The 72,089-nt window shown below is 41.7% G+C and overlaps 3 protein-coding genes across 4 annotated transcripts in view; 1 reads left to right on the top strand and 2 right to left on the bottom strand.

The window, feature by feature from the left end:
* Positions 1-12,985: 12,985 nt before the first annotated feature.
* ZC3H12D (zinc finger CCCH-type containing 12D) lies at positions 12,986-29,406 on the bottom strand. The gene is made up of 6 exons (XM_034765445.1): positions 29,285-29,406; positions 25,978-26,418; positions 20,949-21,088; positions 19,524-19,758; positions 17,076-17,182; positions 12,986-16,416 (listed from the first exon to the last, which is right to left on the bottom strand). Exons 2-6 carry the CDS (start codon positions 26,277-26,279, stop codon positions 15,344-15,346), a joined length of 1,857 nt encoding a protein of 618 aa, XP_034621336.1. The 5' UTR covers positions 26,280-26,418; positions 29,285-29,406; the 3' UTR covers positions 12,986-15,343.
* Positions 29,407-34,706: 5,300 nt separating this feature from the next.
* PPIL4 (peptidylprolyl isomerase like 4) lies at positions 34,707-60,522 on the bottom strand. Its single transcript, XM_034765444.1, has 13 exons — positions 60,291-60,522; positions 59,097-59,164; positions 58,947-59,011; positions 56,882-56,999; positions 55,933-56,075; positions 53,263-53,359; positions 51,105-51,221; positions 49,695-49,819; positions 49,024-49,090; positions 48,128-48,239; positions 46,944-47,040; positions 46,309-46,447; positions 34,707-35,126 (listed from the first exon to the last, which is right to left on the bottom strand). Exons 1-13 carry the CDS (start codon positions 60,358-60,360, stop codon positions 34,890-34,892), a joined length of 1,455 nt encoding a protein of 484 aa, XP_034621335.1. The 5' UTR covers positions 60,361-60,522; the 3' UTR covers positions 34,707-34,889.
* Positions 60,523-68,108: 7,586 nt separating this feature from the next.
* GINM1 (glycoprotein integral membrane 1) overlaps positions 68,109-72,089 on the top strand; it is a 42,268-nt gene continuing 38,287 nt past the window's right edge. For both annotated transcript variants that reach the window (XM_034765442.1, XM_034765441.1), the window contains exon 1: positions 68,109-68,275. In XM_034765442.1, the coding sequence (XP_034621333.1) occupies positions 68,168-68,275 (108 nt within the window). In that variant the 5' untranslated portion in view covers positions 68,109-68,167. The remainder of the gene's footprint in view (positions 68,276-72,089) is intronic.

Below are 72,089 nucleotides of genomic sequence, written 5' to 3'. Positions count from 1 at the left end.
CTCTTTCCCCCCCCCCCCAAACACTTGCCACTGGGGAAGTGGCATGATTTAGACTGAGACACTAACCCCCAGAAATTGGGAACACAGATGGTGACACAGCCAGAGGGCTGAGTCGCAAAGAGGGCGCTGCAGTTCCTGAGGCCACGAAAGAGGCTACAGGCAGATGCAATGATGGTTTGCAAGCCATGGATGGGAGCGTTGGCCTCAAGTTAATCCCCAGTGTGACCAGGAGGTGACGGTGAATGAAAAAGCCTGTTTCTACGATGACCAATTTCTGCCCATAAACAAATTCATAAAACTGCTCTCCACCTAAACTAATTGCCAGCATTTATTTTTCAATATGAGCCTAGTTCTACTGGATTTCAGTCAGTGCTTTGGAAGTGTATGTCGCTGGGCAACCACCTTGCAGAAGGACAGCATCAAATCCAAAATAACTTGCATTGCTTGAGATCTTAAGCTCTTTGGTAATTTCAGAATGTTTCATTATATGTTCTTCGGTATCTACTTTAATTCCTAAAAGCCTTCTTGTTGTTAATCATCCCTCTGCCTTTTTGTACTGTCTAGAAGCAGCACTTAATGAGATTAACTGGGGATGAATTTGCAAAGAGATGTTAGTATGCCCATGCATCTTGTTTTGAGATTTTTCTATTTGTGCAAACATCTCTGCCTTTCTTGAGAGACAAGATGAGTGAGGTAATATCTTTTATTGGACCAACTTCTGATAGAGAGAAAAGCTTGCAAGCTTACACAGAGCTCTTCTTCAGGTGTCATGGACATGAAGAAGACTGGATGGGCTCTTGAAGTCAGTGACTGGTGTGGCAAATTCCTGCAATATCCTGGACAAACCTAGGATCTCATTGTATTAAAAATGCAAATACTTATGTGATATCATGGAATTGTATGTCGCCTGTCTAGAAGACGTGACTAACGTAAACCTTGGGAAGTGTTGAGTTTCAAAGGAGACTCTCATTTTTTTAAAGCAATGGGCTAAGAAAAGAATGAACTGTTAGTTGAGTAGGTTTCCTAGGAAATATTTGGGATGAGGGGAATGCAAATGCCCACCTCCTGACTTCATCTTTTGAAGCTTTGCTCTTGGGAAGGGGAGCTTTGTCTACAAATGGCCTATTCCCTGGATCAAAAGGCCCGAATGGTATAAAGGAGTGACTCTAAGACTCATGGGGATTCTTGTTCTGAGCAAAAAAAGTTATGAGCTTGTAACCACAAGAATACCCCTGTGTGGGGTTTGAAAGCTTCACCATCTACCATAGCCCTTGCTGGAGTTGGGGGTGAGCTCTACTACACTTATTAGCATGTCTGTACATTTTTATTGGTTTTAATGTGTTTTTCTCTTTAATGCTTTCACCTTAAGAATAAAAGTGATAACTTATAACTGTGGGCAATTACAGCTGCTCATAGCCTTTGAAGAGTAAGCAAAGCACAGCCACAGGGCCTGTTTACATGGTTTGCCTTGCTGGGGAATAATACAGTGCAGGCAGGGAACTGCACAGCCTAGAAAACTCCCAGTTCAGGAGGGAGATGTGGGTCTCTGCCCTTCCTGTCTGCTTTACCTTTGTTATCAGTCTTTACTGCTGACTCCTGCTTCCTTACAAGTTCCATGCCTACAGCAGTGACTGTGATATAAGGAGAGGTGCATGTATACCTTGAGAAATCAAGTATGCTTCAGTTCAATCCTGGATTTTGCAGGTTGTATCAGTAGAGGTACACAATGCTGTCTTCTTGCCAATGGGGATTGGTCTCTGTGGGTCAGGGATGGGTAAATAAAGGCAGTGTCTTAGAAATAATCTTAAGGTCCAGGATAAAGGGGTGGTACCATTTAGCAAATTTGAGGTGGTGGTCGTTTTGGGGGGTTTTTGGAGGGAGAGGGTGTAGACTCAGTGTTTGAGTATATGCCAGGTTTTCTATGCCTGACTTAAACCTAAGTTGGAGCATCACTTGAAGATGTTAAGGTCACACTGAAGGGGTGGTGTGTATCTTAACTCTATATTTTCTTCTTTTTCAGAGGCTTACATTTGCATTACCTTAACTCTTCATTTCCTAGTTGGAGTTCAGCTTAGCTCAACATTCTGGAAGGGCACGAGGCACCTATGGGCAACTTTAACTCTACATTTAGTAATAAGTAATAAAAGTAATAAAAATATCTCCCCAGCACGCTCTTGTACCACCACCTCCAGCTGTTTGGCAATAATTACCTTGGCCAAATGGCCGCAGAACTAGATGTATGTTAGTTCCTCCACTGCCCCAACATCATCTCCTAGTCTCCAGTCTCACTGCCTGTCCAGTACATCTTGGTGCTCTCTCTTTCCCAGGGAGATTTCATTCTCTTTGGCTTGATCTGAGGGCACACCAATCTGGAGTTCTAAATTTTTTGCCCTTAACTTTTTCAATATTACTTCCCCATTGGGGCAGGGGATACCAGGTACTAGCTGAGAGAAATCTTGAGTGACTGAGATCAGTTTGGGGAGGAATAGAGCCATAGTTTGAGCCCTAGGCATGTGCAAAAAAAAAAAAAAAAAAAGAGGGGGAGAGAGAGAAATGGGTGAACAGTGGATTTGAGGCAGCTGTATCTGAGGAATTCTGTGATAAATTTGGACCAACCATATCCCAGATGAGATGCAGCAATTTTTAAGACAAACCAAGTAACCATGTGGATTTTAGGGCCCTTAGACTAGTTGACCTTCAAGTAGAAGGCAGTGCCCAACCTTAACTTTAGTAGAGATGGTGCGCTGTTATTATAGACAACGTGGTATTTTTCAGCTCCCTGAACTGGAACAAAAATTAGCAGCAGTTTGGTTGAGATGTCAATGAAACCATTTGGTGCTCATCATTCTTTAGCATGGCTTGTATCAAAGCATCTTGATGGGAATGTTGCCACTAGTAGGCAAACTTCAGTTCAGGCTTTCACAATGATGTTACAGCAGTTTTTATAGAGGGAGTGCTGAAAGCCATTGAACAAAATTGTAAACCCTGTATATGGTGGAAACCACTTCAAGCCCGGGGGTGCTGCCGCATCCCCACAGCACCCCTAGTTCTAGCACCCCTGGGCTTTCAGAACCTCTTTGGTCAGGATGCTTGAGACAATTTGTCTTAAGATTATTAAGATGCTTAAGACAATTAGTCTACCCAGCCGCCAAGTGGGCCTGAAACACCACAAGAACAGGCTTTTTGTGTGCTATTGGCAGTTTTGCTTCTCGTCTTTGTCTGAATGAGGCAGTGAATTTGTGAAGTGTACACACATCTAAACTGATCTTTCTGGATTACCAAATGTTTGGCTGGAATTTTGAGGCAAAAGCTTGGGGTGATTATTTTATCTAAAGTAAAATACTTTATACCCTCTCAGACATGAAGTAGGGATCCTAGTGAACCAGAGACCTCACGTCTTGTGCTTTCTGAAATTTATTTCAATAATCTTCTTCGGAGCAGCAAATCTTTTCTGCTGTAAGTTTTGTGCTACCACAGTGATACCTGGTGGTGAAGTGAGTTCATTACACTTGTTAATATCCCTATTGACTGAAATCCTATCCATACCCTTTATACAAACCAGACTAGTAGACATTTCCAATTTCTGTATTAATCTTATATTTCTAATGTTCTTTTCTTATAATACCCCTGCTTTGTATAACAATGTTAAAATAAAAATCAGAACACCCAAAAACCAAAGCACAGACCCTAAAAAAAATAAATAATAAAATAACAAATCCTATTCCATAATGAATACCCAATATCTGTATTCCCTCTAGTCCAATGGTTCTCAAACTGTGGGTCATGACCCTATTTTAATGGGGTCACCAAGGCTGGTGTTAGACTTGCTGGGGCACGGGGCCGAAGCCCAAGCCCTACTACCCAGGGCTGAAGCCCTAGGGTTCCAGCCCTGGGTGCCAGGGCTCGGGTTATAGGCCCCAGGCCTGGGACTGAAGCTCTGGGGCTTTGGCTTCAGCCCCCCTGCCTGGGGCGGTGGGACTTGAGCAGGCTCAGGCTTCAATCCCCTCTCCTGGGCTCGTGTAGTAATTTTTGTTGTCAGGAGGGGGTCGCAGTGCAATGAAGTTTGAGAACCCCTGCTAGTCTCTTCCTAACATGATTTCCTGTTGGGATAACTTAAAGTATCATCAGAATGAGAAATATTGGGTAGCATTTATAATTTTCTGCCAGCAACTCTGCATATTTTGGCAATAACAAATCATATGTTCCATGTTCTCTTCCCCATTGCAATTTCTCCAGCACAGCTTGTGTGGCAGTAATTTAGTGGACCACAGCTTTGAGTTTCCATCAAGTTTCAGGCTGTGGTAGCATTTCTGGAGCACATTTTATCATTCCATTCTTCCATTTTGATGACAAAAGATTTTCCTCGACTGCTTGTAGGTTATTTTGTTAATTTCATTGTCTGTGTAAGATTAATACTGTTCCTTTCTATTTTTAACCCTTTTCTACTGAGAATCTAGGAATCAGGTTTTCTGTCAATTACTCCAGGAGTTAGTTTTGTTTTGTTTTTGGGGTGGTTGTTTTTTTTGTTGGTTGGTTTTTGTTCCCCTTATAGCAAAAATAAATAAATAAATATTTTTTAAAAACTAAGACTGGAAAGAGGCGATAACTGAATCCCTTCCTGCATCTTAAATTATTCAGTGCAATAAATTGTCCATTCTCAGAGGTTACTGTAATATTTTGTCATTTTATAATACGCTACTTTCCAAATTATTTAAACCCTTTAGAGCACAAACATTAAGCTCAGTACCTAGAGTATCAATGGACTGGTAGTTTGGCCCCATTGTGCTATATGTTGTACATACACAGATACATGGTCTAATCTTCTTTTTTGTGAATCCTACTTTGCTCAAGGATCTCTTTTGGCAGTGAGTTCCAGAAGTTAGCTATACATCATAGAGAATATATATATTGCCTTTCATTAGTTCTAAAACTGTGCATTTTTTTTTCTTCATTTCATTGGGTGTCATCTTACTCTTGTATGTGAAAATTTCCATATACCTGCATTGACCCTACCCATGCAATTCATTATTTACTATGTGTTTGTTTTCAGATTTTATACTGCTTCCCATCACTGTAGTATCTGAGCACCTTCTACCTAAAATTAATTGCAATAGTGAAGTCTCTAGTTAACTTCATGGTGTCTCTGGCACGTCTCCCTTTTTGAGAGGATAAAGACTCTGCTTAGGCTAGGCTTTTGGTTTGAAGAGAGTAGTTAAGCTAAGGTCAGCTATGATTATAAAATTTTCTGTTGGCTGCTGGTGGAAGCTTGAGTTGTTAAAACAGGGGTAAGTCTGTACAGAGAGTGAGGCCAATTTATACTCCGCTTTGCCTGTGGTTGCCAGATCCATGGGACTTTTCATAAAACATACCTTAGGGAAAGTAGCTTTAAGGAGACTGAGAGAAGAGATCAGACTTTGAGCATGCCAAGTCTCTGCCAGGAAAAAGATATCAACCTCAAGAATAGCACTGTAATTCCTTCTACAGTTAGAGCTCTGTACAAAAATAAATATTCTGATGAATGGTATAGTTTAGAGAGATGTGTACTAGCAGGGATTTTTCATTAATGAATCAGATGTTAAGTAGAGCTTAAGTGCTTAGATGACACAATGGGGTTGGGGTGGGACTGATGGGTTGGTCTCGATCAGGATGGAACTGTCACTGTGCCATGAGAAGCGAGTAGTGGACAGCTAATACCTGAGGGGGAGCAATGACAGGCCAGGTTGCTGAAGAGAGAAGAGATTGAACAAAATATGGGTGATCTGGGATTGATGAGTGAGAGAGGTGGAAGGACAGGACAGGCCTTGGAGCTGAGAGGAGAATGCATAGTAGGGGACACAGGAAGTGTAGTAATGGCCAAGAGTGTAGTAATGATAGGAAGGTGTGAAGATAGGAGGGTAGGGGAATAAAAGTGCTGTACATGTGTGGGAAGTAGCAGGTGGAGGAGGGACAGTGGGTATAACAGCTTGAGAGAAGGTAGAAAGAAAAGAGGTTGTCTCAGGGGAGGATTTAGAAATTAGGCAGGCTAAATAAAGGGCGTGGGGAGTGCTTGTATTGGAACCATGAAGAACAATGAATGGAAGAGAAGAGAAATTAGTCAGGGAAGCAGGAGAGAAAAATTGTGATGCTGAAGAAATGAAGGTGTGTGGGGGGCTGGGACTAGGTGGGGTTGTAAGGATTTTTAGAGGGTCTATCTGACTAGAAAACTTCAGGGAGCCTTACAGTATACCTCCCGCTGGGTACCTCCTTAAGCCCATCTATCAGAACTGGAACAAAAGAAACCACCACATGGATGTACTCACAACAACACTTTATTCACTAAAGGAGAGGGAAGGGAAGGAGAGGGGGATGGATTAAGGACTCTGGAAATGTGGAATAGAAACACACACGTGCACACACACTCGATAAGGCAAAGGTGGTGTTCTACCTTTTTTCAGGTGCTGCTGATGGAGAGGCTGCAGAATCTGGATCAACGAGATCAGCGATGGACACCAACGGTGGATCACAGGTGTAGAAAACGGATATGTAACCCAGACCCCCCCATCCCTTGCTGCGTCATCTATGGTTGTGTGACCTAACTAATCGGACTGAGTCCGCGCATGCAGGTCTGCTTCCCAAAAGAAAACAAACAAATCCCAAAATGACAGTTCTGTTTGAGTGGCTACTGCAGGCCAGTAACCAGTGTGAAAGGGTATACCACACCAGAGAGAGAGAGTTGGACACCTGAGCCCCCAAAGACTCAAGAGCCCTTGGCCCCTCCCCTCATCTGCCTTTATAGGAACCTCTTGCTTAGCAACAACAGATTCCCACTCTTTCTACTTTCCCACCTTTTGCTCAGCGCAGGGGAATAAGAATCTGTCACAACATGGAGATCACCTTGTTCTTATCCCAGACCAAGATGGGTATAAACAATACCTTAAAACCCAACTTCAGTGCGTGTCTTTCCCAATAATTTGGCAGGGGTGAAGCTGTGACTAACAGCTGTGATGAGCAAGTCCTAGAATGTCAGTGGTCTGCAGAAGGAGCTGTTTATTTTGATCAGCTGACTGTGTTCAATGCTTAAATGGTCCTGTGTACTAGAGTAACATTTTAGCTTCCTGCCTGGCACGACTTTTGCTTCTAATTACCCTCTTCACAGCTCCTCTTTTTCTGGCCCACATTTTTGATTCCACATTACTCTCTCAGAAATCACTTCAAAGATATTCAGCTGTTTTCTTGAGAAGGCAATTAAGAGGAGATTTTATTTAAAACCTGGTTGCAAAGTCAGCAAATGTATGTTTTGCAAGGGAATTTTCCTTTTGCCTGCAGCAAAAAGAGCAGTTTGTTCAGTACAGCAATTCTGATTCATAGCATGTAAAAGACACAGCTGATTTATTGTCAGAATCTGATACCCAAGGAATTGTTTTAGTAACATTAGCCACCCAAATGGCCCTGCGATAATATTGCTCTGCACTTACGTAGCACTTTTCATCCAAGAATCTTAGTCAAGTAAGCCTGTACCTGTGAGATAGATGTTCCGCCCATTTTACACATGAGGAAACCTAGGCACAGAAAGGTGATGACCTACCCAAGGTCACATAGTGAACTAGTAGTTGAGCTAGGAAGGAAACCCAGGAGTTCTGTCTGGCACCTCAAGAGTTTAGTTAATACAAAAAGGTGATGAGCAACTTAAATAGAATGTAATCATGGGCCGATGTGCTCATTCTATAGAGAACACAAGTCATGTGTGCTATGTAAGACTGGAGTCTGTTTTTGAAAGGCTTTCACCAAGTCTGATTTTGTTCCTTTTTATTTGCGGTGATATTCTAATGCTCTAAGACTCTAAGTGGAATTTAATGTTTGTTTTTATTCTCTTAGGAACAAGAGAATTGGTAGGCAGGAAGGAAGCCATGAAGCCCATTTTGTGCTGTTTAAATGTTGGATAAGTTAAAACACTTCCTTGTAAACTCTGTGTCAGGTTGCATGTAAAGGGTAGTTTGAACGTTAACAGAATCTCTTAAATTGTGTTTACAGAACATTCTATGTTAAATGCAAAACCAGGGTGAGATTCTGTTATTTATAGACTTCCCTATGGCATTCACTGTGGTATTACCTGAGCACCCCACATCATTAATGGACTTCTCAGACCTCCCATGGGTGTTGAGGATAAGTGTCACTGTCCCTACCCCATTTTATACTTGGGAAACTTAGGCACAGATATTATGACTTCCCACAGTCATATAGGAAATCTCTGATAGAGCCAGAAATAGAACCCAGATCTTCTGAGTCAAAACCCAGTGCCTGAATCATACCTATTCTCCCCTTTACTCTGTCCTGTGATCTCCTTCCTGCACAAGTGGTTTGTGCTTATTGCTTTGTAATGAGGTATTTTATTTTTTGCCCAATTTCCCCTCCATGCTGTAACTGAGGGGCCTCCCTGGCTTCCGAGACAAGGGGAGGAACTCATGGAAACTTTACAGAGAGCTTGTTTTTATCATGTAAATATGTCAGTTATTATCTTTACAATGTATTTGTTGATTTAAGAAAATGTGCATCTCCTTCCTTCTAGAGATGGAACAACTTTCTGCTGTGGGAGCATACAGCAATAACCATGGGAGCTTTGAAGATGAAACCTCCGACAGCAAGGGGACGTTCCCGTAAGTGGGTGTGACCTGGCCACAGGAGCGGCTGTGCAGAAGAGGAAGTCCTGTCCCTCCCCAGCCTGGCTGGGACTAACAACTGGAGCCCAGTGAATGGTAGGAGCCCCTAGCTAGTGCGCCCCCAGTCCTGCCCCTCCCTGACTCCAGGCCCAGTATTAGGGGGTTAAAGGGCCTTGGGCTGACAAGGGGTGGGGAACCACGGTGCCCCCTGGACTACTGGGCCCCAGACAGTCACCCACCTAAAAGTGATGATGTTGCCACTGGCAACAGCACTGCTTTCAGAGCTGGGGTTCAAGGCCAGCAGCCACTGCTCTCCAGCCATCCAGCTCTGAAGGCAGCAGCAGCACTGAAGTGAGGGTGGCAACACCATGACCCTACACGACTTTCTTTTGTGTTGGAGCCCCCACAGTTACAACACCATGAAATTTCAGATTTAAGTATCTGAAACCATGAAATTTACCATTTTTAAAAATCCTATGACTGTAAATTGACCAAAATGGGCTGTGAATTTGGTAAGGCCCTAATAATCAATTAAGGTGTTTTCCAACTCCTCATTAAACTAATATCAAATCTATTTGAAAACATTAAAGAGCTGCTGATGCCTTAAAAAAAATTCTATTTAGAGGCAGTTCTCAACAGTAACCCACAGTTACCACAAGATTGTTCCAGTTATTACATTTCCTATTTTAAATTATAGGGTTTCTTCAAATGTTGTATATGCTCACCTGCTTTGCTGTAATGTATATTGCTTGCTAGCTATCATAGTTTGTTCCATCTGAATATGTGGAAGGTGGTATCTATTGGTTCTGTATAACAATACCAGATATACAGCAGTTTTGATGTCAAATAATGTTTGGCACCTTAATACTGGGGCATTCAGAAGGCAGCATTAATGTAAATAATTGATTCTAAGAAGTTTTCTCTCTTCTAATCAGCTTGAGCACTGTTAATTCAAATCAACAGTACATGGCAGGTACAGTATTAGAACAGCTAAAGATGGCTGGAGAACCCTAATTTTTGTTCTAGCAACAATACAGAAAGCTTATTCCATAGTTTTGTTTTAGTTTCTAATCTTTGTATTCCTCTTCGTAAGGTTATTCCTGTAGACAACATTTCGGTTCTTATAAAATACTTGTCTGTATATTTTATTTTGTGGGAAGTTTGTATGCCAAGCCATTCTGAAGACATGAAAAGTCAAAAAAACACTAGGAAAGTTTTTTCTGAAAGTTAACAAAAGATTTTTTTTAAATAAACCCCACAGATTTAAACTCCTTTTCTTTTTTCCTCCCATTCTCTCCTCCCTTTCTCCCCCTCCCCCCAGGTTTCCCAGGAAAAAATCTGTTCTTGGATGAGATGTAGCATATGAAATTTCAAGGGCACTGAATAATTTTGTGGAAAGGCAGGGGATTTAGAGGTTTTGGGAACCTAGCTTCAGCCTTAACCCTGGAGCCATTACTTCTGCTTCATAGTTTAAATATCCCTGAAATGTCAGGGTGTTTTTAAATCAGCTGTGTATCCACCCACATGACTACTTGTGATCTCTTGGGAGACAATGTGACAATTACGTAAAGTTTGCATGTTGTCTCAGAACTTATGAACCAAACTTATTTCCTTGGAAGGTTATTGTTGAATCTCTTTGCCTTTAGTGAAGCTAAAGGGTAAGCCTCCTTGCCTTAGCTTCCCCAAAGGCAAAGAGATTCAACAATAACTTCCAAGGAAATGTGTTGCCTTTCCTTTGGAAATCCTGACTTCACTGTAGCTTTAGACAGTAGGGTGACCAGATGTCCTGATTTTATAGGGACAGTCCCGATATTGGGGCTTTGTCTTATATAGGCACCTTACCCCTACCCCTGTCCGGATTTTTCATGCTTGCTGTCTGGTCACCCTATTAGACAGGGCTATTGCTCACAGCTGTGATCACTGTTTAGTAAGTGGGGGAATTTTCCTCCAGTGTTCTGGAACATAATTTAAAATGCTCTGGTCTAGGTAAGAAGGATATCAATTTGTAGTTTTCCCTCTAGATGTGGGCTGGCCATGGAATTAATTTTGACACAATAGAAACCAGAACTTACTGCTATCATTTCCAGAAAATGTTCTTGCCTAGACCTTTACTAAATAATTATGTAAATTGACCCTCCTCTTCTGAACAAAAGAAAGAGTGGGACTCCTGTGTGAGCAAATATCTGGTGAACAGCTGTCCTCCACCTTCTCTTGGCCTGAACTCAAAGCCAGGTGTGGCTGTTTTCTTTCAGACAATATGCACATGGCTTTAGGCCTTAGCTACACTGGCGCTGTACAATGCTGCAACTTGCTGTGCTCAGGGATGTGAAAATGTCTGCCCCACCCCCCGAGTGCAGTGAGAGTGCAGTGCTGTAAAGCACCAGTGTAATCAGAGCCTGCAGCACTGCACGCTTGCTCGTGCTTCACAGCGCTGCCACGGCAGTGCTGGGAAGTCCTGAGTGTAGCCAAGGCCTTAGAGTGGCTTAACACTCAGAACAGCAGTGGGAGTGGTGGGTGCTCAGCACCTGTGAAAATCCTGCCTGACTTGTGTTTGAGAGAGACTGATCACCAGCCTGCTGACATGCTTTACTGACCGCTTTTCAGAAAAACTTCATTTCTCCCCCCAAAAGGAGAGAGGTATAGCATGAATATTCTGTCTGGGAGTGCTACTGTATCATAATTGCAAGGAAATACATGTTTATAGAGGTAGAAGGGAAGTAGCATTAGACTGAATCTTGGAGGGGGTGGAGGGGAAGGCAGTTGGAATCAAAATTCTCAAGTTTCTGATAAGCAAGGGTTGGTGAATAATTGACCCCTGCTGATATTTTAAGGATTTGAGATGTTTTGGGAACTTGTGAGGCCCCTGTTTTTCTCTAGAAACTCCATCACATGCAGTGAGAGGCCATCTATGTGATTAGACAGCGCCACCTATGGTGAAGGGGCAAGTTAAGGATTTTTTTTTAAGATTCTCCATTTAAAACCACCCTTGCATGTAACACATTTCATCTACACCTTTACCATTATATACATCATTGGATGAGGAATTAAGGTTTTTATATTACTAATTGAAATGGATAAGGGCATCAAAAACTCCAGTAGTGCTCACTGATGTAGTAAAGCAGAGTGCATTAAGATTAGTGCTATACACTGTTCTCCAGTAACCAATTGCGTTATGGATGTTACAGGAAATAAAAATACCAGATAAGAAACTCCTCTGACAGGCTGAATTACTTCCTGGTTCTTTATGGTGCAATCAGGCAGGCGTCAGTTGCGCAGACAGGCACCTTTGTGGTCCACTATCTTCAAAACTATAAAGTTAAAGTGAGTTTGCATGACTAGGAGGAAAACCACCTTATCTGCCCCAAGGAAGGTTTGGCAGCATAATAAATTAATGCAAATATGCCTGCTGAATCTACATGAAACAACATGAAAATTGTTTTGTTTTTTAAATCACCATTGCTAAACTGCCCCCAATATAAATAGTTAAATCCCTTTAATTTAATCCTCTTTTTAAATAAACAAAAGTAATTTCCATGTGGAGGGGGAAACCAGATTAGAATCTTCCCACCTTCTTCCACTTAACCGTACATCTAGTTGGGGAGGGCCTTGAGGAGGGCAGTGACTGCCACATCCACAGCACCAAATCCTCCTCCCTCATTGTAAGGAAGCTTCTCTAATGATGCATCAGAAGGGCTCTCAATTCACCTGCAGCCATGAGGACAGGTCAGAGCCAGGATGTTGGTTCTCCCTGCCTCCAAGAGTACACACCATGCCAAAGCAGGAGATTTACAAAGGCATGAGTGGGAGTTAGTTAAGCACTCAACTTTCATTTGTCTTTGAAAATCTCCCCTATAAGAGGCAGCATCAACATGAGTTCTATTCGCTCTTGGTGCACAATGCACAAAACTAGCCGCAATGGGAGTGAAGAGTTCTGATCTGGTAACAGTTGACATCCTCTTCTCAAAGAGGCTGAGCATTATGGAGGATGAGAGGCAGTGGAAAGATCAGGCTACACTGGCTCTTTTGTACAGGTGGTAGGTGATGTTCAGAGAGAATGCAGGGCTGGATTATATTACTCTTGAAGAAAATACCCCAAAAAGAAGCAATGGATAAAGAGACCTTACCCAGAGTCAGTTCTAGTTTTTTTGCCGCCCCAAGCAAAAAAAAAAAAAAAAAAAACCCTCCCAGAGCGAAGTGCCTCCCCAGGAATGCTGCCATGCCGCCTCTAGAGTTGTGCCGCCCCAAGCGCATGCTTGGTTTGCTAGTGAGAGAGAGTGTGTGTGTGTGTGTGTATTAAATTCAATAGCTCAGATATACAAATATTTTTTCTAAAGCTCAATGTGATCATATAATGAAGAACATTTTAATATGTGTTACAGTATTACAGTGTGTCACAGTGGTGACATACTTAAACTTCGGAAAAATTCCAAAAAGGGTCAACTTTAAGATTCCATGTTTTGTAACCTAGATAATTAAATGACACAGTGCACAGGCTAGCAGCTTTACAGCTTACCAAAATCAAACATGTCCCAAAGGAACACAGTTTAAACATTTGCATCCATAAATCTGCTATACAACTGGGTAACTAAAGTGGGTAACTAAAGGTCAGTTTAACTCAGTTAAGTTTTTGTTTTCTCATAAGAAAAATAGCTTCTCTTCTCATTATCATCCTTGTGTTTGTCCAGAAAAAAAAAATTCACATGAGTTCAGGGTTTAAGTCAAAGATAAACCCACTAAATGGAGTTGAACTGCACTTAAGTGCTGAACATGTATCATCATCAGCTTCAGCTGTCTCTACCATGGTCTGTAGAAACCCTGCTAATATTTCTTAATTAACAAAACAGATTTTTAAAAGAAACCTACTTTTTATCTTGTGAAGCATAAAATGGGTCCAATCCTGCTCCCACAGAAGTTGATGGGAGTTGTTAACCATTCAGTGAGGACAGGATTGGGTCTAATGACTATAATTATAAAAGCAGAAGTGCAATGACGAAAAGCCAAGGTTATCTTATAGCTGGGATGTCAGACTAATGGGGAAAAAAGGCCACATTAAAAATGTAATGATGGTGTGTGACCGATGTCTATGAAGCAATATACTAGATCTAAGGCAGAGCTCCTACAGTGGGAAGTTTGTATAAAACTCAGAGAGTGTATGAGCCTTCTGAAGTAACTACACTTTTTAGGCCAAGATTTTAAAACATGACTAGTGATTTGGTGTGTCTGTCTTTGGGTGCCCAACTCATTTTTGGCATGGTGAAACTGTCTCCTTTTCCAGAGCGCAAAGGATAGGCTATTGCATCCTGAGACCATCCCCTTTTGCGAAGGGCTCAAATCTTGCAGTAATATATTCCTTAATTGGGCTGAGCTCTCATTAGCTTCAATGGATAAGATCGTTTGTGAGTAAAAACTGCAGGATTTATCCTCTGCTGAAGTTCTGAATTTGCCAAATAGTTGAACTGAGCACACAGAAATGAGGACACTGCAGGAAGCCTGCATGCTTTCCTGCGATGGGAACAGAACCTCAGTCTTTCCATTCAGCCTTTGTCATGTCAACAGAGTATTTGAAAGACAATGAGAGCAGCTCTGTGAGAGACTGGGAGAAGTTTGGCCCTCATGGGAGGGAGCCCATGCTAGTGGGAGATATGCTCTGTGGCTTTCTATGGATTGTCATTTGTGTGTGTATGTATGTATGTATGTATGTATGTGTGTGTGTGTGTGTTGAAAATCTGAGTTCTGAGGGGAATCCTTTAAAAATGCAAATCTCTTCAAAGGAAGATTGTCCCACATTGTTCTCATGAGCAGGGGGCAAATGATTGCTCTGCTGATGCAATTGGGCTGTCAGGGTTAGGACATTTATGAAGCTTTGTACAGGAAAAATCCACAGATTCGTTGCTCATATGTTACTTGCAATGCCACAGCACAGTGGTTTTCAATCCTTTTTTCATTTGAAGACCCATGAGTATTTCAAAGGGAGGTGCAGGCCCCTTTGGAAATCTTAAGACATAGTCTGCAGACTCCCAGAGGTCTACGGACCACAGGTTGAAACCAACTGCAATAGTATCTTTGATTAAAGGCTCTTAAAGTGCTTGTAAAGTATACACTAAGCCTTGCAGCAACTGCTCTGTAAGGTGGGGCAATATTGTTAGCAAGTAAAGAACAGGCAGGTTAACGGCCCCAATTGTGACTGACCCTTCTTTGGATGGGTGGAAGGTTTGCAAAGAGTACACGTTCCTTGTGTGGTCTGCATATAGGTCAGTCACAATTGCAGCACCTGTATGCAGCACCAGGGCCAGCTCCACTTCCAGGGATGGCTGACATCTCACAGGAGATGGGGAGGGAGAAGGGACAACAGCCCCACAACAGGAAGTAGAGTGGGCCATCCACACCAGGGGGATCCTAAGGATGACGCAGTGTTCCTGTCCACTAGGGAACTCAGTGAGGATTGTGCCTCAAGGAAGGAATCACTCTCCGAGGCACAGTCCTTCCCCAGGATCCCTTCATGGGTGGTGCAGCTCCTTACCATCGCCTGCTGGGGCCAGTGGCTGGCTGCCACAATTTGAGTCTAACTGACTTGCCCAAGGCTACACAGTGAGTCACTGGCAGAGCTGGAAACAACCTTGGACGCCTGGCTCCAGCTGGCAAAGTCTCTTGGGTTTTGGTTTTTGTTTTTCTTTTGGGGGACTGATGTGAGGAGAGTCTCCTCCACTTCATAAGAGCCTGTGTCTTTGAATTAGTAAAATTAAACTAGCCATATCCTTGAGATCAGGGTACAAGAACATAACTCGATCCACTTCATCGTATGGGAAGACCGAGCAGAGCACGCTGCGGATGTGCGCTCGCTCTCCAGCAAGTGGTTCTGGAGCATGATTGGGGAGATACTCGCTATGAGAAGTGGGTGAGTAGCTGAAGGAGCCGGGCCCCTTGTGGGGATCTAACAAAAATGGCTGAATGGGAGGCTGATTCTGCAAATGCCTTTGGTATTGTCCATCTTCGCGTTTGCTGTAGGGAAATGGGCCATTCGGAGGAGACCTGACAGAGCGTGTGACTTGCTGTTGGGCCTGCAGGCCTTGTGTGGACTGAGATCTGTCCACAATGTATTGGATTCTCTGACTCTGCACTGCTAACATTTGCACATTGCCGCGGTACTCAGGTCTAGAGTGAGCTGGATGCCTACAAAGATGAGAAGGCAGCTCGCACTGTTGTAAGCACATGCAGTCCAAACTATGGTTGTGATGAGTTGCATATAGATTGTGACAGTGATTGTGTCTAAGATTACAGCATTGATGGGTACTGTCCTTTGCATCCTCTCTCTCAGAGGTGTCTGCCAGTCTATTTGCACTATATATCTTGTCCCTGAGGGATAATGCAGAGAGCTGCTTTTCCATGAGCCTTTGCTCTCTCTGTAGGTCTTGCTGTAATACATTTTGTTCGGGTTCCAGCTTACACAAGGGCCTGTCTCCCCAGGCTCTAGCTGAATGCTCAGTGTAGGTCCTTTCCTGTTGCGTGGAATGGAACCAATCCGTTGCAAAGCTCTGAGTGGAGCTGCTGCTGCTGCCTGTAGCACCACTGGATTCCTGCAGCCTTTCTATGCAAGCGCTGTGGGATGCATTCCCTCCTTGGGTTGTAGTTGGGGCAGCCTTCAACTTTTCTTCCTCTGTCCCCAAGCTTTGAGACGAGGCCTTTGTTTTGGCTCGGAGCTCATCGGCCACTGACAGCTGAGCTTGATACTGTCGTTCAGGGTGGGAAAATTTGCACTTACTGCCATATGTGCATTTTTTGCCTGAAAGAAAACAAAACAATGAGCTGAGAGGTAGGAGTGGGGCATTAAAGTATCAGACAAATATTAATTTATCTATTTTAGGTACCCTCACCATAGTATTTGAGCACCTCACAGTCTTTAATGTATTTATCCTCAACACCGCTGTGAGATGGGGGAAGTGCAATTTGCTATTACTAAGGATACCAGAGGTGCCAACTTTCCACTTTCGCCGGGGGTGCTCGACCCATGCTCCATCCCCAGCCCTGCTCCCACTCCACCCTTTCCCCAAGACCCCACCCCCTGTCCTGAGCGTGCTGTGCCTCTTCCTCCCCAGCGCCTCCTGCATGCTGCTGAATAACTGATTGCGGCGGGCAGGAGGCACTGGGGGGGGGGGGGAGAACCTGATCAGTGGGGCTGCTGGTGGGTGCTGAGCACCCACTATTTTTTTCCTGGGGGTGCTGCAGCCCCAGAGCACCCATGGAATCAGGGCCTAGGAAGAATACATTTTAGTCACAGAGGTCAGCAAAGTCACAGCATCTGTGACTTTACTGGACCTTTGTGACCTTGTTTCAACAGCGGGGGTTGGAGTGTGGGCTGTGTGCCCTTGACCTGCAGCTGTGGCAAGGAGCTCCAGAAGAAAAACAGGCTGGCATCATTGTGTCAAGTTAAAGAAAACCTACCATAAGGACAGGGCTGCCATCTAGTAAAAGGAAGTACTGGCTTTTTGCTGAGGAAATTGTAAAGAGTAGGTCCATGACGGCCTAGCGGGTCATCAGGAGGCATAAACCTGAAACCCAAAAAGAGCATTAGTCACTCAATAGACATCCCTTTGTGAAGTGCTGCATTTCACTTACATTCTACTTTGGGGTCTTTATTTTTTTTAATCATTTATTGTGCACAGTTATGACAGAAAAGCCTTGTAACATTTACACAATCCCTATCAAAAGGAGGAGAGATGCACTAAAAATCCACACTCTTGCATCTTAGATCTCTGAGCTGCAACCACACTCTTTCTGGGAGGGAAATAGTGCTCTTTAGCTGACCAGCCTTACAGGTACAGTACTGCAAGTTCATAGAGCTCCTCCCCTTGCCAGAGGTTCTAGTATCAGTGCTGGAATCTCAAGCTGTGGAGAGAGAGGGTTGGCATTATGTTGGCCAGGCAATGGCTTTCAATTTTGCAGTATCAGGCCCTGTATGATACTTTTGAAGCAACAGAAAGTGACATGTTGATGTCTGCCCAAATTCCCTCTGTGCACCTATTTTCAGTGTGCTGCTCCATGTTCGCAGCACTATGATCTGTGTTTGGCCACCCCCAACTCTACAATATATACATATTTTAAAATAGTAGGAGTTGGCAGACTCAATCCACCAGTGAAATCAGACTGAAGGCTGATGCCTCATCACTCTGCCATTTACTTCATCATCCTGTGCAACACACATGTACCGCATATAAGAACACATGGATTTCTAAGACCTAGCACTAAGCCTTGGTTGAATATCAGACCTACCTATGAGCCTCTGCATGCCGTGATATTGTGTTATGTAAGTCCTAGAAGCATGGCGAGTTGGAGTAATAATTCCCCTGCCCTATCATCTGAATGTGATGTTTTAGGAAGAGCCATCACAGCAGGAATGTCAATAACAATTAGCACTTTTACAGTCAGAAACAAATCCATCCTCTCAACATCCCTGGGAGGGACTAGCTGGCTGGTGAAACAGAGTGAGAGAAGCTAACTGACTGGTTTAGGCTATAGAAGTTGTCAGAGTCAGAGAGTGGATTAGAAACTGAGCAGCTCCTGTCTCCTCATCCTTTGTTCAGAGCACTAGCCCACACAGCTCTCAACAAATGTTGATTGGCCATTGCTCTTTCTGGTCTGTTGGTGGCCACAGTTACGTGAGGTAGCAACAAATGGTTGGTGGGGTGTGGGCACATGAATGAGCATGGACCTTTAATTCCCAATCTCTGGGTGTAATGGAACCAGCAGCTAAGATCTGAAGAGTCTCTTAGAGATGGGCAGGTCTGTCCTTATGTGAAATTCTCCAAATGTGCTTGGCAAAAATAGCTAGACATATTTTAATTTTTGTAAGTGAGGGTTGTGAAAATGTTCTGACAGCCTTGTGAATGGGAAAGGAAGACAAGGGGAAAGGAGAAATGTTATGTAAATGTTTGATACCTATTAGTAACAAGGGAAGTAACCTGGCTGTTAGAGAGATAACAGATCTGACCTTTGAGTCCCATTATGCTGATAAGTAAGGGCTTTCAGCAACTATTATATTAAATGCATTGCCAAGTATTTTAGTGCAGTTTTGGGTGGCTGAGAACTACTAACACTCTGATCTATCAGAGGTAAAATCATTTGAGCGTACCACATCTCAAGAGGCTTGTTCACTAGGCCATCGGTGTGAATGAAAACTTGCTGTCAGTGCACATTGACCAGCTAAATAAAGGCCTGGACCAGTTGACTGAGTAACAACTTTTTCAGGGCCAGAGAAAGACATACAAAATTGGGAATGATCTACACACCATTCAGCTTCATATGATATCTATGATGAATTCAAAACTGTCAGTAGCATCCTCCAATGAGATCAGTCATGTGGGAGACCAGGATCTAATTGCAGAGCCTGGCCCCTCTCTGCCAGGAGAAGGATGATTACTGTACGGGAGGATTTGAAAATGGAGGGGAAAGAATTACTCACAAAGGGAGGGGACAGTTTAACTCACTCCTAGCCCAGCAGGGATATTAGACATACTGCCAAGCACCCAAATGCCTTCCTGTTGCCAGATATCAATTTCATTGTATCTCTGTCCAAAATAAATGTTATAGTGCTGTGACAGTGGGAGACAGTCCTATCTTCATCTCATATCTCTTATTCTCTGCATTAGCAGGGGTCTAGGAGCAACATGGGTCCTAGAGCACCTTTGTCACCCTGATATAGACAAGTTCCTCGAGGAATTACACAGGACCTTTGAGACCAGAGGTGAGGAAGAATATACTAAAGACAGGACCCCCCAGCCGACTCTTAAAAATACACCTGCTCCCTTTGACATCAAAGTTGCACTTATGGCTGGGTTGAATTTGGCCCCCAGCATTCAAGTATTTAAATCAAAGTAAAGACTTGTCCCCTACTTGTCACTGACAAAGGAGTACATGAGTAGCCGTTGCTCGATGAACCACTTCCACTCAGGATTCTCACTCTGGAGGTCCCTGTAGTTGTCATTGGAAACAATCACCCCATCTTTCTCATGGGCCACTTTAATTATATAGCGATCATCATAGCAGACCACCCGCCTGCCTTTCACCTTGCGGGATGGAGTGTACACAAGAATGGTTTGCTTTGCAAGCTCATCAAGAATGTGCTGATCTGAAAACAAAAACAAGAGGGAAGAAAATTAGTGATTAGCACCTATCAAGCATGTGTTGGAATCCTTTAAGAATCTAAAAACACCTTAAAAATAATAAGGGTTTTTAGGTACCTAAATACAGACTCAGGAGACTCAATGAATGGTGTGAATTTTTTTTTTCTGGGGCACTGAACCATTGGCATCAGCGAGAGCTGATGAGAACTCAACAAACTTATAAATTAGGTAACTTATGTAGGTGTTTAAATATAAACTCAGGAGTCTAGCCTTAGAGGTCTATTTTTTTTTTTAATCTTGGTCTTAAAGGATAATTAGGATATGATCTTGAGCTGTGCTGAGCACCTACAACTCCCACCAACTGCAGTGGGAGCTAACGGCGCTCCCCAAATCACCCTATGTGAGAACCTGCCATTGAATAAGTCTCTTTGGGAGGTAGCCAATTTACATACCTGAAACTGTGGCTACTGAATTACAAACAGCAGAAAATGTCTGGGTGGTTCAAAATCCGTTTTTAACAGGTTACACAGCTTATTTTCAGTCATTCCCATGATTGGTTCTGTAAACATTAGGGCTGTGCACACAATTTCACCTGTAACAGCAATTTTATTTCTTTTCGCTCTTCCACATAGGTCTTACGCCTTATCTAGAAGCAGCAGCACAATAGTAAGCTCAGTGTTTCCGCTGATTCATTTTTGTCCACTCATTTCTTCTTTGCTCTCTGACATTGGCTTTGGCTGACATGTTTTTTATATATTACACCGCAAGTGCTATATTGGTAATGACATAACAGAAAATGGTTGTGGATTGGCTGCTGTTTGTGTGTTGCAACTAACTGCTGCTGGAGAAATGTCACCCTCCAGTAATACAGCTGACAGCTATACCACAGATTCATTCTCCTTTAGCTCAACTGGCAGAGGTCTGTGCTTTTGAAGTAAAAGATTCTGATTTCTGTCACACATGCTACACAAACAGCAAAGCATATATGCAGCCATGGATTCATCACTGCCGCACCCTGAAAGATGTGCCTTGCTGTCTGCTTCCATGATGCTGCTTTCTCTCCAGGAAAGAATTGCATCAGCTTCCTCAAGTCCCGAATGCCTAGCCTTTACATGACATGATAGAGGTACAGCGTTGCTATAGTTAAGGTTAATTTATAATATATTTCAGATTATTCTTGGAACACCCTGTCTACCTGTAATGGGGCTGTCAAATCGTGGTGCTTCCTTTCTCCACGATGGGACAAAGACCTTGATGTCTTTGTGGCCTCTCTCCCTGAACCAGTCCACTGCCAGCTGAATCCCCCGACATGAGAACACTTCTTTGTTCCCATGGCTGCAACCAGAAAAGAGAGAGAGAAATAGGTTAAGATTCAGGAAGAGATACATGCAGCTCTTGGAAGCTGAATTAGTAATACAAAGTAATCACACCATCAGCCCTAGCACCTCTTAATGATAGCCATGGAAGCCACCTTTACATATTGAGCAGAGAGCCCCAGCTGGACACCTTCAGATACATCTTCCAATGGAACAAGTGACTTTTTATTTGCACCAGAACTGGGATGTTTTCAAGAACAAGTGCTCCTGCACACTAGACTTCAAAGGCAGACGTAATTGGGGAGATACTCTCTCTCTCCTCCACGCTGACTATCTCAGCCTCCATGTAGAGCTGGACCTGGGATACAAAGGTTGGATTCGCTTTAGACCACGCTGGGCTGTTCTGGACTCCCCTTACTGTCTAGGCTGGTGGTTTGAACAGAAAGTGCTCATGGTGGGAGCTGAATCACAAAGCGGCAATTTTCTCCTCAGAAATAAAACTTCTTAGGCCCTATTCTCTTGCTGTGCTATGTTAAGATGGCGGCCAAGGGGCCTGCAGGTCACTCTTCTCCAGCTGACTCTTTGAGAGGCAGGACACATGACTGGAAATCCCCACCACCGTCCCAGCAGATAGCATGTATAGGTGCTCCCTGCCAATGACTCCCCAAGAGGGGACAGGACCACCATATGGGGATGGGAAAATAGGAGACCCTGTGCCCTAGACCACCTTATTCTGGTCCAGGTTGTTGGATTTTTGCCTGTCCAGGCCAGAGGCAATGGGAAAACCTAGGATCTCTGTTGTAGCAAACCCAGTTATGGAAATCAGTTAAAATTCAGCATCAATCAGGAGAGCCTAGGGAAATAATGTCTGCGAGAGCCTGTAAGGGGCTATAGTCTTGTTCAATTTCTTTACCCTGCCCCATAAAGTTCTTGTTGTTTGTCATTATGGCTTGTCTAAATTTGACTACAAACAGTACATTGAGGAAGGTAATTTCGTTGCTCTTAACCATCGTTGCACAAGGAAATAAGTGTAGTGGTTTCAGATATAATAATCATCACACACAGATTGAACCCTACTCCACGATCCTGAAATGGAAAAACATACCCACACCCACGCTATCTACAGCAGCCTCACTTTTGTGTACTTTGAACTCTCTAGATCGTATCTCCACAATCATACTAGTGCTTTCAACATTGCAGAATACACACATTAATTATTAGTCTGTCATCATAGCTCTGCATCTGCAGTGACAGAATAGATAGGTTAGAAATGTTTATATAATTACTGTCACAGATACCGAGTACATTTATCATCTGAATCAACAAAGGCATGGAAAGTATCATTTTATGCTGAATCATAAGTGCAGTAGTGAAATGATTAATTATCCCAAAATGATAAAATGGAATTTTATGGAATGGAATTTAGGGGAGCCACCCAGCTGCCTTTGAAGGAGCTCTGGTTATATGCCTCTAATACCAGGTGCCTACTTCCCCATTCACTTACACCATGGTTATGGCCATGTACCGCCACTGATTTTAACAGTTACGCTGGATTTACCAATGCAGATGCAAAGAGAATCAGACCCCAGGAGTTTGTGTTTGGCACAGCGAGTATAATAATCATACTCAGCCAGCTTTGTAAAGTGCTTGTGGCTCTGTGGATGAAAAGCTCTAAGGATTAGTATTGGATAAGCAGTGATGTTATTACAGTGAAACAAAACAAAATAGAGCCAGAAGTCAGGGCTGAACTGCCCAGAATGCCTCCCTCCACCTGGCAGTTGAATATTGCTAGACACACCTGTGCATACTAAACTACATAACCATTTTTTCATTTTAATAGGCTTGCAGCTGGTAGGATTCTGGCAGTTCCCTTTTCAAGTGGTCAGGGATATGTTTGTTGTCTTAACAACCCTGCCATCAGGAGCTCTGCTGTAGATCTCCTCTCCCCAGGCAGTCTAGCTCATGGTTAATGTAGTTTGTGACTCTATTAGAGACGGGGATGCAAACTGTTTTTCAACCATCCTACTCAAGTTTGGGAGATGAGACAAAGAAATGTAATTTCCCCCCACCATATATAGAGATGGCTTGATTTCAGTAAAGTGCCCTATCCACTAGACCACACAATCTTTCTGTACTATGTACCAATGAAGTTTGTCACCAACATGCTAGGATGTGAAAGCCCCTTTTCCAGCATCACTGGGAGTGTTTTAGCTATAAGCACCTTCGAGGGCCATCCAGTGATCTAATTAATTTTCACAGATTCTAAGGCCAGAAGGGACCACTGGGATCATTTAGACCAGTGGTTCTCACCCTTTCCAGATTACAGTACCCCTTTCAGGAATCTGATTTGTCTTGCGTTACACCTCACTTAAAAACTACTTGCTTACAAAATCAGACATAAAAATACGAAGTGTCACAGCACACTATTACTGAAACATTGCTTACTTTCTCATTTTAATTTATAAAATAAATCAATTGGAATATAAATATTGTACTTACATTTCAGTGTATAGTATTTAAAGCAGTATAAACAAGTTGTTGGCTGTATGAAATTTTAATACTGACTTTGCTAGTGCTTTTTCTGTAGCCTGTTGTAAAATTAGGCAGATACCTAGATGAGTGGATGTACCCCCTGGAAGACCTCTGCGTATCCCTGGTTGAGACCCATGGAGCTAGACTGACCTCCTGTATAATACAAACCAAACATCCTGAATTGAATCCCATTTGAACTAGAGCATACTTTTTAGAAACATCCAATCTTGATTTAGAAATTGCTATTGATGGAGATTCCGCCACAGCCCTCGGTAAAATGGCTAATTACCCTCTAAAAAAAAATTGCATCTTAGTTCTAGTCTGAATTTGTCTAGCTTCAACTTCCAGCCATTGGATTTTTGTTATACCATTGTTAGATTGAAGAGCCTTCAACAGCCTTTGTCATACAGTGAGGTTTGGTCTCCTGGGGCAGCTCACGTTGCTTAAGCAATCCCAGGGACAATTCTGGGATGGAGGGATAAAGCATCCCTTTTGTTTTGCATAAGTCTTTTTAAAATGCCCGCTTCTCCCCAGTGACTCTCGAGTACTGACTATGAAATACTCAACACACATTAATCCCAAAGCAGAAACAGAAATGCTCTTCTCCACTTGGGCAACCACATTTCCAGAATGTAGCCTTTTGCCAGTTTCTTCCACGTGTTATAACTTGCCTGCGTCTTCTCTCCCCCCCATCCCCAAAGTTCTTACAATAAGGAGGCAATGGGTATTTCTTTCCTGTGTTGAGAGGAGCAGCTGTCCTGCTTGAGTCTGGGGTAGTCATGAAATACAGACTCTCCTGCACTAGAATTAGAAGAAAGTGAGAAAATATGGCACCCATTACACTTCACACAGGCCACAATGTTAAACTCCATTTATCTGCAATACAGAAAGGCTTTCCCTAAAGGAAAGCCGCTCCTGCCATCTCTCTCCTTGTTCAATGTGAAATTACATTCTTGGGAAGGCAGTAACTTTCTCAGTTATTCCAACTAGTTTTTACTCTTATCACAAACTTCCTGGAGATATCCCCAAAGCCAGAGAGTGATGGTTGGTTGGGAGGAGCTGTAAAGTTTTGGTCTTGTAATGGAGGCAATTAAAGAGAGGCAGGAGGAAAGAGAACTTATTAGACATGAAAACGTGGAAATTGAAAACAACTTACAGTTCCTTTATATGAAAGGTTTAGGAATGCCAAGGCAGGATGCCAGCCATGTAATAACCCAATAGCCTGATCTATTGCATCTCATTGTCTTGTCTTGCTGTAATTCCTTCCTCTACAGAAATACACTGGAGACTTCCTTTGAAATGGCTGGAGCATGGATGGCTTATTGGAAACCCATTTTGGGTATATGGCCTAAAAGCTCAAAATAGAAGCAACATGGCAGCCAAAACCAGCTACTGCACTTACAGCCATAGCATCATGGGGTTTGAACATGCCCTGTCTGGTGATCTCTGAAGTAAAAGATGATGCACACAATAGACCATGGAGAGCTCTGAATTATAGAGCTGCGGTTTAATTCCATCATGGGGTCCTGCAAAGAAGGATGGTCTTGTGGTTTGCAGGTGGGCCTATGCACACCTGTGTTGTAACCCAGCTGTGATAGTGACTCCTTGTGTCACAACTGAGCTGATAAACACTTGGAAAATGTAATATAGTCCAGATTCCTATAAACCACTAATCAAAATTAAAACACACAAGCCAGGGACGTTTTGGGATTGTGCTTGCAAAACCAAAATGATGATGAGTGAGGTTTTTGACAAAACCAAAATCCACATTTCCCCATTTTAACTGCTCTCTGCTTCTCAGGGCAGTTAAGACTCTTCACCGAGTCATGGTCACCTGATTTACAATTCAGACAAAATAGCAAAAACAGTACAGGAAGTAACTAATACAAGATACAATCACCTGAAATACTGTGCTGCTGCTTATCTGGACTTATACAAATGAATCTGATTTTTAAGTACAGTATAAAGTAAACACTTTAATTACTTTATCTGGTCATCCAGCTTGTCCTGCCAATGCCTCAGCATATTGATTTAGATCTCCTGGATACTTGTGTGTAGAGATAGCAAGACCTCACTTAGGAATTAAAGTGAAGAGAAGGCTGGTGAAACGTATTGCTACAGACAGTAGAGACTAAGAGTTAGTTTCAAAATGGTGGTCAGAGGTGATAATTGTTTTAAAAATCAGCACTTGATACTGAGAGAGAGCAGGTCCATGATATAAGCTACAGCCCCATGAACAGAGATATGAGATATCGCTCCCCAAGCATCTTGTGTGCTTCTTACATAAAAGAGAGCACAACTTCAGGCTGGATTCAAATACAAAACTTACTGAGAAATGGAGATCCCCTGTAGATATCAAGATGGAAAGACACGTACCTCATAGCAATGTTGCTGCCATCGATCACGATAGGTCTCAAGTGACTGGAAGAATCGCTTGCCACCTCTTCTGGCTGCTTGGGCACTGCCGGACTGCTACATGACCCACGGGGGACAAGTTTTGGGAGAGGATGCTGGGCCTGCCTCTCCTGAGCCACAGGCCTGCTACCCACCCGAATCAACTCTTTCAGCACATCATCCTCCAGGGCCCGTTGGCCCAGATTTTCCAGCACTTTGCAGATGTCCTGTTTGCCATACCCCAGCTTGCAGAAAAACTCTATCTTGCCCAGGTGCGCTTCCATCTGTGCAGCAGGTACTTTCTCTGGGCCTGGGCGGTTACCAGTCTGCAGGATGCGAACCTGCCAGGGCCAGTCTCAGCAGGCTTCTCTGTTCCTTTTACTTAATGCTTTTGTTCTCTCGGCTGCTTTTAGCTGGCATCAGCTTTAGAGGGGGGGAAAGATTTTAAATAATACAGTTAAATGTGGTAGCCAAGGAACTGCTGCCTCTCTCACACACGTTCAGTATACAGTGACACCTGTACAAGAGGCCAGTCTTATTAGGTCCCTTCTGGCTTAAGAGAGTGCCCCAGCTTTTCCTCAGGCACAATGGACATTCTTCTGTTCCATTCTGATTAGAAAAGCACCTCTGTAGAGCATCCAGTTTTTGTGAGCTTCTTGGGGAGAGTGGTTGAAGATAGGCATCACACTAGTCTCATCTCACAGGAAATCACTTAGAATAAAACATAACTGGGGATTTTCAATTTGCTCAGTGTGGTTAATGAACCACAGATAACATCTTTCTGATTTCAATGGAGAGATCTCAGATGTCATAGCAACTCAACAAATATGGCAAACTTCATCTAGTGGCAATGAGGGAATGTATTATTTGCAGCATTACTTGGAAATTTGAAAACATGTTAGCCCTCAAGAAAAATTCTGATCTTGTGAAACTGTTCAGGTGAAATCACTCAGATGTTCCGCTGATGCATGACTTACCCTGTTGTTTTCTTAGTCCTAGCTTCTCTGTCAGGGAGGTTTTAACTTGAACATAAAGAATTCACCCATACAAAGGTGTAGCCTTGAGCCTAAACTTATTTGAGCAGTTTTAATTTTAATTGGATTCATCGTTGAGAGGCTGTGGAGAGAGGGCCAGACTCAGAAGTGAGTATGCCTGAGTGTAAGCTAGGGGAACATAAGTTTCTCCGGCCTTCGCTAGGAATGTTGAACTGGGTCTTGTCCTGGCATTTTGCTGAAAGCCAGCTGCCACAGCAGCTCCATGACGGAAGCACTAGTTTAGATTGGCTGCTGGCATTTTAACCCAACCTCAGCTCTGCAGGAGTGACGGCTGAAGTTTCCTTCCAGAGAACCTGAGGTACTTTACAACAGGAGGCTCTCCTGGGGCCAAGAGTGGATGGTAGTGAACTCAGAGCTCCAATGAATCAGGGTTCACCTGTAATACCATCTTTGTCTCTCAGCATTGGGCTTTTCAGACTTTTCAAAAGCCAAGTTACCTTCCCGGACAAGTTTGCAGTTTAAAATATGGTCATTAGATAGCATAATGAACCAAGACAAAAGGCCAAACTGGGTAGGGAATGGAGAGAAAAGAGTAACTAGTGCTGGTGTGCTGAGACCACTGGCTCTGATGCTGATCAGTCCTCTGTCATTGATTTCTTGTACACCCCAGCTGTATGCATCCTACTGTTCTCTCTCATCTTAGACTCGTATTGTAAACTGGTTGTGGCAGGGGCCAACTATTTTTTTCTGTGTTTGTACAGCACCTGTACACACACAGCTAGTTTGCACAGTGGTGTCCTGGTCCATGCCTAGTGCTCCTAGGCACAATGATACTATAAATAATTATAGAAGAGTAGTAGCCCTTGGGGAGCATGTGGGTGTATCCCACCCTCACAGTGCTGCTCTGTCCTCACCAGCGGCTAGTCCCAGATACAGCCTCATGAGTTTGCTGCAGGCTTTGCGTTAAGGAGCCAGGCTCCTTCTCCCAGGCCATGGAGACTCTTGCTTTTAGATCCATGGGTACTGGGCTCAATCCCCACAGCAGCCACTCCAGCCAGGCTATTACAACACACTTTGTGGCCTGAGCAGGGATTGGAGCTGCTGTGGCTCTCTGGAACTTGGGCTAAGCTTCCCTGTCCAGACAACATCTGTAACACACACATGTATGCGCCATGGCTCTAGGCTCTGCCATACAGAGGGTTGGCGTCTGCTAGCCCCTGTGAGCTGTGCAACCTGGATCTTTTAGCTCAGGCACGAGCGCAGAGATTTAGGCTTTTAGGTTTCAAGCCCCAGCGCTGACCCAGAGGATTACACTTTGGTGTGGGAAAGCAGAGCATGCAAATTGCCTTATTGAATAGATTGTGTGTGTCTCCTCCCTGCCCGCTTTTAAATGAGTAGCCGAAGCAGAATTGGATGGGTGCAGGGGCACATTAATGGTGAAATTATTAAAAATACATTTCCAAGGTAACTTTCACTGAATGTCCTCTCTGAACTGATCTGTAAGGCCACTGGCTTCTCCTTCATGCTCCCCTCCAGACTCACTTCTTCTGCAACATCTCCACTAGCTGCCTAACAAGGTATGGGTTGTGGGGCAACTGGGTATAGTCAATGGGTAGAGACTTAAAACAGACAATGGGCCCAATCCTCAGCTCCTGTAAACAGGGTAGTTCCCCCTGAAGCCAATGAGCTACCACAATTTACACCAACCAAGGCTCTGTCCCACAGTCACTTCTCTTCTAAGCCCCCGATCCTGCAAAGAGACCCTCCCAGCTGGATACTTGTGCCAGAGGCGTGAATGGGGCTCTGTGTAGCTTGTCTCACGCCCAGAGGTTGGTCCAATAAAAGGTGTTAACTCACTCATCAATAAAAGGTTTTGGAGCCTGAGGGTTGTTAGTACCTGGCATTAAGCCAGAGCATCAGTCAGTCTCCCGTAACCTCCATGCGGCAGTGCCAGGAGTGTGTGGACAACTTTATGCCACCTTAGCCCTCCTCTCCGGCCCCCGCCTGTGCTGGCTGCTGCTAAAAAAGTAGCTGAGCAGCTCTTGGAATGTACCAGCCACCACTAATTTGACTCTTACCTGTGGACATTTTCTCTGCAGGAAATGTTAAGAACTAGTCTAAGAAGATAAAAATACTGATCACGAAAGAAACAGCCTCACAGAATGTTTGGCGGGAGGCTAAACCATTTGGTTGTGCTGAAGGATTGTGTGTGGGTGAAAACTCTACTCTCTCTTCTACCACCCTCTGCCCTCCTGCGTTGGCTGAAATGAATAAAAGCGAAGAGTCGTACTCACAGAGAGCTCTGTGACTTGTCCGATACTATGCTTTGAGTCACCGGCTGCCTTGTCCCACGGCTAAAGCACCAGGCTGGAGTCTGAGCAATGCTGTTCCCCACAAGGAAGTCAGCCCTTTGTTTAGAGGCTTGTTATAACTCTGATGTCAACTGAACACAAACAAGTGCAGCAAGCAGGCTACGCCCCTTTCATGTGATTGTTTTACTTCCTCAGTTGGTTGGCTATCATTGAACTACAAGTCCTTAGACTTTCATTTGTTTTGCAAAAGAGGAGGAGGAAACTAAGGGTTTGAATGAGTCACCCATGCAAAGTTTAGCCATTTGTCACACATGGAGAACCCCAACAGCACTCAGCTAGCAAGAAAGAGAAAAGTAAGTTCATCTAAATTCTCAAAATGGATGTTTACCAGGTAGTGTGTTTTATATGCCTGACATGGGGGGAGGGGAGAAAGTAAAGAATGATTTGTCCACCACACTGTCTCCCAAATTCCCCATTTTGTTTCAGTTCCTAATGACCCACATCCTACAAGTCCTTATCCAGGTGTGTCAGTGGTGTAGAGGAGCTGCTCAGCAGGACTACGATAAAATAGTTGTTAAAAAAGGCAATTCACTAGGCCATCACAGATAAACACAGATCTCTTTACTGAAGGATTCCTGAACTCTCACATTCATGTAGACACACTATGCTCTCCAAACCTATGGTGGGAGCTGCCTTCCCACTATAAATGTGGAGTTCTTGCATCTCACTCCGAATGCCACCATAACCAAACCACTGTGTCTGAAACTTCACTGGCAGGGACCTAGCCTAGGGGAGATATCGGCAGGGATGGTTGGTAGCTATGGGGGTCCCAATAATTCAGATGGATTGAATCTCTGAAGCACTGAAGTTGCTGCAGCTGGCTCCCGTGGGAGCCTGGGCCCTGGCTGCTGCAGAGGGGGCTGGGGTGAAAAACAATCACGAAGGAAGCCTGCTCTGTCATTGTCACACAATAAGGTCTCAACCCTAGTCTGCATTTTATGGCCAGTGTGGATATTTATTTTATTTATAAAACTTCAACTTTAACTGACCCAGGCCCACCATGTTGTGCACACAGCCATGTGACCCTATGCTATTAGCCTGCACTACCTTCTCAAGGCTGTCCTAGTTGTTCATTACACACAGGTGCTATACAGCTAGTCTTAAATGAGCTTGTGGGTCTGTCTCCTCTTTGTATGTACAGCACCTAGCAGAACAGGGCCCAAGCCTGCTAGGCATCTTTTGGCACAGCCATAATATGAAATCAATAATTACCTTGCCTCTCTGTTACTGTAAAACCCAGAAACTCATTCCAGTACCTGGTGACTGCAGATTTTTTTTTTTTTTTTAAAGAATGATAAAAACTCTTACTGTGATGAAGTAATAGTGAAACAGTGCCTGGGTTGTTTTTTTTTAAAAGCGTTTCTGACTACACGTAGCTGCAGCACAATCTGTGCTTAATATCGCACAGTGCAATAGCGGAAAGGGATTTTTCCCCCCTCATGTTTTTGCAATTCTAAACTTTCAAAACACCAGCTATTGTCCCATGACAAGCCCACCAGTTAGAAGTGTAACTGTAATTAAAAAACAGACTCCATTAGTATCACTCATGATGGCATCAGGCCATTTTCTCATTCATTGTAACAGTACAGCAAAGACTGCGATATTAGCTCATAGTGTTGCTATTGCCCATTCCATCCCCAGTACCACAGAAGTAACAATGAACCTTAGCTTCTTTAGTTAAATCATTGCATTTCTTTGACCAAAATTTCTTTGCTGAAACTTTCTCATAGAGACAAGGACTAGTAGACATTCCCCTGTTGAGGCTGATGGTTTTTGGATTTGGGAATTTACTGTGTTGTGAAACAGCCCGTATCTTCCCCCAGAAGAATGTTTTACCAGCCTGAACCCAAAGTAGCTCATGTTTGACACTGCTATTGGGTAGCTGACAGATTTTTATGCAACTTCCTCAATTGTACCTATGGTCTTAGAGGACTGTGTACATTCTTGGTGTAGATTCCGTGAGTGAAATGCAGGCCCCACTGAAGTCAATGGTAAAATTACCATCAACTCATATGGGGATGGAATTTCACCCTTGGACTTGAATTAAAATGTCTTGGCTTTACCTTCTCATTTGTAAGTGTATTACTAAGGCAGAGTGTTCAATCATAAGTATATGCAATATTGGCTAAGACTGTGGGTTCTGAGCAAAGAGATTCTAAATGGCAGGATCTAACATTAGGGCCTGACCCCAAAGCCCACTGAAGTCAACGGGAGTCTCTGGGTGCCATGTCAGTTTATAGCAAATCTAAGATACTTCTGAAAGCAAGATGGAGTTTGGCCAAACCCACATTGATTCAGGCCACCTGCTGATGACAGGAGGTGATTGTGGAACTTCCACTGGCAATACTATCACTAGGTAAAACTGTTTGGTTTCTTAAATTGCAAAATGACAGTCACCTTCCTCCATGGTGACAGCAAAATAGTATTCCATTAGCAAATCAGATATCCCCTTTGGATTAGAAGTGTTACAGCTACAAGCAACCCTGTGCTGGCCCATGCCACCTGTTTCAAAAGAGAATACTTTGCCATAAATCTGGTGCAGTCTGAGGGATTGCATGACAGGCACACTTAGCTCTTTCAACCAATTTATGGAGCAGTGGCACCCACAGCGTTGGATGTAGGCTGCCTCTCTCCAAACAAACAAAGTGCTGCATTTAGTCAACCAAGGGGGACATAAAAGGCTATAGAAAGTGGTGATTAGTCAGAATAGAGAGGAGAGCTCTCCCCTAGCCTGACCGGATATAATTTGGCCTGCACCCAGCAAAACTACAAACATGAATGAGAGAAAGGTACTAAACTCATACGACCAGAATGTAAATATTTCAGGCCCAGACCCTTGCCAGCAGCTGCACTACACAGGTGTAGGAGGTTTTAAAAAGATCTTTTGATGCCATCAGGATGCACACTGCCTAACCCCCTTCCAGAAGCAGAAAATTCTTAGACTTTTTGGAAAATGTTATGACCCCATTGCAAGATCTATCAGAACATGGCCAGAATTTTTTTTTAAACTGTTCCACCAGTGCTTTAAAGAGCTATCAGAACAGATTTTATTCCTATTTTTATAGCTGAGTTCTTATTCCTCAGAGTTTTCTATCATACTAACTTAAGCACCTCACTCTCAACCAAAAAGTCCCAAACAAGCTTCAAGTTGAAAAGTTTATTGCTAGTCAACCCGAGATTTCTTAAGCGCTCCTGAAAACATCATTCAGCTTTAAAGATTTGTCATAACACCTACAAAATTCATGGTTGCTTTTTTAATGCAGGCACAATGCATTACATTAAGACCATCACTTCAAACAAAACAAAAAAAATCTGACAGTAGCTAGAGCAAAGGTGTTCAGACAATATATTATATACAACAAGCGTTTGAGTAAGCTACTGTCATTTAACATTTTTCAGATTGTTTTTAGCCATCAGGGTATTAGGCGCTTTCCAGAACTAGCTCCCTGCCCCAAAGAGCTTACAGTCTCCGGCTCTGATTTTATACTGGACAGTATGCTCTCAATTGCAGGATTAGAGACTAATTTTAGTCCTGACAGACAGAGTAACAAGCCATGGGGAGATGATATTGGTGTGTCTCTTATCTTTCCTCACCCTAAGATCAGCTGGTTACTCGATTAAAGCACATGCACATTTTGGTGGCATTCCCCACGAATATGTCAAAGGTGTAACCTTAGACCTTTGAGACCCTGGCCTCCTGCAAACATTTTTAGTGCATTAACACCAGCATTGGCAGGTGATGAGGGGTTTGAACAAACATTGTCTCACCTGTGTGTGCAGCTGTTAAAGGTGGTATGAGTATGTAGAAAGGTGTCTACAAAGTTGCATGTGGACAAAAGCAGAGGACTTGAAGCCCCATTGAAACTTAGATCCATAATTCCCTCTCCCCTCCCACCATGGAATAAGATACTTGAGAGTATGCTACAGTACTTTAAAGCTATTTAAGGAAAAGGGAAGAAGAAAACCCCCCCCAAAACTTGAGCTCAGAAAACTGCACTGATGCACTGGAGTGTCTGAAAAACTCCCCTTGAAAAGACGTCACAGCCACAGCTAAGTGAAGGTAAAGAAGCTGAGGTTTCTGCTCTGAGGTTTTTGGTTTTACAATCAACATTACCAGGGAAATGGATAATTTAAATACCATGCTCATCAAGTGTCAATATTAATCCTGAGGTTGAAGCTACCATAGCTCTGACAAAAATGAAACAACAGTAGGGAAGTATGAACTCAACATGAGTAGAATGAGTCAACTTTCTTAGGAAGCTGTGAAGCTGGATATACAGGGCATGATTATGGCCTCTTATTAAGAGAAGACTCTCTCTATACTAAGCCACAAAACCACAGCCAGGACAGCAATGGTGTGAAATGGTTGGTTGTTTCAGCTGACCTTGCAACAGAGGTCAGTTCATCTACACAGTAACATTACTTCTGAAAGCACCAGACAACATGATCATAGCAGTGGATTCCATCTATCTCATAGTGCTTAGAACTTCATGCTTGTAGCAGGAAGAGTTTGGATATTTTCCAGAATAGCAGCCTTCACATAGTGAGACATGCTGGGAATTGAGGTAGGTATGCCAGAATTTCTCAGCCCCATTTGGCATCTCCTAAATTTAGGTACTTACATCTATATTTAAATCATAGAAGTGTACGACTGGAAGGGACCTTAAACTGGTCATCTAGTCCAGTCCCCTGCGCTCCAGTAATTATTCTGTTACCTCTGTATTGAGTACAGTGACTTGTGCACATTGGAAAGGCAGCATGGAAAGTTTGCACTGACACTAATCTGTGCTATGGATCAAGAGTATCCAAGATCATCAAGCTATCTCTCTTCAACACATTAACTTCAGATACAGCAAGCATTAAGAATAAGAATTAGATGTGTTAATAGTTTTAAGTGTTTACTTGACACATGGTGAAAAAAGCAGCCATTTCTGTCGTCCAGACAAGAGAACCTTTTTCAAGGAATGGATTTTCTTACAGCAAAACAGGAAGTGACAGACAAAACCCAATTCTCTTGTATTTCTTAGGGCTATGAGAAAACCACACTGTCCCAGTCAGTCCCACGCTGGACAGTCTGTTGTAATACCATGTGCTGAATCGCACCACGACTGATCACTGTTCCTAGCTGTGGGTGTCTCAGGGTATGGCTACACTGCAACAAAAAAGCCATGGCACCGAGTCTCAGAGCTTGGGTCAATTGGCTCAGGGTGCAAGGCTAAAAATTGCAGTGTAGACATTTGCATGTGGGTTGGTGACGGGGGAGGGTCTCAGAGCCTGGGCTCCAGACCAAGCCCAAACTTCTACACTGCAGCTTTTAGCCCTGTAGTGAAATAGCAAAGAAATATACATAAAATACAAAATCCTTTATTGAGAACAGTCATCCAGAATCAGCAATATTCTATGCTATCAAACGTTACACATGTACACTGGGCACTCCTGGAATTGAAAGACCAAGAAGCATTGGCTTTGCTCTGGTACCTGCAGTTTCCAATGCATTATACAAATATAGAAACAAAAGGGTATTTCATCATCTGTATCTGGACCGCTCCTTATCTTTGGATTTCTTAGGACTTCTGCTTCTCTCTCTCTTTTTATCACGCTCTCTTTCCCAAAGCTCTCCTCGGTATTTGTCTTTAGATTTGCTGGAACTGTAGTGGCTGTCTCTGTCCCGAGACCGGCTGCGACTGCGACTCTGATGTCTCTCTCTCTTTTCACTCTTTCTTTTCTCTCTACAGCATTCTTCTTCATATCGTCGGTCAGAGTCCTGTCAAGGAAGTTTGGTGACATGCAGTTATAGGCGAAGGAGGGAAAATATTAAAGGGTATAAAACAGAACAAGAAAGTAGGTAAGACCAGCTCTTTGGCTTTCTAAAGATTGTACTACTTCTAAGCAATTCAAATGCATAATGTGAAGCATTTAATGTGAAATAAGTATGTGGCGAAATAAACTGCAGCAACACCAAGAAGTGCTACCTCTAAGGCAATGGTATTTAATTGCATTTTCTGGGGGGCCAGAAAAGGCAATGTCCAAATCTTGGGGGGGGCCAAAGAGTTCTGCAGGTGTTTGCACTCTAGTCAAAGCATGTCAATTCTTCTTGGCAGGGATTGGCTACCTATAGATGTGCGCCAAAGCTGGCATGTTGGCTGATTTTTGAATAGCATGCAGACTTCTAGTCCAATCAGGGGCATGCTTTGGGATGCACTTCAGTTTATTTGCCTTCTGCTTATTGTCATGCCATGTACAGATGAGGTCTGTTTATCAGAATTTCACTCAAACATCATGATTAGCTGAATAAGCAATGTGCCCCCCTCCCCCAATGCTCATTTGGGTAATCAGGATTTTCGGTCCAATGGCGGCAAGAAGAAGGGGGAGTAGCTGCAGAAGAAAAGAGCCTCCTTATTACTGCATGTGCGGTGGAGCTGGGAGAAGCCCAGGGGAAGAGGGGGCAACTTCCCTAGAACCTGTCCCATCCCCACCTCCCCCTGCCTACATCCAGCTCAGGACTCTGCTATAAGGGGATATAAGGGGACTCCTGCTACCGGGCTCCCCATCTAGCCAAGGACAGCCCCGCTACTCAGCTCTAGCTCCACCCCAGGCTCCTACCAGCTCTGACCAAGGATGGTCCTGCTAGTCAGCTCTGGCTGTGGCCTGGACTCCCAGCAGCTGTAGCCCCTGTACTCTGCTCCTGGTCCCACTGTCAACTTCTTTGCATGCCTCCATGCCCAGGCCAGCACATGTCAGCTCGGAGGACGCGTTGCAGGCACGAGCGAAAAGGGCTGCCTGGCAGAGGAGCTGCCCATGCGGCAATGTCCAAATCTCCACACAGCTCCAGCCCCTGCCAAGCAGGCCCTTTCCCTCCCCAGATCCAAAGCATACTCTGAACTGGCACAGGGCGGCCTGGGGGCAGGGGAGGGACGATATTCAAAGGCAGGTCAGCATGGGGACACTGCAGCCAGGACCAGCAGTGAAGCCCAGGGTGGAGCTGGAGCCAGGTAGCAGGGCTGCCCTTACAGTAGAGCCCCCTGCATGGAGCAGGACAGAACAGCTGACACCCAGCCCGTCACATGGAAGGCCTTTGTGGCCAGATCTGGTCTGTGGGCTAGTAAATGACCAACACTGCTCTAAGGCCTTCTATCTTTGGACTGCATTAGCTGAAAGAAGAACAGCAGGTAGTGGTTAGTTCTTGTGGTGAAGGTCAGGAAACAAAGCAAGTGGTAACTTGGTAATAATGTTCAGGAGTTCAGCTCTGGAGCTTCTGTTTGGCCTGTTATCACAATTGGAGTCATTTGTAAAACTCAGATCTGGATTTAGATTATTTTGACAATGGATGTCTGGATCCAGGCTTTTGGTTCAGGCCCATCTCTATTTTGTATCAGCACAACACTGACTATGCAAAGCTCTATATAATGTTACTTGTTAAACCAGGGAAATTTCAGACACTACAAGTCATCAGAGAACAACTGCTATTCAAAAGCTCATAAGTAACATTATTCAAAATGCCTTTGGCCTTAGAACTGAGCAGCCTGCGGCACTTACCTACAAGCTCTAACGCATCAAAGCTTTCGTCAGAAGCGTACTTCGAGAATTTGCATTTTGGGAAGATCATTAAGAAACTGATTTGGCACTGAAATGTCTGCCAAATAGAGACAACAGGCCTTTTAACATATCATTTCTGGAATGATTAAGATGATTAAGATGATGGAGGCCACATCATTACAAACCCCAAGCTTTTCCATAAGATGTTCTGGGTGCTTTCATTTAAAAAATAGACTCTTTACTGTTTGCACAACCATTAAACTATCCAGAAATGAGATTTCTTTTATTTCAAGATCTGAAAAGGACTATTTACACATTTTTTTCTTCAGCTCCTTCCCCTCCCAACACACATACACACACTTCCTAAGAGGTTCTGTGAAAGTCTACATTTTTGTGTACTCTTCAAGCCAGTGTTGTACCTTGCTTGGGAATGGGATACTTCACCAATATGCAAATATCAGAGAAAACAAAAACACAAAAAAAACAATATAGTCACTGCCAAAGAGGAAGAAACGTTTAAAATTTGTTCAGTTATAAGCAAAAAGAGGAACAGGAGTACTTGTGGCACCTTAGAGACTAACAAATTTATTAGAGCATAAGCTTTCGTGGACTACAGCCCACTTCTTCGGCTGCTACTCTGAAACCTTCAGTTATAAGCTATCCCTTACCATAAGGACAAGTATAAATTTGTCCTTTAAATAAAGGACATATACCCCGTCCACATGTACTATAATAGATATAAAATACAAAGATCAATATTTATAATCAATAGTACACTGATCAAATAGGTGTTTATATGGACACCACAGCAAACAGGTTGGTTTGTATTCTCAAACCTATTAACTACAGTATATCAAACACAACAGTCACATGTTTACACAAGTTCACCTGGCCTAATGTTAATTTCACTGACCAACAGTACCAATGCATGTGTTCATTTACAATTTAAACTTAAAAGATTTAAACACTAATTTAATGTAACTCATGCAGCTGTGTGTGTAAACCGGGTCTTAGACTCAAGGTAAGTCCCCAAGCGTGCCCCCAATGAAGTCCCACTGGACCTCAGTGGCCAAATTTCTAGACTTAAATCCACAACTTTAAACGGAAACCTTTTCTGACAAAAGAAACCCCAAAACTGCAACACTTCTTTCAAAATTATAAGTCCACAAGTGTAACGGAACAGAAAGAAACCCTTCATGTTTTAAGCTGTGGTTGCAAACAAACAATAAAACTGAGATTACATGAGTCCAAGAGAAAAATCTATATAATTAAGTGATTTATAGGTCACAGCCATCGAGTCCATAACCTATGTGAAAGATACTTCCAGGCTGCCCTCAGACACAGCAACTGCTGCAGAGGGAGATCAAACTACACAATCTAAAGCAGTCTGAAAAGTGTGAGCGTGATAGCACGCTCTTTGTTTAAGTAGTTGAAGAATCCACCATACATTTCAAAATCTTATTTTTAAATCCACGCTAGTTTACCTTTAGCATAGGTATATGCCCTTTCTACAGTTACGCAAGAATTGCTGAAATGGTAATTGGTCATGATAATAAATCAGAATCAAACTTTATAGAAGGAAACAAAGTACAAGAGCTGGATTCAGAAACCTACAGAAATGTAAAATCTACCTTGCTAGTAATCATTTTATAATCATAAATTCATTTTGGAGATACAATCACTTCAATATTTAAACTCTCATAGCCGTTTGCCATCTTTAGTATGATATTAATAAAATTATATTAACTGAAAACTTACTTCAGACTGTTAATTATCTTTCTGCAGAATAGTTTGTCAGCACTACAGTATAAAACATCTCTCCCCAATATGATGAAAGATAGCTGTACAAGTATTTTTATGTATTTATACAAATGAAGAACACTACAGTGACAGCGTGGTTGAAATTTTCACCACACCAAAAATGTAAATTAATAATATTTAATAAAATAAAAACCCCAACCCGAATTTGTAACCTGAAAGGGGAGAAGCACTAGAGACTCCATGAAGGCAAGTAAGGACTTAAATAGCGCTATCAATTTTACATGAAAGGCTCTCAAATACTAGTGATAGAAAGCAGTATAAGACCTGAAGACAGACAGACAGAGAGACAAAGTTAAGGAAAAATAAACATACACCTGCCTCCTGCAACAATTGTAATCACATAGCATGACCCTACATTATTCAGTGATCATCTGTTCAGGTGAATAAGTCATCTTAAATACAATCCACAGATGGCAAACTTCTTAGATCCCCTGATTAAAGTTTCCTTCATCAAAAAGTCTGCTTCATAAGCAGCTTGGAATTGGATATGCAGGGTAGGAGGAGACAAAGGTTTCTTGTTGCATGGATTAAGGCCAGAAAGGACCTTTACATCAACTCATCTGTGACCTCCTGTATAATACAGGCCGGAGAATTTAAATAAACCTTTCCACAGAGAGCCTGAGATACATTCTCAACATGGAGTTCAAACCAGCTACCTTAAAATTAAGAGTTATCACTATATTGACTGAGCTACCCATGGCACCTTAAAGGAGAAGTAACAATGACCCTGATCCAATTCAAATACACAGCCTTCAGACCTGGAGTCACATTCTACTATTGTGCATGAGCTTTTGCTGATCTTAGCTATCCTTTTACATACCTTCCCCCCCCCTTAAGAGTAACCTTATCTTTGACTACAAAGGCTAACATTTGTATTTTCTGAGAAAACTACTATGCATCTCTACAGGATCTCTCTGTTCCTTTAAGTAATTAATAGATACACCTCTACCTCGATATAACACTGTCCGCGGGAGCCAAAAAAATGTTACCGCGTTATAGGTGAAACTGTGTCATATCAAACTTGCTTTGAATCGCCGGAGTGCACAGCCTCCCCCCGGAGCACTGCTTTACCGCGTTATATCAGAATTTGCGTTATATCGGGTCGCAGGTGTATTTACAACCTTAACTCCACTTTAAGTTTTTAACCTTAGAATAATATATGGTTGCTTTCAGTCATAATTTTGTAGTATTTTCTGTAATGTTTGTTTAGTTGACTGAGAACAGTAAATCTCACGAAAGGTATTGAGAGAGCCAGCAGTATTCTTCTTCTACAGTCAAGTATGTTAATTAACTTTTACTACCCTAGGGTTTTCTGCATTGCACATCACTGTCATGAGTGACAGGGTTATGTTTATGACCCTGTTTAACTTCAAGGAGAAACAGCAAAGATATTTTTCTAACTGCAAGTTGGAAATTTACTAAGTTAAAATGTGCAGTCAATATACATCTGATTTAGAATCAAACTTTCCTGTTTTAAGTGGACCGTACTGAATGGGGAGTTGGTGAGGGGTAATCCAACTACAGTACTTGGGTTGTATTTACCTATCCTTAGAGCAAGGGGAATTGTAAATTGTTGAATTAATTTTAAGTGCGAAGAAAAATGTTAATCCCAGAAGATGTGAATTTAAATTGGCTGTATAATGAAAAGGCAGTATGGATGCTGTTGTACCTTTATTTTCCTGATAATTTTATAATTCGTGAAATTTAAAAAACTGGCTATATCTGCCCTATCAGCTGTAAGAGAAGTTAATGTAGTAATAGAATATCAGAAATTAAGAGAAGGAAAAGGCCCATTAGGTCATTTAGACTCTCTCTCTCTCTATGCCACCATACACCAGTCACTCTAAATGTCAAAATGGAGGGATATTTACACTCATACTATACAGAAATTGGCACAGTTAAACAAGAATTTTTCAGATACATGCTTATTCCCTGTAATTGAAAGTCAGATGTTTAAGGCTCTGATTATAGGGCCCAGAATTTTGAAAAAATTCATTCAAGTTATAACATTGCATCAGCTGCTTTAAGATTCTTCAGTTTGATGCTAGTTATCATTGTGGCATTTTAGAAGTTGCTTAACTAGGGTGAACCTATTGTTCTTATGTTTCCAGGAAAGGAACAGCTTGCCTCACAACACCACTTATCATTCCTATGGGGAGTCAGCCCAACAGGCTAGTTAGAAAAAATATATATAATTCTGTAAATGCTTATTCTGCTCCATTTAATCCTAGTCTATGGATCCAATGATTTCTGCTATTCTATCACTGCTACTCAGCAAAATAGTCTGACTGGTGGTTAAATGTTTATTATTTTTTTCTGCTCTAAATTTGTCTTACTTTTCGATGCAACGATAATAAAAATGAAGAAGGCTAAAGAGAACATCCTATTTACTGAATTTTGAGACTAAATTCAGACTGAATGTGGTAGTTTCAAGGTGCCTAGGAAGAAACCAACTGGGCATTGTGGGCAAAGAGATAAATACATATTTATATAGACAGGTACATATGTAGGTGACACCTATGTGATATTGTATTTTCACCACCCTCTGTGCACTAATCCAGATCTATGGGAATTACTACAAACAGAATCTGAGTAGCTCTTAACTTCCACTTTTTTATTATTAATTATTATTATTATTATTATTATTTTGGTATTTGAATTGGCTACAAGCAAAGTGTTTCCTTCTCCTCCCAATCCCCCACCTGTTGAATTTCCCTCCATCTTTCCCAAAAGTTACACTGGCCTGAAGCCCTGGACAAGCAACATTTAGTCCTGGATGACAGATCAAAGTTTAAGATCTGACCTCCCAAAACCATCAGGGCTAGAAGTTTATTCCCACCCAGGAGATTCCCAGCTTTCTAATAAGACTCGCAGCATTTCTATTCTGGGAGATCCAGAAATATCAGACTTTTAAAACTGCAACACTACTGACATGGAAAAAGATTATTATATTGACTAATTTTCCTCTCCCTTTGATACCTGTATAAGATGAACCTATAGTACAAAGAGAACCTGGCTTTATAAAAAGAAGATATGAAAAGGGATACAATTTTTTAAAAACTTTTTTACAGAAGAACAATTTTTAAATGTGACAGATTACATGATGCCTTGGGGGGGGGGGCAAATATTTTATTGCTACAAGCTTAGGATTACTTTTAGAACCTGAGAGTGGTTTTGCCTCTCATGAGTCAGGTAACCATCCCTTTATCTTTCACCAGCCATTGTGCATATTCCCTATATTTTCTTCTCATTTACCATTTGTGATTCATGTGTACATTAAATATTACACAAAAATCCTGTACAGTAAGTGATGATGTGATAAAGATTTGTACTAGCGTGCGTTTGGGAACCTGTTACATTTTAAAGAATGGCTATTTTAACATGATTATTAATTACTTGTACTGTATTTCTATAGCACCTAGGAGCCCTAGTCATGGACCAGTGCTCGCCTTGTGCTAGCTGCTATACAAAAAGAACAAAAAGATTGTCCCAAGCCCAGAAATCTCACAAGCTAAAGCTAAATCAAGAGGCAACAGATGTATACAGAATACAAGGAAACAAGAATGTACTGGCCTGCATGACAGGCAATGGTCTCAGCACACCAACAGCCTAACCACTGTCAAGTTTTTTGTGGGCCTCATGGTAAAGGAGGATTTTAAGGAGGGACTTGAAGATGGATAATGAGGCAGCCTTGCAGATATTTATGCGGAGCGGCTCACAAACATGAGAGGCAGCCTAGGGACAAGCATGAGGATGTTGGTTTGAAAATTTAACAAGTGTGCAATGGAGGTGGGAGTCGACATCTCCACAGTGAAAGAAAGAGGACAGGTAGGGTGGGGACAGGCTGTGAAGGATCTTGAAAGTGAAGACAAGCAGCTTATGTTTGATGCCATACATAAGGAGGAGCCAGAGGAGGGATGCAAGGAGAGGGGTATGTGTTACTGACAGGCTATGCAAATGACTTTCTCAACAGCATTCTGAATGGATATGAGAAGGGCAAGATTGCCTTTGTCAAGGCCAGAGAGAAGGATGTTGCCCAATCAAAAAGTGAGATGATTGGAGCCTGGATGAGAGTTTCAGCTGTGTGGATGGACAGGAAAGGCCATATTGTAATAATTGTATCCATATGTGTAATCTGTATCTTAATATTTTAAAGTTTTTAATATATTTTATTGGTCTTTTTTTTCCCTTTAATTTTTTCTTGGCATGTAAAAACAACATGTATTGGCACAGAGATAAATATTTTAGAAACCTCACAGTTACTAAAATGATGATAATGGATTTTAAGATCCAGAGTCTTGTGACATAGCAGAGCTAGAAACATATGTCACCCAGCATTGGAAAGGGAGGGGGGAGGTTCCTAATATGCAAATAGAATAAATCCCTGATTGGCTAACTCCTTTTAGTTCTCTCATGTTGGACTTCAAGCCTGTCATCGGTCCAGCATTAAATATTGCTCATCCGATTTCTCTGACCAGTGAAATGTTGGGGTGGAGGAAATCCACACTGGGTTGCAGCAGGGGATTTAGAAAGGGAAGAGGAAATAGGCGAAGGAAATCTGTGGCAGGTAAAATTTATTTATTTATTTTGAAATGGCACTTGTCTGCAAGCTCCTTAGAGGTTTGGAATATTAGAAGCAGTCTAGCCTTAGGGGCATTACTTGGCAAAGGACAGGTGAAGCAACTGAAGGATCATGCAAATTACTATTTATCATATGTGATACCACCACCAGAGAAACAACACAAATTTGCTGCAAATAGGCAAACTCATCTCACCACCGCAGAGATCAAACAGGCATTTATACCAACAGAACAGCAAACAAATGAGATTGCCTTTTCCAATTGGCAACTTAAGATCAAATTTAACTGTCATTTTTTTATTAAACCATTACAGCTATATAACAGAACAAAGTCCAACAAAAAAAGTAGCTGACTCACTAATCGAACAACAATAAAAATCAACACATGGCTCACTATGCTCATAAACCATGAGAAATTATAACACATGGGAAAGTCAGTAAGGGCTTAAATAAATTCAACAGAAGTCCTCTGGACAAAAACTACACTCCTCCCACAGACTCTGATAAGGGGGGGGAGAAAAAAAAATCAAGGAAATCTACACTGATGGCAGAGAAAACTGGAAAGGAAAGGAAGTCATAAATGAAAATAAAGGTCCCAGACAAAAGTACAGGTATTATCGAGAGCACCCTGCCAGCTCCTATTCAGATCCCTTCTCTGGCAGTGAACCCACCTGTTCAAGACCCACATCCTGCTTACTGAAAGAAAACCACAATATCCTTACATCCCCACCTTCTGGAATCAAGACACACAATGGAAGAGTCAAAAATATTTTTTAACCCTGAAGTAGACTGAAGAGTCAGAAAACAAGAATATGAAAAAGGATGAGTCAAAACACACCGAAGAGAAAAAAAAAAAAAAGACCACCACCAGAGAGCAGAAAAACATCTTACATCATGGAAACTACTCAGAGCACAAAAATACTCCTCTTCAGATCATTATAGGTGGAGCTGATAGCGCCACCCAGAGTTAAGGTTGCTTACTAATATAAGACCTTGTTTACAGTTGATTAAAACTTTAACCATTCAGTTTCAAAATTTCCATACTGGGGTGTCTACTTCAGGCTAAAACTTTTAAATTATGAAATTACATTAAAAAAACAACACCACACACTTTGTTAAGGAACATTAAGGTTGAAAAGTCAAGTACTCAAGAATTAGGAAGTGCCAGAATTAAGGCTGCACGTGCCGGACACAGATATAGTAGTGATGAACACCGCAGAAGCACCCGAGAGAAATTAATAATTTTGTATTCAGTGCAGGGGTTGGATGGTATGCAGCAAATAAGGTCTGGGACCATACACTGGCTGTAAAAAGAAATATTGAATAACTACCTGTTTATTGAATGAGGTAGGGGTCCTCTGGGAAGAATAGTATGTGATCATGTAATTAAAGACTTTCACAGTGCACAAGGAGGCTGAATTAAGTTTGCACAGGAAACCTTATTTCTGGCATGTCCTAACTTTTGAGTGCTTGACTTCGCAAATGCAACGTTCCTTTTAAAGTAGATTTTTTTCATACATAATTCCATAATGAAGTGAGGCCTTAATGTAGGACAATTCTATTTGAAATTATCTGATCTTACAGAAAAATAGAACACCTGGAGACAAACTCTTAGATTCTTAGGGGGTCAATTCTGAATTTTGTAAGAAAAAAGGAACAAATGGGAAAAAGTGGTAGAAAAGCAGAGCTATTTGAGCTCTATAGAACATATCTGAATGTCTCTCCATTGCAGGCTGGATTTCCCAGACATTTCTTTACTTTGTTTCAGAAGAGGAACTACATTTTTTTTAATTGGTCACACTGTGCTGATTTATCATCTCCAAACTACAGTCTCCAAACGTTTAGCCAATATGCCATAGATATGAGCTGGAAATAGGATACATTTACTATCACTTCTCAATCTATTTGTGGCCAATGTAATCGCACCTTACATATAGGTCAGCAGTTCTAAATACCACATCAATATGTAGTGCAGCGTTGTACAGTTATGATAGGTTGTCTCTCAGCGAATGGCTCACGACAACAAGCTAGTTTTTAGTTATGGTATACCTCAGTGGACAGAACAGAACACAAAATGCCTTTTACCTAAATAAAAGCAGCTGGGAAAATTCATAAACATCAGTGGAACTGTAGGGGGTTGGACTAGATGACCTCCTGAGGTCCCTTCCAACCCTGATATTGTAGGATACTGCTACCCCCAATAGTGGCAAAAGTAGTGTAGACAAGTGCAGGTGCTTTTACTCCCATGTGATTAGATGACATGATGGTAGAATGCCTGTGCCCTTCCACACTAGGAGTTCAATGGTTAATACCAACAAGGCATATGAAATCTGCCACATGCCAGGCAATGGAGCTTTTTAAAGCAATTTCCAACCAGCTGTGTTCTTTCCTACCTGGTGTTAAAAAACAGAATGATATAACGACCAACTTAATCAATTCTACTTGGATGACATTAAATGAAGGTCAATATTACCCCAAGAATAAAAACAGATGGGTGCAGGGAGGAGGCCCACTACTGACAATCATTGTCAGCAACTGATCATTTTCACAGTGTCAACAAAGCCAAAATTCTCCAGTATTACTAATCTACACAATACGAACACAGATTTCACATTTCTATTTCTGAGTCAGCTGAAAGATGTTTTCTGACTGCACATTAAAGGAAGCTCATGTGCACCATTCCAGGAAGTACATGAAAAATACCTTGCACTCATGAAATTAAGTTTCACTCGTCTGTGATGGGAAATGTGAAAAACAGACCCACTGCTGAAACTACTTTTGTGAAGCCCATGCTCCCTTTTCAGGGCATTTCAGCAGAAGGTCAATTAGATACACCTAGCTTTAGGAGTTCAAGAATATCTTGGGCAGCCACCTTCTACACTGCAACAAGCCCTTCATTTAGGTTGTTCGCATGCAAGGTCCCCAATTGAACCCTTTTCTTTTTAGCAGTTATGAGGAGACATGGCCATAAAGTGGCACAGGATTAAATAGTCAGATGGCAGTTCAGTACCTTGGATTTTTTGGTCTTCTTGTCATCATCTTCATCATCAGAGTGGCGGTGCTTTTTCTTCTTGTGTTTTTTACCCGAGTGTAGGTGACTTGGTCTAGCCTCCTCTATCTCCTCATCCAGCACAAGGTCATACTTTGCGCTACAGCAGTTGATTAAGGGCAGATTTGGTACCAATCATTGGTCAATTCAGAATATAAAAGCTCACAAAACAAGCGAAAACAAGCTTTACCATGGGTATAACATTGAGATAGCCAGTATTTTGTGCAAAACAAAAATCATGTACAATGAAAAATTAAAAGGTAGGTAAGAGTAAGGCTGATTGAGATCTGCTCTAGGAAACCAAATATCCTGCCTATCCATTGCTTTGCAGTAGGGTAGTTATATACAACCATGCAAAGTGGGTGTAAAATAAACACATTCTGATTTGACAGTGTTATACCTTGTTCACACAAAACAGCAAATTAAAAAATAAATCTGTAATTCCAAAACTGATGCCACATGGTTATGTTAAGTAGCAGTTAAACATCTGCCCAACAAAAGCTTAGAGAATTAGAAGCTGTTTTCACAAAGTCTAGTTGCAAGTCACTACATTATAGGCCAATATGCCACACAGATTGTTTAACTGTTAAGGATACTCTTGATTTGGCTTTACTTTCTCCTTCAAAGTTAATTTGGAAGGTTTATCATGTTCCTTTTCGTACTCTTTGAAGTCATCCTTGGTATACTTCCCACCTGTTCATACAAAAACAATCAACTGGGCTTTCATCATCTTAAAAATCAAACAAGACATAGGAGTACAGCACACTTCAGGATACAATTGTCATCAGTTACCTCCATTACTACTGTAATCACATTTACAGAAGTGCCAGTAACAAACTCCAGAAATGGTCTTACAGTGTGCATGACCCAGAGCAAAAGGGGGAGGATCAGGCCATGATTTTCCTTCCATCTGTAGTCCTCCTGCCTGAGAAGACCTAGCTAGGTAATGGTTTCCTCCCACCTCATGCCTTTTGGATGCAGAGCTTGGATAGGGTCACAAGGCACCAAGTGGCAACTGTTCTGTTTGTGCTTGAAGCTGGTCCTGCATCTCTCTGCTTAAGGCTCTGTTGGCATTTCTGTTACTGCCCCATTTTCAAAATCAAAACAATGAAATTTTGTTCTGTGCTAAAACTTAGAGGAAGGGAGGGAATCTCACTACAAAATTATGCACTTTTTAGTAAACATTTTGAAAAACATTTTTCATGGGTTAACATTTTAAAGAGGCATATTGGATTTTATTTTCCATATTTCTGTTTTGAAGTTTTGAAAACTACTTAACAGTACTGTCAATTATGTGCTGCCACCTTATGGTGAAGGCTAATACTGCAACAGAAGTATTAAATGCCTAGATAGTCAGTTTGTCTTGTAAATATAATCCTTCATGAAGTGATGGATGACAAACAAAAAGGAAGAATATGCTGATTACTGCAGTTTATTTATGTTAATAAATATCCAACATTATCTCTTTAAAGCTTGAGATTAATATAAAAACAATACCAATAGTTTACTTCACTGGCAAAAAATACATTTGACAACATGATAGCTACCAGTAAACCTCTTGTCCTCTAATATGCAGGAAACAGGTAGAGACCTAGATTTAGTAGCCTTTGCTCATGCAGCCAGGAATACCAGGTTGTGGCCATTATAGTGCCAAAAAGGAGTTGATTAACCTTGTAACAGAGATGCTTGTCCTATACAACAACTCTTGTTTAGGAAAGCAATATTTACTAATTTAAGGTTTGAAGTTGGTACAGAATCAAAGGATGACAAATAAAACTACCTTTTCCTCTCCATTTAATCTTTGCAACAGACTGGCTAAAATCCACATGTATTCTCCGGTCATCTATCAGCACATTATCCATTTTGAAGTAGGCTTTCTCACAATCTTCCTCCTTTTGCAGTGTTTCCAGAAGATTTAAGTCAAGATTAATTAACAAATCATACACAAATATTCTTATGAAGTCAGCATTTAAATGCAAAATGAATTGCTCTTGGCATAGAGATTCCTAACGAATACGCCACAATTGAATAAATACGTATTTTATTTTCTAAAATGAATTAAATCACATTTCTAAATTTTTTAAAAATAAATATAATCATTTTACGATTTGCCTTAATGCAAGCATTCCATCTTTGAGATTAGATAAATCTATGCCAAAACAGACGTGTTATTTATGTGTATTATGTTTGGCATAATACATTTAGAAACAGTTACAACAGACAATGGCTTTATTAAAAAAATCTAAACTCCCTGGCAGGCTAAAGATAAGTGTTCTGGCATACTCTAGACCTTCACTCAGACAACTTTCTCACAGAATACAGAGCGATAACAGCCAACCAATAAAACACAAGCTATAAATTTTATATCATGAGAATAACAATTACAGTCTCATCATATTCCAATTACTGACTTCAAAAGGGACTGAAATACATATTTAAACAGTTTGCTAAATAGGGATGAACTTAAGTATATGATTAAATGTTTTCCTGAACTGAGGACTACATCCTTTGTAGGCTGCAGTCAATAGATGAGAATATTAACCAACACACTTGAGCAGATCACCCGTTCTCATTCCATCCAGCATAGAGCTGTGTTTGCGAGGAGAGAGAGAGAACCCAAGTACATTATTACACTGTTTTTATAAGCAACATTTGTATATCTCCACAAGAACATACCTTTTCAAATTCAATGAAAGCGTAACAAAGAGATTCACCTGTCTTCCAGTCTCGAATTACTTCACAGCTGAAAAAATAGCATCAAATTAAAGAATGCCTCTGGTTTGAAGATGTCTGAAAACTATCACTTTATCAGGTTAGAAATTCTAACCTATGTTATGCCCTTTGAGGCTTGATCCTGCAACCGTAACTCACATAAGTAACCTTTACTCACAATGACTTCAAACAGCTGAAGCAGATTTAAATAGGACTACTCAGGTGAGCAACAATTACTCATATGTGTGATTAGTACAGGTTTTAGAATTAGTCCTAAAATTAGTAAAATAAAAGCTTATTGAATCAGATTCTATTTTCCATCATTAATGCTCTGATTTCTTTTTGCATTTTACTAAGCTAGGACAAAAATTTGTTAGTTTAACTTTTGGGATTGTAATTAATGCTGAGGAATGTTTAAGAAAGCCATGTAACAGGCTGGCAGTATTTCTCTGAAACACCCCACCTTGTCAGCCGTTGTCCCACTACTATACCTAGATACAAGGTCGGTCAAAGCAGGTCAAGAGAGAGAGAGTGCGAGTGCGTGCGCAGAGCAGTGAAGCCTAGGGAGACTGCTTAAACTGAACCTGTTTCTCGTTTTGGTGTTTTTGGTTTTTTTTTTATTCTGTAGAAGTTACCTTTTAATGGGCCCAAATCGTGAAAATATTATCTCCAGGTCTTCATCTGTGGTCACAGGATTCAGTTTACAAACAAACAGCACATTTTCTGGTGGTTTGATATCTGCATCTGGTAAATCTCCCACCTACAGCACACAGAAAATGGAAGGCTTTTCAATTTATTTCATACAAAACTTCCTGAATTTCATGACACTGAGTATGTTCTGTTGGGAAAGGAGAGGAGGGGACGACAAATATTCTTTTCACGACTTAGTCAGTGGAAACCTGGGGAAATGCCTATAGTCACTCAGAAGACTTAAAAAGTAGAACATTATTTCCCCCCAAAAGTATGGTTAGTGGTTAAAACATGTGACTAGAAATCTGCAGTGTTCTACTGCCAATGATTGCATGATTAATATTCTCTGCTTTAGTTTCTCCATCAGTAAAATGAGGATAATACTTTTCTCTTTTGCAGGAATGCTGAGGCTTAAATTTGTTTGTAAAAAGCTTTTTTTACGTTCTTTAGATGAAAGATGCTGTGCAAGAGTACTATTAGAGCTGTTGGTATTAGTCAAATTTGGGTGGATGAATAATACAAAGATGACAAAAAAAGCATAATGATTTGTCATGTACATTCATACAATGAAAGGACTCACTGCTGCCATTTTAAAAATAAGAATGGAATTGGGTCTTTTCCTTAATGTATTAATATTCCTAAAGAAGGCGAATTGAACCTCCTCTAAAGTCTGGCACCAGCCATATTAAATTCCAGCTCACCTCAACCCCACAAGAACTCCAGAAGCTACAACCATATTTAGTACCAATAAGTCATAAACATCCCAAGGGAAGAGAGCAGGGGGGAAAAATTAACTATTAGTGGGTTCTTGCTTATTATCTAAGAGCAGGCAGCTGTTCTACTGTAATTCTGTGAACGGGAACCAACCACTATATTGCCGTGCATTCCCAATGCCAATATGTGAATTTGGGGAGAAATTATTTCATGGTAACTCAGCCACCCAATGCATACAAACTTTCAGTACTAAAACTAGAAACACACAGCGGGGATAACAGTTCCATACAGGACTGACCAGCTTTTATAATTTAACAAGCGTCTCTAGCAAGGTCTTCCAAACCCCCTATCAAACCAATTCTAGTCCTGGGTTTGGAACAGAGATGGTACTGGTCTTCTCAGGAAATCGCCTCCTACAAATGGATGAAGACCAAGTGTCCACGTTCACTCTTTTAGCTCTACCAACAGCCTGATATCATGCACCCTAATCCACGAGGCCAACATTTCTGACATGCAACTCAAGGCAAGCACTTGTCTTAAGCACTCACTCACCCAGACATAATGTAGAGCATGTATACACAAAGAAATAACATCTGACAAGACGACAAAAAAACAAAACAAAAACAAAAACTGATGTTTACCATTTCCAAAAGAATGGCCTGAGTTTTTGCTTCTTTCTCTGCCTGAATTTCTTCCACTTCATCAACAGACTTTCCTTTGAAGTCATCAATTTCTTCATCTGCTCTTATTCTGCCACTCTGAGAAATTGAAAAACAAAAACAAAAAACAGCATTTTAAATACTGACCCATGGGTAAGCCTTTATTTTTCTTAATACTAAAACCCTACCTCAGTCTGGGATTCTGTGTGTTGTGAAACTAAGAACTATATCCCTGAAGAATTAGGCTAAGATCGTTCACTCTGGTCAGACAGACAACCAAGCAGCCTACACATGCTAATGAGTTTCAATCACAGTCAACCTGGGCTAGATTCAATTACACGATATGGAGTCTTTCACCTCTATTATCCCAAACCTATCCCCCCCCCCCCCTTTTTTTTTTTTTAATACATTTCTTTATTGAAATGAGTATACAAGTAGTATTAGAGATTTCTGCCTCATCTAGCAAGACTTCAATTTAACAGAGTACAATTACAGGAACTGTATATTTTATACTATTGTATTTAGTCAAGTATTCCAAACAAACATTCCTACAACAAAATATTGGCCATTTTTAAATCTTCTCCTCCAAAAAGCTCTCTTAGTTCAAAACATTTCACTAGAGCTAACTGGCGTATCCCTGTTTTTCCTTTGCAAGTGTCTGATTATAAAACTTACAAGTATTTGTCTAACATACACTGGGCTATCAAGCTCCTTATGCAGTGTTTAGACTTGTGGATATATTAGACTAATTTTGATATACCCTCTATTCTAATTAAGTTCCTACACCAAACTCATAACTATGGTATCTGTTAAAACTTTTTTTTTTTTTTTTCCAAATCATGTAACTTCTCTAGTCAATTTATTGTTTGAAACACTGTTCCCAGACAAAAGAAGATATTTCCTTTCAGCAGCTCCAGTAACTGCAAGGTAAGAAAAAACAATTATAAGCTGAATTGTTCTGCAAATCCCTTCTGCCTAGAATACAGACAAAACAAACCAGCGTGTCTGCTTGTATGTGAAGTGTGGATAGTGAAGTCATACTTTCCAGCTTAACAATTTTCTTTTGTGTGGAAGTGCTGATAATATTTCTTATTGAAAAAAAGGGGAATAAAAGGATAAACTTCATTTTATACTGTAAAATAAGAAGTTAGCAGTCATATTTTGGATTCTTCCAGAAGAATGTATCAAGGAAACAATAATGCCAGAGCTGGCCATTTCAGACAACAGATTCATTACTATTAAAATAACATTACAGCTTTTTGCATCCTATCCCACAATACACAGTCACAACTGGAAACACCCTGCTGATTTTTTTTTAATTCTTTTCTTCAAAACTGTAATAGTTATTTGCTTTGTAAGCATAGAGGTCATGTCAAGTACAACTGTGCTGTGAAGGTCCATCTAGCCTACTATGCTGTGTTCCGACATTGGCCAATGCCAGGTGCCCCACAAGGAATGAACAAAACAGTAATCAAGTGATCCAACAGAGGTAGGGACACCATCCCTGCCCATCAGTCATTGATGGACTTACCCTCCATGAACTTATTTAGTTCTTTTTTGAACCCTGTTATAGTCTTGGCCTTCAAAACATCCTCCTCTGACAAGGAGTTCCAAAGGTTGACTGTGTGTTGTGTGAAAAAAATACTTTCGTTTGTTTAAACCTGCTGCCTATTAATTTCATTTGGTGACCTCTAGTTTTTGCATTATGAGAAGGAGTAAATAACAATTCCTTATTTACTTTCTCCACACCAGTCATGATTTTATAGACCTCTATCATATCCCTCCTTAGTTGCCTCTTTTCCAAGCTGAAAAGTCCCAGTCTTATTAATCTCTCCTCATATGGAAGCAGTTCCATACCCCTAATAATTTTTGTTGCCCTTTTCTGAACATTTTCCAATTCCAATATATCTTTTTATATCTTCAGAAATCTTACCCCATTCAAAAAATGCATAATTGTATATTGGCAGCTCTTATTTTGCAAAACACTTCATTGCATGTTTAACTTTAAGCACGAATAGTCTCTTTGACTTCAATGGACTACTCATGTGCTTTGCTGAATGTGGGACATACAAGAAACTCAACTAGTTAGCACATTTATCCATTTCCAAAATCTTCCCAAGAAGCTATTAGCAGTACTTACATCTAGTTGTTCCTTGGTGGGCTCTGGGGAGCAGTCAGGTATTCTCAAACCAGAAGGGTCATCAAATGGATCATCTAATATCACTGTATGATTTATCCTAATGGGAAATGTAAAGTAAAATCAAATCCAAGAGTCAGCATTTTAATTTGTTTAAAACTAGCTCTCACTTTAATTGATGAACATGGGATCAATTTTAGGGATACTAGTAGGTATTATATACTACTACAGGGCTAGACAAATAAATATTCTGTATACCTACATACTGAATTCTATGTACTAATATATAATGATTAATAAAGCCAGTTCAGATGTGCACACAGGCTGCTAGGATACAAGGAATAAACTGAGTGTTTTTATTAATAACTAATTGTTGATTTTCTAATGTATTTGTTTATTCCTAGACCAACAGTTAATCTAGTTTGTGAGTAAAGTCCTCATTTCAACCTCTCTTGCCCTCTTAACTCCCCACTTAGTGCATCTTACAGTTATTTTTGGCTACATGGAATTAAAACAATTATACAGCTGAACTGTCCGAAAGTGGTACACAGATTAATATACAGGAAACCTACAGATCACCACAGCCACCTTCACAGTTCCAGTAACCAACCCAAACATACCAAGAAATCGGTTATCTACAGCCAGGCACTCAGATACCACAGAATATGCTCCAAGGAGAACGTCCGGGATATTCACCTTAACACACTTAAGACTACGTTCAACAAGCAAGGATATTCCACCAGAGAAGTAGATCCCATCATGGAATAAGTCACCCAAATTCCTCAAGAGAACCCGCTTCAATATGGAAATAAAGCCTCCTCTGTCCACACACACCTAATTGTCACTTACGACCCACATTAGAACCCACATGGGAGGCAGGGGTATCAAACAATTACAACCTATACACTATGGGGACCATATCCTGAACTGCCCCACTCCCTACAGACCAAGATACATCAACTAAAAGCAACACCAGACCCTGCTAGATCAGCAGATACAAAAATCTGTAGATATATCTGAACTGCAATAATTATCAACACCCCCCACAACACACCTTTCAAGATCCATGGGTCCTACACATGCCTGTCAACATGTGGTGTACCTCATCCAGCACACTAAATGTCCCAACAACAATTATGTGAGTGAAACCAGACAATCACTATATTCCCAAATGAACTCTCTCAGAAAAATTATAGAAGACAAAAAACACCCTATCACTTGTGTGTGAACATTTTTCACAATGAGATCACTCTCTATCTGACCTCAGTTCTTATCCTCAAAGGAAACCTGCGTAACACTTTCAAAAGATAAGCCTGGGAGCTTAAATTTATAACTTTGCTAGACACTAAAAGTCATGGACTGAATACAAAAACTGGATTTATGGTTTATTACAATAATCTATAACCCACTAACCTCCTCCCTCAGCTTTTTTTTCCTCTCCTTTTCCCTCTATGATTAGAGAGGTGTTAGCAGGCCACTTCACCTTGAACAGTCCCTTGAAATATGTGCTACCTACTTATGCTACAAAAATCCGTTCCATCTTGTACTTAGCTTTGACACTCTGAGTACATTTCCCAGGCCTGAAGATCTGTGTGTAAGCTTGTTTCTCACCCGCAGAAGTTGGTCCAATAAAAGAAATCACCTCACCCACCTAGTCTCTCTCAGATCCTGGAACCAACACACCTACAACACCACATACACATATTAACAACATTATAAACATTATTTTGGATGGTCTGGACAACAACATCCATCCCCTCTATGGGCCCAACCCTGCAAACTCACAATGGTACTACGTGCAGATGCAGGGTCCATCTGAGCTTACAGGTCAGGGCCCTACAACTTCTCTTTCAGCTGATAAGACAGCATGATCTAGTCCAGTGGTCTCCAAACTTTTTTGGATCGCGCACCCCTATCAGTAAAAAAATTTTGAGCACGCACCCCCGCTGCACCGCAGGGCCGGCTCTACCATTTTTGCCACTCCAAGCAAAAAAAAAAAACTACTGCCCGAACTGCTGAAGCAGCGCTGCTCCGGCGGCGCTCCTCCTGCCGCGCACCCCGAAGGACCCTCTTGCGCACCCCACTTGGGAGACCACTGATAGTTACACAATATTTTACCACTAATAATGGAATAAAAAAACATACTAGATACTTTCACAAGTGTCCTGACATTGCCATATTAACTCTATTTACAGAAAGATCAAGGAACCAGTTTTTACAAAAATTACAACACACCCTCTGTAAGGGGAGAGGTTCCATTCCCACCTTCTGATACCCAGAAACCTCTCGGACTCTCCAGCGAGTAGCACTTCCACATTATTTATTTATATTCCCGCCACCAACCCCAATACAGTCCTGTGCAGCTAAGTATTTACAGTGGTTTCTTGCCTCTTCCTGCAGGGCCAGAGAGGAACAGATCTCCCTCCCTTAGAATCCCAGAACAGACAGGGTTCAACTAACCCAATCTTCTGTCCCTTCTTGCCTTTAACAGCCCTCAGCTGGTGTCTAACTGGTTCATCAGTCTCGAGACTGATCAGCTAATTAGCCACATACTCCCCAGACGGCCTTCTCCACAGAAACTAAATTTGTACCAAAGTGATCTGAGGGCTGGCTAATGTGTTAGCCTCCAGCACTTTGTCACCTCTAAGCTAGGAAGTTTAAACCTAGTCATACCTGATGTCTTGATAAGGAACAAATTCCTTGTCAACGAAGGTCTCGTTAATTTTCTTTAATACATCCATGCCTTCTGTTACTTCTCCAAACACTGTGTGCACACCATCAAGGTAATCTAGGTTTTCCCCTGTAGTAATAAGAAACTATAAAGACAAGATAAAAAAAACTGTTTACAAGTAAACCGTAAAATGTTTAGAATCTCCATATAATTTTGGGCCTGACACCATGCCCACTGAAGTAAGTGGGAGTTTTACCACTGACTTCAATGGGAGAGGACAGAACTAGACCTTCAAGCAGTGTAAACTGATGTAGCTCCATTGGCTTTAATGGAACTATGACAGTTTATACCAGCTGAGCATCTAGCCCTCCACCCTAATTTAGAACAGACTGTATGGTTAACCAACACAAAAAATGAATGACATTTGGAACGCATGCTTTACAATCAAATTGGAAAAGTCTTGCTCATTGCTATATTTAGCTGCACACAGTTCTAGATAAGGGAAACTGACAGATTTGTCCAGGATCACAAGAGCAGATTTTTAAAAATATTTTTTAAAGTATATGTAGGGAATACTACACATTAGGCCGGTTAACTTCCACACTGTCCCCTTCAGTCCTTTTCTTCCTAAACAACATTATTTTTTAAATGATTATTTTAATCAGCCTAGCGCCTTTGATCAGCTCTACAATAATGAACCAATAAGTGCACATAATGATGAAGAAAACATGTTATTAAGGTATGATTTCAATTTCCAAGTTAGAGAGTTTAATATAACTAGGAAGCTCTAGAATCATTTGAATAATATGAATACCTGATCAGTATCCTTTTAACTATAAAAAACATTAACTGTGTGTTATTTTCATTGTTATGCACATTTTTTAACCTGTGGAGTTTCCTTCTTTGCTATTCCAGAGTTATAGCAAAAGCCTCCCAATACTGTGCGCTGACCTGAGATCCATGTTGATCATTGCCATTGTTCACCATTGATACGGTTCCCTTTTTCTTGTGCTTAATTCTTGGCACTTTTTCTGCCTCAAAAAATCTAGCTTGATCACCATAGAGTTTACTGAAAATATATACAATAAATATGTTATGAGGCAGCAAGATTCAAAAATGCTGACAGTGAAACAAGCGTTATACAACAGTGAACAAGACAAAATAATTTACCAAAGTATGTTATAATAAGAATGCTCAAATAAAATGATCACTTTACAGTACACATTTATAATGTGACTATAGCATTACCCAACCACCCCCCATAATGCAAATAATGTTAACAGCTCTTTCCCTGGAGACATTCTACAGAATGAGGGGTTTTTAAGCATATTAGAAAACACTTTCTGACATCTCTGGTAGATACTAGCATGTAATTTGCTAGAAGCTACTGTCAAAACATACTTTCAGTACAGTGTGCAGGGAATTAAAAGCATAATTCACTTTATCAAATATAAATGGAACTTGTGCACCTAATTCTCCTTATAAAACAAAGTGAAAACCATTAAATAGTTTGTACATAGACTAAAATTCATCATCTGAACAGAAAAAGCTGCAAACTTCATTTTACACATTAGCTTTCAAGGCATACAGGATTGAATGCAGCGATTTTAAGTCTCAATGTCTGATCCTGATCTCACATTGTTCTTTCCCAGGTGAGAGAGAACTGGCTTATACAGAAAGTTATTATTTTAAACTGATCGTGAACCTAAATGTGCACTCTTAAATCCATTTCAACATGGCTTATAACAGTTTAGGTTGCACCAAGAACTGAAACCCCCACCTTTGTGTCCTGTTCAGCAATAAGAAAAAGGTAACATCCTCAGAATGGATCTGTATTTTCAGAGGCCAGCAGCAGAACAGAAAAGGGAAGCAAGTCAGCCTGCCACTCTTTTGGAAGATTCTACTTGTGACAGAGTACATCAAGGAGCCAGGCAGGGAAAGAAAAATCAGTATATAATATAAAAAAGTGTAAAGGAAGAGAAGATCCCAGGAGTGACTGGTGACCGACCAGAACAATAATACATCAGAATCCTGGATTGTCAAAAGTTTTAAACCACTTACAGGGACACAGTTTGGTCCCCATCTACCCTCTAGCGTGGGTAAAAAAGTTTGTAACCATGTCTCCCTAACTCCATTATAGCATAGCATAGTAGAACAGATGTAAATTTATTTGGTGTACTTCCTTAAAGGTCCATATTATTGAGGTCTGGAGCAGTGTTAGCCAGTTTGTATGGGCGAATAACTGCAAGTCTATTGGCTACAGAGAGTTACATGAGAACTATTCATCAACTAAGTGGTACATACAGTTTCCCTGCAACTAGAACTTGATTTTTCCTCTAGAACATCAGATTCAAAGGAAAAATTATCTGGAAGATTATTCAGTCAGCCAAAATTCTATCTTACCTGTTTGCATGTTTCTTCAGGTGCATCACTATAGAAAATTGATTTTTATAAGAAGTGTTATTTTCTTCCTAACACTCATTTTATGCGTCCCTCTTAAAAAACACTCAAACACAAGACTCTCCAATTACCTATTACCAAAAAGCACACGTCATATATTTAGTGTAGTTAAAATTTGAGCCCAAGCAACAGTTTTATTGATTTTGAAAGGGGGCTCAGGGAGTTGACACATGAATACAAGATTTTTTACTATAGTCACCTGCTTCCCCTCCATCACAAGCAAAATGTAAGTGCATTACATCATAGTTCTCAGCACTGCAGTAGAAAAAATGTGGTGACTTCCACAGAGCAGCCATGTAGGGCACACCACACAGCAGCCAAACCTACAGTCACCTGCTCACAATCACACCCGTTATTGATTTGATTTAAGAACAGAAGTAGCATACTGTCCCGAAAAAAACTAAATGTCTAGGATCAAAAGACAGCATGAGGAATGACAACAGACATCAAGGTGTATGAGCCAAAAGCAGCTCATCTCCCAACAATGATTCAGTAGGACATTCAACAAGTCCACCCCCAAATTAGGCCTATTTCATATTAAGTAGGTTTTACTCACCAAAAGATAGATTCCCCTCCACGGCCAGTCCCCAAGGGGTCACCAGTTTGTATAATAAAATCCCTCTGTATCAAGGCAAGATACACAAGGTATTAGTCTACTTACGGATGTAGACAAAGAAGGAAATAAATATCTATTATAAACACTCACCTGTACATTGTGAATGAGGCAGTAGTTGTAGTACTTGATTTTGCAAAGCTTCAGAAAATTCTGACAAGCTACAAGAAATTATATTGAAATTTACAAAAAAAATGCAATTTGCGCCTGGATCTTTTGCACCTTGCGTCTTTTCTCTTTGGCTGTACTGGGATTTTATTAACATTGACTCTAAAGCCTGCTACACATCTATGGAAAAGATTAAATACTATGCATTCTCCCTTCCTAGATCCCACATCCAGCAATATTTAGAATAGCAATATGAACAGTTGTATAACAAAGATCAGCACACATTTTCCCCCTCCTTAGCCTTCCCCAAATAATGTCTACCAAGGAAAAAGTCAATGTTTTTTCAATTTAAAAACTATTACACTTACTCAATATTTTAGAGACATAAAAATAAGAAGCATATTGTCTGTAGTAGAAGAAAATGAGCTCCCAACCAAAATTGTTGTTTATAATTAGAAAAAAAAAAAAAAAAAAGAGTGTAATAAGTTTCCCCATACCCTTGAAATTAAATGTGGAAACTAAGGCCCTCATCCTGCAAGCACACACATTTATTTAACTTACCAGCATAAGCATCTTTTATCCTAACATCCTTATACCCACCCAAATACAGAATCCAGGACCTAATTTGGTATAGCGAATGTAATCGCCAACTTGCATTTTCCAATAAAAAAAAAAAATCCATGCAGACTTTATGAGAACTGGCAACCAGAAAAGGGCAGGATTACTACAAGCCCTCAACAAGGGATTCCGTAAGAGTGTTGAGTATCTAAGTGGTAGCCGTGTTAGTCTGTAACCACAAAAACAATGAGGAGTCCAGTGGCACTTTAAAGACTAACGGATTTATTTAGGCATAAGCTTTCGTGGGTAAAAAAACCCACTTCTTCAGATGCATGGAGTGTTTGCATCAAGCCAAATGCAATCAACCCCACGCTTTCATGTTGTAAAAGTATTACACGCGAGAGCTGAAACACAGTCAGCATCATCAGACGCTCTGCTCAGTGACCCTACTGCTGCCCTTCTTTTGAACCCACCCCGGGTTCCCCCCCCCACGCACAGCACCACCCCATCAGCGCTATGCTCAGCTCTGTGGCCTCCGTCCTCCTCGGCTGGCGGAGCGGGACACTGGCCCCCAACGCGCCCCCAGGCCCCGCTCCGACTCCCCGGGCCCCCGCCCCTCACCTCTGGGCCTCTCCTCCGTGTACAAGTCGATCACCAGGTCGCCCACCGTGGTCTCCAGCAGCACGGCCATGGCCGCCGCGCCCCGGAACCACAACAACGCACCAGGCCCAGCAGCGCGTCCCGCCCGGCCGCCTCCGGGAGAGTCAAAGGGAGACGCCCCACCGTTCGGCTTCGCTGTTACGGAGCGCGCCCGTGCAAACTGAGCATGCTCAGTGACACCTACTGAAACCGCCGCCCGTCTCACCCTCTGCCCTCACTTGGGATGGCGGTGTGACGCGAGAGCAAAAGGGGGCGGGGCGGGCGGGACGCAATGTGTGCGGGGAGGAGGGGCGGGGCACTGGCTGCACAGGAGGGAAGAGCCGGGGGGTGGGGCTAAGCAAGGCGCATGCGCTGCTTGGTAGTGGCAGTGTCGTGCGCGCGCTGAGCCTGCCGGCAGGGGTCGAGGGGCTAGAGCTGCGGGGTCGGGGCTGCCCTGATGGATGGAGCTGCTGAGAGAGACGCGGTTCTCTGGGGTGTTTTACACACACACCGACACCGCTGTACTTGTCTGTGTTCAGAAGCGTCAGCGTGTGTTGCTCCTAAAACCTCCGAGCCCTAAAACCTCTCAGCTGCCTGGGCAGCCTTTTTCTTCTCCTCCACTGGCCACGTGTGGTTTCACACCTTTATTGTTCATTATTCTTAGCACTGCTCTGGTTCACCTTTGCTAACGCGGGGGGGGGGGAGGCGGCTGTCGTTGTGCTAGTTAATAATTTTAATAGCAAACAGGCATTGATTTGTAGGAGCTTCAGCACTCACACCTCAGTATTTCTGGTATAATGTGCTGCTTTTTATTGCAATTCTGTAATTTACTATTCTTAATTCTATTTTTCTTTTAATAACACAGGTGATTCTTTGGGATCATATGATTTTGAGATTGACTGACTTCCTGGGATACAGTGTTGTTGTAGCTGTGTTGGTCCCAGGATATTAGAGAGACAAGGTGGGTGAGGTAATATATTTTATTGGACCAACTTCTATAGGTAAAAGAAAAGCTCTGTGTGGCTCAAAAGCTTGCCCCTCTTACTAACAGAAGTTAGCTCCAGTTAAAGCTATTACCTCACCCATATAGTTGAATCATCCAAGTGTGGGGGTCGCTTGTGGAGAAAAGGATAAGAGGAACTAATTCTAATAAGAGTTAGTAACAATTAGTAGAATTATTTATATTGTTCAAATGAAGTAGGTAAACCATTATTCTATCAGTTATATAATGAGATTACAGATACAACAGAGACTGTGAAATTTGTTTTCTGCATAAAGGTGAAAAAGTTATGTTGTACTGTGACACAGAGACCCTTTGGCAAATAGTCCCCTCTTCTCTGTAAACAGCTCTCACCTCAGACCTGACAAACTCATTACACCAAACGTATCTTGCAGGGTATTTATCCACAAGGGATACCACAGGAGGAATCTACAGAAAGCTCGTGACTTGTCAAGACTCACAGTCGTGTGTATGGATAATGTTTAAAGGAACAATGTATTTATATTGAGACTATGCTTTATGGACTTAGAATAGAAATTAATTACCAGGAGGAAATGTGCCCCAATGATGGCCCATTCAAGCAGGAGGGAGTTGTCACCCCTCTCTCATCAGCCAGCAAGGTAATGCAAGGCTCAATTGACTAGTCTTGCTCCCTTCCAAAACTATCCATGGAAAACACATCAGAGCCACCATCAAACAATGAAAACCTCTTAGAGGTGAAGAAGGAACTGTTACAACAGACAGAGCTTCTCCGTGGCAGTAAATAGAAACAAAAGGCTTTTTTCAATATACCACAGAGGAAGGAGAAGCACTCTGGATCCATTCACTGAGGAAAACTCTTGGAGGAAGGGCGTACTTGGAGGAAGGGAAACCAGCCAGCTCTGCAGCAGACTGAACTTTTGGGTAGAAATCTACTTTATTTGATAAGAAAGGTAACTATTAATAAGTGTAGACCCAGGTTCACATTTTATGTTTTGTTTTGTAATCACGTGTTTCCAATATTTTGTCTTATTCCTAGTTAAATCTTTATTCTTACTTTAATAAACCTGATTTTGTTTTATTATAAGTGTTCACAAGTGCTGTGTGGTTTACAGGAGTGATGGCTTAAGATAAAACTGATACACTGGAACACAACTGCAGATTTGGGTGCAGAGCATCTTGAATTTCTGTAAGTAACCAGTGTCAGGGGCTGAATATCACAGGGGAATGATTCCGGGAGACTTGGGGTGCACCTGTGGATACCCTGCAAGTTGAGTTAGGGCTGGCACAGCCCAAAGGAGAGAGGTTGAGTGGCCAAAAATCTGGTGGTGCCAGGGAACTGCTACCCAGCTTCCACAAGAAAGACTCCCTCTCACTGGAGACCTGGGGTAACAGGGTGACTCACAGTACTGGGTACACCAAAAAGTGTCTCATATATTCAGTGTAATTTTGAATGAGGAAAATTGAGAGAGGGAGTGAAGAAGAGAGGATCAAAGGGAGGAGAAGAGAGAATGGTTTTATGGAGTAAGGGAAAGCAGAAGAGAGAGGAAGGAAGTCAACAGTTAGATAAGTATCCTATATAGGGACCATCAAAGCTGGGATTTTTCAGAGGAGTCTGAGGGTATGTCTATACCCAGCCGCTAGTTCGGCGGCTGGCAATCGAACTGGGTTCGACTTATCGCGTCTTGTCTGGACGCGATAAGTCGAACCCGGAAGCGCTCGCCGTCGACTGCGGTACTCCAGCTCGGTGAGAGGAGTACCGCGGAGTCGACGGGGGAGCCTGCCTGCCGCGTGTTGACCGAGGTAAGTTCGAACTAAGGTACTTCGAACTTCAGCTACGTTATTCACGTAGCTGAAGTTGCGTACCTTAGTTCGATTTGGGAGTTTAGTGTAGACCAAGCCTGAGGGACTTAGTTAGACACCCAACTGCCATTTAACTTCAATGGGAGTTGAGTACCTGAATCCTTTAGGGTCTGTTGAAAATGCAAGGCTAAAGGGGATCCTTATTTTGCTACGTGTTTGTATATTCATATAGTGTTATAAATAATCTTGCTGTTAGTACATTTTAAGTATGATTTAATCACAAAGTCCATACTCAGAACATTATAGCAGCTTTAGAAGTGGGCCTGGTGTCAGTTGCGTAGAGTTCATCAAGCTTTTGTTGGAACACAACCCACTGAAACACGAACTATATCTATGACTCACCACTGGAATGCAATCCATAGTTAGGAATGCATTTTATTTAAATCTACTCCCACCAGCATATGCAATAGTCACAAGTGACAACAAATGGTGCATGCCTATATCTGCCATTCCATCCTTGCAAACAGTTTTGTAACCATTATGAAATTCAGCAAAATATACCACTAGGATCCCTATTTACCAGACAGATTAAATTAAATTAAATTAATGGAGATATCCCATCTCCTAGAACTGGAAGGGACCTTGAAAGGTCATCGAGTCCAGCCCCCTGCCTTCACTAGCAGGACCAAGTACTGATTTTGCCCCAGATCCCCAAGTGGCCCCCTCAAGGATTGAACTCACAACCCTGGGTTTAGCAGGCCAATGCTCAAACCACTGAGCTATCCCTCCCCCCATTTATTGCATGATGTTGCTGGCTCACCTCTGGCTGACCAGAGTGAGAATGCACAATGAACAGACATAAACAGAACTTCTGCCCCCTCTTTGAGTGGTACTTGTATTATGGATGAGTCTTCTTTTTGGAAACTGCCTCAGTAGGCAGCCATGCTGCAGTATATGTTTAAATTAGGGCTGTCAAATGATACAAAAAAAATCACAATTAAGTACGAGATTTAAAAAATAGTTACAATTAAACGCACTGTTAAACAATAATAGAATACCAATTTAAATTCAGCATGGAAGCATGTCCTCTGGAATGGTGGTCAAAGCATGAAGAAACATACGAATGTTTAGCATATCTGGCATGTAAATACCCTGCAATGCCGGCTACAACAGTCCCATGTGAATCCCTGTTCTCACTTTCAGGTGACGTACATAAGAAGTGGGCAGCATTATCTCCCATAAATATAAACAAACTTCTTTCTCTTAGCAATTGGCTGAAGAAGTAGGACTGAGTGGACTTATAGGCGCCAAAGTTTTAAATTGTTTTGGTTTTGACTGCACTTACATATAAAAAAATTTCTGTATTTGTAAATTGTACTTTCATGATAAAGAAATTGCACTACTGTACTTGTATGAGGTGAATTGAAAAGTACTATTTCTTGTTTCTTTTTTACAGTGCAAATATTCGTAACAAAAGTGAGCACTGTACACTTTGTATTCTGTGCTGTAATTGAAATAAATATATTTGAAAATGTAGAACATCCAAAAATATTTATAATAAATTTAAATTGGTATTCTATTAATGTTTAACAGTTCAATTAAAACTGCACTTAATTGTGACTACTTTTTTAATCTAGTTAATTTGTTTTGCATTAATCGCTTGCATTAACTGTGATTAATTGACAGCCCTAATTTAAATGGCAGTGTGTGGGTAGAGAAAGGAAATGGAAATCAAGACACCTGTGTTCTATTCCTTGCCCTGTCAGTGATTTGCTGTGTGACCTTGGGCAAATCACAAAACTTCTCTGTCTCAGTTTCCTGATCTGTTAACTGGAAATAATAATAATAATCATACTTACTGTTGGAAGTATTTGAAATTGTCAGATAAAAGCAGCTATATCAAATATTCATTATTAAATAAATTCTGGAGAAATCAAAATAAAAAAAATTATAAAGTTTATTTGGAGATAATCACAAACAAAATAAAACAGGACCAAGCAGTTATGTACATGAAAGTTTTTTCAATGCTGAAATGGTTCAAAGTCAAAGAAGTGAGAAAAATGGGCAAGATGTCATTTCCTGTAAAACTCCTAAGCCTCATTCTCCATTGCCTTGCACCTATGTCAAGTGAGTGCAAAGTGGATGTAAAATACTACTACTCTGTTTTCATAACATTTCACATTTGCATTACACAGCTGTAAATGATCATGCAAGGTAATTGAAAATAAGCCCTTTTGTGTATTTAACTTTTAAGTACACAGATCTTATATCCTTCAAATTATTATTATTATTTGCACAGAGTTTTAAAAGTATTTACCTTTCCTGCCTATAATCTCCCCTGTCCAGCAATATAGAACTCCCACTTCTGGCCTTGCAGGGTAGGGAAGTCTCAAACCTGGTTCTGGTGCAAGACAAAATATTTCCTACACCTCAAACCAGTGCAGATTACATCCGAAAATTCCACTTATGGGGGGAAAGAAGGAAACATTTATCTGACAGTTTCTTTTTTTAATATACAGTGGCTCTTCAAAGCTCCTCAAAGTTTTGAGAATTTGGTACATTAGAAATAGCTTCAAAAAAGGATTTGTAGACTGAGTGCAGGTGAGGCCATGCAAAGGTGCATGGTGAAGTATTTATCACATGAATATCATCACCTATGTTCATATGGTCTGCGTGGGGATGTGAGTCTGTCTGAATACAGTACAGTACATATATTTGCTTACTGTAAAAAGCATTATTCAAAATGTGCAATTTGTTTTCTTAATGTAAAATGGATATTTAGAGCGCAGCACTGGCTCACTGAAAAAGTCTCCCAGCAGGCCCTGATATGACAGAACAAAATCGTTTAAGAGAAATCATTACCATCAGTTGCATCAAAGATTCATTAATTACAAATTCTTAAAATAGGCTTTAGCTCAGCAGACAATTGCAGACTGTCAAGCAAGTAAGAAGGAGTTTTAAAAGGCTGTAAGCAGGCCTAATTAATTTTCTTTCCTTTTTGGTTAAGGGAATTTATAAAAGTAAAAATTATTTTTTTAAAAGATGTGTAATGAATAATACTTTGGGGCCCAATTATTTGTTTTAACAATCTGGGGACCTATTCCTACAAAGAGTTGTCCACACACATAGAGCCTGATCCAAAACCCACTGAAGGCCATGGTAGTCTATCCACTGACTTAACAGGTTTTGGCTTAGATCCATAGTTACTCTGTATAGAATCCCACTGCAGTCAGTGAGAACAGGAATAACTATAAATGTGTTTGTAACAATTTTCATGACCAGGCCACTGTATTATTATTGTAATTAAAATAATTTAAAACATCTAATTTTCTTTTCTCTCCTTAAGCTGTTCGTTTACATTTGATATTTCACTCAGCTTGGACAGTTTCACTTTCCACTTACAATAAATTTAATTTGCTAATTTCCCTTGACTAGTGCCTTGCTATTGTAATGATATTTCCAGTGAAGTTTCCTAAGGAAAAATAATGCCAGACTGAAAACGACAGAGGGAAATAAAGATTAATCCCATTAAAACATTGACTTTAAACAAAGGCAGAATTAAGGTTGTCTGGCGGTGACCGTGATTGAGTAGGGTTGCTCAGGGAAGAGATAGTGTGTTTGTGAGAGTCAGTGCAAGTGTGAGAAGGATGTAGGTATAGAACAGGGGTGGGCAAACTTTTTGGCCCAAGGGCCATTTCTGGGTATAGAAATTGTATGGCGGGCCATGAGTGCTCACAAAATTGGGGTTGGGGTGTGGGATGGGGTGAGGGCTCTGGCTGGGGGTGCAGGCTCTGGGGTGGGGCTGGGGATGACAGGTTTGGGGTGCAGAAGGGTACTCCGGGCTGGGACTGAGGGGTTCGGAGGACAGAAGGGGGATCAGGGTTGGGGCAGGAGATTGGGGCTCTGTGGGGGGTGGCTCAGGGTTGCAGGCTCTGGGCATCTCATACCTCAAGCAGCTCCCGGAAACAACGGCATGCCCCCCGTCTGGCTCCTACACGGAGGTGCAGCCAGGTGGCTCTGCTGCATGCTGCCCGTTCCGCAAGCACCGCCCCTGCAGCTCCCATTGGCCGCAGTTCCCGGCCAATGGGAGCGGTGGAGGCAGTGTCTTGGGGTGGGGGCAGCAGGTGGAGCAGAGCCACCTGGCTGCACCTATGTGTAGGAGCCGGAGGGGGGTTACGCCACTGCTTCCACGAACTGCATGGAGCGGCCCCGACCCTGCTCCCCTGCTGGAGTGGGGAAAGCCCTAGACCTCACTCCCCAGCAGGAGCTCGAGGGTCAGATTAAAACAGCCGAGAGGCCAGATGCGGCCCGTGGGCCATAGTTTGCCCACCTCTGGTATAGAACCTTATATCCTGGGTTCAGTGGGTTTGAGTTTTTCATTATCTCTTACAGTCTTAACTGGTCTTCACAAAGTGTTTTGGTGTTTGAACATTTATTAACCTTTGCAAAGTCTTCCTTGAAAGAGGGCCAAAAATCAACACGCAGGACCGTCCGCGCCGCCTTGGGATCCCGTGCAGTGCGCACAGAGGGGAGACCGCCCCCCCTGCGCCAACGGCGTGTGCCTGTGCCGACTTTGTGGCTCTGCTTTCGCGGAGGCGTCTCCCGCCAGGGGAAAAGTTGGCCTTGGAGCCCCCCCCCCACAGCTGAGGGCGGAAAGGGGCAGGGCAGGGATGGGGAAGAGGGACGGAAGACGAGGCTTTCCCCAGCACACAGACTACCTGGGGGGGATGCAATGGCCGGAACCAGCCAATCCGCCTCATTGTCTTTCCCACCTCCCGCCAGAGAACCCCATCGCCGCCCCGCCTGCACATCCTCCAGCGACACCCGGGCGGGCACCGGCCATCCCAGAGCCGGACCGCGGCGCGCCCCCGCCGGCAGTCGTGCCCCGTCCTGCGGAGGCGGGGTGTGTACGTGCGTCCCGCTCGCCCCCTCCAGCCGCTCTTGTGCAACAGCCCGGCCCGGCCCGGCCCCGCTCTCCTCCCCCGGCTCCAGCCCGCCCCTCGCCCCGCCCTTGCGGCTCCCCTCCCTCTTCCCGCGGGGATGTTTCACTAGTTTGTTTTAATTCCCGGGACCCAAGATGGAGGCTGCGCTGGGGCCTGGCGGGCTCCTGCTGCTCCTCCTTGTCCTGGGGCGGCTCGGCCCCGCCGCCCCGCAGCCCACCGCCCCCCCACAGTTCCTCAGCCAGGTACCGAGAGGGGAGACTCGGCCTGCGGCGGGCGGGGGTGAGGTGCGCTGGGTGGGGGCTTGGCTTGACGCGGTTTCCATCAGAGTTTGGGTCTATGGCTCTCAGCATCACCCCCACTGTACACATTGTTCCAGCGCCCCTGTGTGCTGGGGGGGTCGGGGTGCGTTGGGTGTGCGGGGGTAGGGGACGCACTTGGCATTCCGGGGTGCGTGCTGGTGGGGTAGGGGTGTGCGCCGTGTCAGTGTATCGAGGGGTGAGGGTCCATGGCTAGAATCAGGCTGTCCGTTTGAAAATATAGACCTGATATTTGCCAAGTGCTCAAACTGACATTGATGATCTGTTTTCCAAATGCATTTTAATTAAAATGTGCTTGGGTGATTCCATGTTATCAGACTGCACCAAAATGAGTTTACCAGGAATGGATCTCTTCTTTTTTTTTGTTCGTTTTTTACTCTAACTTTTCTTGTGTATGGAAGGGAATGCTGCAAATGGATGGTTTATGCACATGTTAATATTTAGAAAAACGGCTGGTTGGGGGGAAGAGAGAAAATACAGGTATTAAAAATTAACTTGTACATGAGCTGTATTTTTTTTCTTTGTATTCTTAATGTATACATCCACATCTTGACAGCTCCGTGCTATAGATTAACATGATGCTATAGGCCCAATTCTTGCTTTCAGTGCTACACGATTGAGCCAAGAAAATGTTATGGTATAGAGAGTACATTGAGGGGTCGGAGTTGGTGCTGAAATATATATTCATACGATTGGCTATAAAGTAAATCTGTTTTTTTGTGAGCTAGGGATTTATTTTGATACTATTTAAAGATTAGTTTTGTTGGAATTAGGGGATACTTCATGAGACCATGTAAACCATAACCTCTAGAATTACTCCCTTCCCAACACAACAACTGGTTCTATGTTGATTCTGAAATTGTGAATAAAGCAACCTCTACTTACAGTAGCTGTGAACTTCAGAGCATCTTATCACCAAAGTACCAAATGGGAAACTTCTTTGTTGGGTTAAATAGTCAATTGGGCTGTTAACACACAACTGATAACATGTTTGTTTGTTTTTTTTTATTTACAAAGCTCTCCTCAAGGTAACTGTGTAAATAAAACAATATTTTAAAAAGCCTGGTAGCAATCCCATTAGTGGTACGTGCTATACTGAAAGTAGGAAACCTGAGTTTACTTCCCGGTTTCTTCCTCTTCACACAGGGCCTTAAGTGTGGTCTACACTTTGGGGGGGATTGATCTAGGATACGCAACTTCAGCTACAAGAATAGGGTTGCTGAAGTCGACATATCTTAGATCGACTTAGAATCACTTACTTCGTGTCCTCGCGGCGCGGGATCGTCGGCTGCCGCTCCCCCGTCGACTTTGCTTCCGCCTCTCGCCGAGCTGGAGTTCAGCAGTCAACAGGAGAGTGATCAGGGATCGATTTATCGCGTCTACACTACATGGGATAAATCGATCCCTGATAGATCGATCACTACCTGCCAATCCGGTGGGTAGTGTAGACGTATCCTTAGTTTGCTAGCTGGGAAACTATGGCCCTGATGTTGCTACAAACATATAGCACCTGTGTAACTGTTGGTAGGATTGGGGCTTTATAGAGGTTTGCTGTCTGTAAAAGATATAACAGCTGTCAGCATTGACAGCTCTCTTTCTGTGTCGGTGGGCTGTACCTACATTGGCCCAGAAACAAGTGAGACAAGAATGACCGAGTCTCAATTGTTCTTTAGCACCAAAAAGTTACTATCTGTTTGGAATGTTCCTTATCGCAATTGATAATTGTCAGAAGGACTCCTGTGTGGATTGAAGTTGGGGGGGAACAGATGATTGAATGGGAACAAATGTTTCATAGCTTGATAGCTTTATGCATTCTTTAGAAATGTATTTTAGATATAGAAGGAACAAAATCTTCATTGCTGAGCAGAGTTACTCTTGATTAGATATGAACTGACTTGTCACAATGTAGCTGCTGCTGCAGATTTGAAATTGAAGGTCCCAAGAATGAGATGAGCATGAATTCTCCCTTCTCTCCTGTTCCATGTGGCTTCCCAAGACATGTGTTGTTTAAAGGGACACAACGAATGGTAGACTAATCTTTACTCTGCATAGTTTTGGATCTGCAGACCTGTGAGTGTTTCACAGATCAGAAAGCCACTATCACTTTTAGTTAGGTCTGGACTGGGCATTATGTCTGTATATTCTGTAACTTTGACAGGATGTGGACAGAATACTATCAATTGCTTGATGTTTTAAACTTTTTAAACATGATGTTAAAGTTCCCCTTCAGTGTAGGTTAAGAATGTATGTTTTTAATTTAGGAAAGGTGTTGTGGGAAAACATGACAGGAAAGGATTCAAAAACCTTGACATACTAAATGACTTGGTTTGAAGTCATTTTGTAGGTTTGAAATGCTCTGCTTTAGTTCTCATATTTGAGTACGTCACTTGTTGCTCAGTGCCTGTCATTTCCCAAACAAGCACTTATGAAACATGGACTTGCCCTTCTTTTTATATATTTTTTGGACAGCAGCACAGGTTTTTGCCTTGTAATTGAAATGACTCATTCTGCATCATTCTGTAGAGGTTCAAGAGATATTTCACAAAGTTATCTTTTGTTAAATTCTTCTTTAAAAATATGTTCAAACTGCACTGGAAGCTTAAAAAATGAGGGAAGATTAAAACATCCTGGAATAAACATCCTTCAGGTCCCTAGAGTTTCTTGACAAAGCAAAAGCAGCTAGGAAATCACAAGGCAAAGTAGTTAATAATCTCTGCTGTGTAAAACTAGGATGTAAAAGAAATACAATACAGTTCTTAATGCGAGGTCAAAAGTTAGATTAAGTTTAGGTCATTTTGGTTTTCATTTAGTTTTTTATTCTTAATATGGTCCTGATGAGAAGAATACATGAAGTGTGAGAGCTGGCTGAAAGCACAATGGGCTGGGTCCTGTTCTGATATACATCGGCAGTAACTGAGTTTAGTTATCTAAATTAATTTTCCCCTGGATGGTTGTTTCTAGTTTTTGAGCATGTGATTTTTACCTTTTGATTATTTATGTTGATTTATTTCTTTTGATATGGCCTACTCACTTGTCAGAAATGTGGCATATATACTTAGTGTGCATACCATTATTTTTCCTGCAGATAATATCTATGTTATTGGATACTAAAAACATCTGAGATGTTTTTCAAGACAAAAAATAGTTTTTTCACTGGTGAGATATTAAGATGTTCTCCACTATGTAGACCACATACACATGTTAATGTATGCATGCAGGCACCATGTGCTGTTATACTTCAGAGGAAGAGAAAAGGCTTGTTAATAACAACTTATTTAAACCAATAAAATAAATAACTTTTGCAAGTATCTTGTGGCGATAACCTGATATTTGTTCTGAACTTGTGAAAATTTGTGTAATTCTCTGTATCTTTCTGGCATATTTTATTAATTGACTGCTGGATGATGTAATGATGTCCCAATATCTTGGAATTAGGTATGTGATTTTACAACACTTGGTAAAATAATCATAATATGTTATGATTTAATAATGAGAAAGCAGAAATTTAATTCTAGCAATGTAAGTAGGGAAGAGGGGAGAGAATAAGTGGTGTTATCCAAAGAACCTTACTAATTCACCTCCATGACTGGGTCACCATTGTGAATTAATAAAATTTGCAAAGTAGGAAGTAAACAAATGTGTACATGCAAAAAGAAAAGCAGGGCTAATGCATGGTAATATAATGTCATTTATTTGACAAGTGTAGCATAGTTTTAATTACTTACCCTAAGAAGTACAG

This window comes from Trachemys scripta, chromosome 3 (genome assembly GCF_013100865.1).
Source record: "Trachemys scripta elegans isolate TJP31775 chromosome 3, CAS_Tse_1.0, whole genome shotgun sequence".
NCBI classification, from domain to species: Eukaryota; Metazoa; Chordata; order Testudines; family Emydidae; genus Trachemys; species Trachemys scripta.
Note: the sequence above shows the minus strand (reverse complement) of the source record. Positions and strands in the feature narration are given on the sequence as shown.

What these genes read in the sequence shown, in the direction of transcription:
- ZC3H12D (XM_034765445.1), bottom strand. Translation starts at nt 26,279, where the DNA reads ATGGAAGCGCACCTGGGCAAGATAGAGTTTTTCTGCAAGCTGGGGTAT. An exon ending in ATTTGACAGCCCCATTACAG is followed by an intron (nt 19,759 to 20,948) that starts GTAGACAGGGTG and finishes TTTTGTTTTCAG; the next exon opens with ATCAGCACATTCTTGATGAG. An exon ending in ATGGCAGCCCTGTCCTTATG is followed by an intron (nt 16,417 to 17,075) that starts GTAGGTTTTCTT and finishes GTTTTCTTTCAG; the next exon opens with GCAAAAAATGCACATATGGC.
- PPIL4 (XM_034765444.1), bottom strand. Translation starts at nt 60,360, where the DNA reads ATGGCCGTGCTGCTGGAGACCACGGTGGGCGACCTGGTGATCGACTTG. An exon ending in AGGCCATTCTTTTGGAAATG is followed by an intron (nt 49,820 to 51,104) that starts GTAAACATCAGT and finishes TGTGTGCTGTAG; the next exon opens with GTGGGAGATTTACCAGATGC. An exon ending in GATTAAATGGAGAGGAAAAG is followed by an intron (nt 47,041 to 48,127) that starts GTAGTTTTATTT and finishes TTGTATGAACAG; the next exon opens with GTGGGAAGTATACCAAGGAT.